At 41.4% G+C, this 72,089-nt stretch overlaps 2 protein-coding genes across 3 annotated transcripts; one reads left to right on the top strand and one right to left on the bottom strand.

Moving 5' to 3' along the window:
* Window positions 1–14,849: 14,849 nt before the first annotated feature.
* Window positions 14,850–18,328, bottom strand: LOC308381764 (uncharacterized protein). The gene is made up of 4 exons (XM_080859346.1): window positions 18,202–18,328; window positions 17,808–17,955; window positions 15,083–15,210; window positions 14,850–14,967 (listed from the first exon to the last, which is right to left on the bottom strand). Exons 1-4 carry the CDS (start codon window positions 18,316–18,318, stop codon window positions 14,863–14,865), a joined length of 498 nt encoding a protein of 165 aa, XP_080715472.1. The 5' UTR covers window positions 18,319–18,328; the 3' UTR covers window positions 14,850–14,862.
* Window positions 18,329–36,319: 17,991 nt separating this feature from the next.
* slc39a7 (solute carrier family 39 member 7) lies at window positions 36,320–41,789 on the top strand. 2 transcript variants are annotated; one of them, XM_080859342.1, is made up of 8 exons: window positions 36,320–36,369; window positions 37,072–37,490; window positions 38,195–38,363; window positions 38,748–38,822; window positions 40,357–40,485; window positions 40,865–40,960; window positions 41,137–41,333; window positions 41,534–41,789. In XM_080859342.1, exons 2-8 carry the CDS (start codon window positions 37,077–37,079, stop codon window positions 41,786–41,788), a joined length of 1,335 nt encoding a protein of 444 aa, XP_080715468.1. In that variant the 5' UTR covers window positions 36,320–36,369; window positions 37,072–37,076; the 3' UTR covers window position 41,789. The 2 variants fall into 2 exon arrangements, with proteins under 2 accessions (XP_080715468.1, XP_080715467.1); XM_080859341.1 differs by having other exon boundaries at window positions 36,366–36,450.
* Window positions 41,790–72,089: the final 30,300 nt, after the last annotated feature.

Genomic DNA, 72,089 nt, shown 5'->3' with positions numbered 1-72,089 from the left:
GCTTGGGCACTTGATGGCTGTGTTTATTTGACCGGCTCATAGGTGTGGTAATTTGGCAGTCAGTGTTTTGGAATTGCAAGGAAGTGACCTCTTGATATACGTCTGTGTCTAAAGCATAAAAGTGTGTTTAGTGCTTTACAAATCACTTGTGTGTATGGTTTCCCAAAAAGTGTGATGTTTAAATGTGCTTTAGTTGTGCAAATCTGAGCCGTTGTTTTGCTCCTTGAGTGAAGGTTTTGATAATTGTGTAATACCTTTGATTTTAGTGTGTATCCGATCGTAAAAAACTGTAAACATCACATTGTTACTTTAAACACTTAGGGCCTGATTTACTAACAGGATTGCGCCCATTTCTAGCGTAAAATAGCGGTCGTAAACATAAAACGGTATTTACTAAGGGGACGCATATCAGTAGAGTCACATATTAACGCTTTGGGGGTGTGAACATGGGAGGGAACGGAAACGTGGGTGGAACGTGGGCGTAAAGCGCAATTTAATGGGAGGAGAGAAGGTAAGTGCGCCTAATGATGTATTGCGTGGTATTTACTAGAACTGCCTAGTGTGCGCACGTCTCTAATTTGCGGGATAATTCTCTGCCTCATAAAAGCACGTCTTAACCAGGAAGCGCATTTCCACTGAGTCTGAAAACGTTGATATGGCAGCAGTTATAAGAGCAAGGCGAAGACATAGACAGAGATAGTGCACAGAAATATTTTTTTCAACTCGTATAACAATTTTTCAGTTAAGCGAACCACAAATCATTAGACGGTACAGGTTAACCAGCCACGCAATACTTCAATTACTGAACCAGATCAGAGACGACATCGAACCCTCCAACCGGAGATCACATTCCATTCCATCATTTGTTAAACTCCGGACAACATTGCAGATATTGGCATCGGATCATTTCAAACAGTTATAGCATCAGCAGTTGGTATGTCTCAGCCTTCACTCAGCCAAATATTCACTGAGTGATTCACTGAGGGTCTTGACGCATTGCTACGGCGCACTGGTCAATACATTTCCCCACTGCCATAGCTGAAATTAGAGACATCAAACAGGACTTTTTTTTAAATCACAAACTTTCCGAACGTAATTGGAACCATTGATTGCACCCACGTCCATATATATTGTAGTGAACCCATGTCCGTTGTAGAAATGATTAATCTTGCCATGTACACATCTATATTGTTATAATAGACAGTTTATGCATTAATACCACCAATAGCATATTCTTTATAATCGTGTTCTTTTAAACATCTCGCTGAAGGTGATGGCGGGCAGAACAACAATATTCACACATTGAATCAAGTTCAGTGATTGAGCGAACGTGAACCAATATATCTATCTCCTCTTCGCTGAAACTTCATTTTCTCTCATCCTAAATAAATACCACGGAAAATGCGCAAAAACACTGTGCGTTAATGTGCGACCGCAGATTAAGCAGTGGTCGCAATCTTAGTAAATCAGGCCCTATAGGGCGGAGTAAACACAGATTGCCCAGCACGGATCTGGTTTGATAAATACCACGGAAAATGCGCAAAAACACAGAGCGTTAATGTGCGACCGCAGATTAAGCTGCGGTCGCAATCTTAGTAAATAAGGCCCTTAGTGGTTTGTTAGGAAGGAAGCAACTATAATTTTTTTTTAAGCATGTTTTTAAAAGTATTCTGATGTGCATTAGCAATACATTTAAAGCTGATACATGTTCTCTTTTCAGAACATTAACAAACATTTACTGAATTCATATTACATTCACAGCCATAGAATGTGTTTGATTCTAATGGACTCTTCTGGAAGGAGTTAACATTCACAAGTCATCTTGTAACTTCATGCGCAACACATATAGCCATTCATTGTCAGTCCTAGCTGGCACTGCAGGCCAGAACATTGACCAAAATATTTTAAACCAAAGACAATTTGTATGTCATCAGGGTATAAGTGTTCAAAGATCACGCTTCAACTGATTGCATCCTCAGCAAAACTGATTGCATCCTCAGGCTTTGCCATATATCTTTCAATAGAGCCTGTTTGCTGTCTTACCTTGCAGTCATCTTGCAGCTGTGGTGTTTCAAAGTTTTATGACTGATCCGTGATTAGCAGAGTCATCTTTAGTTGTGCATAAGCAATCTCTAATAGCCATACTGAAATGCAACTCAATATGTCTAATATAAGGATGCTGAGTTTAAATATATGTGTAGATCACTCAAATCAGGTTATGCAACTATTTCACATTTTGATCAATAGCTTGAGTTGGAGCCAAAGCCTATTGCACCCCCCTGGTGGGTATCTTTGCGTTCCCGCTGTTGGCTCTATTTGTCGATTCTGAGATTACATGTATGTTCATTTCAGACACACAGGGGGCCCTCACAGTACATTTCGGAATGCTACGTTATTATCAAATTCTATGATATCAAATATTGTATTGTCATTGTTTCCGTAGTTTGAAGAAAAGAAAAACAAAATATGGGAGTCCTTAAAAACGTTTGTTTCTGAAATTGAGCCTTCTCTGCGGTACTTTATTCATCATTTCTGTCCTTTGGGCAGAGACATATCTGAACAAAACGCCTCTCTTGACAGACAGATTTCTGTTGCTTTAACCTTCTGACATGCTTTGTTTCATTCCCAGACAACACAGAGGGTCTGATAAATCAGAACCAGAAAATGGAAAACGGTTGTTGAAAAAAATAACAAATGGCTTAAGAAAGAGCAGCAACTTTTTTCGAAAAGCTCTTCAGACCACCATCATGCTATTGGGGGTTGAGAGAGGTTGATGGAGGGGGGGCGAGGTGAAAAAAAAAACTGTGAGAACCCCCCCCTTCCTCGACCTCCAGAAAAGAGCGGTGCATACGATTACCAGGGGCCAGGGTTAGACTCTTCAGGACCACAGACCAAAGCAGAAAGGGAACGTTACCTTGAACTCAGTCCGGTCTGTCTCCAGGGCGGAGTTTGCGATTGTGGAGGGGTCTGGCAGGTCAGAGGGGGAGGTTGAGAGGGGGACTGGGTTGGGCTGGGGGCTGCCCTTGGGGTCATGGGGCTACCCGAGGGGGGTGAGAAAACTGGGTGGGAGGGGTGCTGGAAGATTTCAGGGCGCAGATGCTCAATATGCAGATGCCTGTAATCGAATCGGGGGGATATTCAATTGGCCGTCGTGATTAGCATGATCACAATGGGGACCCCCTTCCCCGCCCTTGGCTCAGGGGTCAACCAAGTGCCCCGGCGATCGTCAGAGACAGAAGGCTGGAGAGGTATGAACTTGAAGGAGAGTGGACAGACAGGGTGAGAAAATGAAGGTGGAGGGCCAGCCAGACCAACAGACCACAAGAGCAGAGGGCGACCAGACCAACCCTAGCTGACCAGATGTTCAAACTTTTTATTCTGCATTAGACAAAAAAGAGTCCAAACGGACTGAAAGGGTTGAGTCTAGACACAAAAATGGACCTGGATTCTGGTTAGTGTGATATGAACCCAGAAGATGCTTGTTACATTTAATTTCAATGTGAGCCTATGTTGTTGAAAGTGAGTTTTGATTTTAGTACAATATCCCACCAACATTGGGATCATTTATGAATCTCTTAAAGTCTTTTACAGTTTTTCACTATTGTTAAGAAGTAAAAAGCGAAAATTCGGCACAATCTGCACAACCTTCACGTCATGTATCAATCGCTCGCCCCAAGTGGGAAATACTTAAGACTCCCTTATCTGCATTAGACTCTGATTTTCCTTGTGAACACACTGATGTCAGTTACACATCACGTTGTTGTCAAAACACTGTACACAAAGATCTGTTGTTGCACACAATTTTCAAGTAAAATCTCAAAGCATCAACCTGCAAGACACAAATAGTCAAATCTCTAAACTTTCAGGTCTTTTGACCAATTTGCATTGAGGACTGCATCATAAAAGTGTCTTGAGCCTCTGTTTTGTTTGGTAAACTATTGAAAACTTTGAAAAGATCGACAACCAGAGAAGGAGAGGGTTAAGAGCGAGAGGAGGAGGAAGAGTAGGACAAGAAGGAGGAGGAGTAGGAGGTTGAGGAGTAGGAGGACAGAGAGAAGGAAGAGGAGGACAAGGAGGAGGAAGAGAATGAGGACAAGGTGAAGAAGGAGGAGGAGAAAGAAGAAGGAGAATGGTCATCTCTAATGAGATTTGAGCTGCTGTGGTAGACCATGTTTTCATGGTTTTTCATTAGAACCTTCAGGATGTAGAACAAGTACGAAATATGTTTGCCTTGCGTACTGTAATACTGCATATCAATAGAATATAGTGTGCTCACAGTATTTGTATTTTGCAGGACTGAAAGAAAACCACACTGTGGAGGAAGAAAACACGCTTTCAATATTTTTTGAAAGCAAAGTAGCATTTTCCAGGAGATATAAAGGGTTTTGCATTTTTTGTTAGTTGATTTGGGATTTGTGTTTAGAGTTTTGAGAAAACGAGGCATGCTTTCAAAAAATGTATCTAAGCAATTGAGAAAAACTGTAAGCATTTTGTTTACAATTTTATGTCAATACAATCCAGTGTTTGGTGGAACAGGAGACTGAAATTGTAAATATGGTTTGTGAGAACAACAGTATTGCTGTTTTATGTTTGACTATGAAAAATGTAGGCCTACACTGATACATTTTACAAAAGGAGAAATGGCTCAATGAGTCATTGTCATTCATATGGTGTGATTCGATGATTGAGTTTTCAATAGCCCCTTATACATGCGTCACTAGGGCCTTATACATGTGCCACTGAGATCAGATCAGTTTATCGTATCGTATTCGCGTGTAGGTGTGAAGATTTTCAAGGGAAACGGCTCTTGTCGTTACCTGTATACATGTGCAAAATGTGAAGCGGTTACATTGCCTCGGGCATGCGCAAAGACCACGGAGATGTGCTCCCACCTGGTTTGTTTACTAACAACATCAACGTGGATCCGCATCGCAGTGTAGTGGCTTAAAGTTCCCTTCTTTCTATCAGCATATAGTTCTTACAGTATTTCTCTGTTCCTAAAACACATTTTTTCAAAACATGCCTCGGTTTCTCTGAACACTAAACCCAAGTGCCAACTCCCTAAACCAATTCTGCTAAACTTTAAGCACAATTCTCTGCTTTAAACACAGATTTCAATTGTTAACCGCACTTTCTTCAAACCACAACACACAATTCTCTGCTTTAGACACAGTTTTCAATTGTTAACCACATTTTCTTCAAAACACTAAACACCATCCTCTCTACTTTGCATGCTTCATCAATGCCAAAACCTCATTGTGTTCAAACAGAAAACACTGCTAATCAAATGACAAAAACTTCCATTTCCAAAGCTGTTGTGCAATTTGAAATCAAAACTTTAGATCCTAGTTTGGAGAACAATTTATGGTAACATTGAAGTGAGTGGTGATCAGAGGGGCAGAGGAGTGAGAGTAAGAGGAGGAGGAGGAGGAAAATGATGAAGAGGAAGAGCAAGACGGAGAGCCATTACTGTATCTCTGATGAGATTCAGGCCAATGTGTTCAACCATGAGGTCAACATGGGTTTGACCATGCAGGAGGCTGGCAAGGCTGGCCAGAGGGTTCAACCAAACATAAGCCGCTTCTCAGTTGCACCGATTCTCCGGACATTCAGAAGAGAGAATGGGTAAGAAACACTACTATGACAGTAAAACACTAGTTTGAATGCCTTACTGTATCAGGAGCATAGTATTGTTGTATTTTACTGTAGAATATTTTACATTGTACTGTATTTGTAAAATTACAGTATACGTAAACAAATACAAAGTGCAACCATTGATGACCAAGACATATTCCTAAACATCAATACAAAGAGCCTAGCCACAGTGGACCATGTTCTAAGGCAGAACATCTCGAGAATGAAGCAGGTGTACAGGGTGCCTTTTGACAGAAACTCTGATAGAGTCAAACAATTACAGTATGATATGACTATGTGCAAGTAAGTCATATACGTTTCCACAACTGATTACGTCCTATCAGCACAGAAACATTACTGTACTGTATTGTAATCCAATCAAATGTTCAAATCAAACTGTATTTTCAGATGTTTCACAACACAACAATTGTCGATATTGTCTTGAGCAAGAACAGGATGCAGTCTAGTTTTTTTGTCCTTTTATTATTTTACATTTTTCTTTCATTTTTGAGTTAAAACATTATACAGTTACAACATTTTACAACAGGAGAAAGCGTACAGTAACACTGGAGATGAAAAGGCACAATACTCCTGATAAGGCCTTCATACTAGTGTTTTCCCATTTCATAGTAGTGTTTTCCATTGAGCACATCAGTGTTCAATCAATGCTTAGAATGTCTACTCAAATAATGGTCTGTGTTTGTTGTTTGAAAACAAAATGCCCTTTTGAGGTGATATAATAGTGTTTTGAAACCAAAGTGTCATTTTGCAAGAGATATAAAGGGTTTTGCATTTTGTGTGAGTGGTTTTGGGATTTGTGTTTAGAGCTAAGAGAAACCGAGGCATGCTTTGAAAAAATGTGTTTTAGGAACAGAGAAATACTGTAATATTTTCTTTGAATAACCACTCTCGGATGGAAAGAAAACGAGTCTACGCGTGGATGTGTTTCAACAACGGTAGAAAACTGTGTTTGCTCCGTCTTTTACTGGACTCATAATTATATGACAGTGGTATTAGTTACAGTTGAGACACCCGAAATAACTTGCATGTGCAGCAATCCTGAGACGTGATTTTTAGTTTGCACATGAATACTAACGTCTTCTTTGATCCCAGGAAATTTGAGCACATAACCCATCTCCCTTACGGAGATATTGGCGAAAGTTAACCTACTTCATTGCAAACGTCTAGTTTTTCAAACGTGTATAGGTTTTGTGCAGTAGTGAATAGAGTCTCAGTCTACTACACCATACATAGCATATCATGTTTGTAGAAAATGATTAAGGTGCAACAAATGCCAATAAGCATATTTAAATTAAATGATTCACATTGCAAGCAAAATGGTGCGGCTGGAGCACAGGGAGGGACAACGGTGACGCAGTTTGGATGTAGCGACAAACAATTATGTGCTGTAACAAACAGTGTTAACCAGTATGTGAGTAACGTGGCTTTTATTAAAACATAGCGTGTGTAATGTGTAGCTATTTCATTCCGTTTATTAACCTTTCCGGCTGTCTGTATTACTAGCCAGCAGCAGACGTAACGGAAAGGGAGCATTTTACTCCCCGGCAATCTCTCTACAAACTTCCATATAGACGCGGGATCAGCAGAGGAAAATCTACTTTCCTTTTGGGAGAAACCAGGCCAGTCGTTCCCACGACTACAGCACCTTGCAAAACGAATTATATGCGTTCCAGCAACAGGTGCTGCGAGTGAGCGCTCCTTCAGTGCAGCAGGGCGCGTTATAGAAGCCAGGCGAGAGCGCCTGAATCCTGACACTGTAGATGCTATTTTATTTCTGCATAGTGCTAAGACAAATTCTAAATAGAACGAAGGTTAGGCATATCAGCAGAGGTATATTTTGGTTACATTAGGATGGCTACGTTTATAGCTTGCGTTTTGGGCGCACCACAATGCCAAGAAGTTTGTCGCGACTGTAATGGCATTGGGGGTGATTGATAGTTTAAGGCTTACGAGACACGGTGTTTTCCGATGTTTTACTGAGTCCTCTCTGTCTCTATCACACACACACACACACACACACACACACACACACACACACACACACACACACACACACACACTAACGGAAGCAAAAAAGGTTTAAATTAAGTGACATCCCTCAAATGTCGCGTCTCCCGCAAACCTGCAAGCTATGAGTCAGCTGTCAGTATTGGAAGAAGCCTTAACATCTCGAAGATGAAACTTCCTGGGTTATTTTGTTTCTTTAGGCTATTAGTTATATTTTAAAAACAGCCAGTCATTGTAGCCTACCACTCATGGAATAAGGAATTTCAAAGAGATGATGGAGTGAACTTTCTAGCCTCCTGGCACCGTCTCCCCCCAGTCACGCACGGCCTCCCCCATGACACGTCGGCCTGATTTGACACGCCCTTTTCTAAGACGAATGAACGTGGTAAACCACCTCTCTCGAAAGGCTCAGACGATCGGCGGAAAAACTAACGGTTTACATCTAGACCCCTTATACATGAGGCAATTGTAACACGTTCGCGAGTTTCTATCGTGGTAGGCGCAATGTAACAGCTTTACATTGACGCATGTATAAGGGGCTAATGTAAAGCTGTTACATCGCGTCTACCACGATAGAAACTCACGAACGTGTTACAATTGCCTCATGTAGGCTATAAGGGGTCTAAATGTAAACCGTTAGTTTTTCCGCCGATCGTCTGAAGCTTTCGAGAGAGGTGGTTTACCACGTTCGTTCGGCTTAGAAAAGGGCGTGTAAAATCCAGGTAAGGCCAAAGCTGGGAATTGGTACAATTCGCATGTGCGAGAGTCGCCATTCGCTTCAGAATTGGTACAATTCGCATGTGCGAGAGTCGCCATTCGCTTCACGCGAATCAGGCACAATTCGAGTGGGCGAGAGTCGACACTTTGGGCGCATATGAGACGTTGAGACTCTTATTAAAGATTTTACTCATTCTCGTGGTTGAAAGTCGGTACAGAATTGCACAGAGACGGGCGCATATGAGACATATACGTTGTTGACTCACAAAGACAAAACAAATAGCTACACGTAGCCTATAAACGTTGTTGAGACTCTTATTAAAGATTTTACTCGTTCTCGTGGTTGAAAGTCGGTAACAAAACAGAGACAAATAGGTACACGTTCAAGCAATGTCATTTCATGTCATTTATTTCAAAAACAAACAATCAGAGTGTAAGAGCTCTGGTTCCAAGACACAAAAAAGCCAGGAACCAGGTCTGATGGCCCATCAACCTAAACAATAGGCCAGGAGCCGCCTTGATGGTTGTAACCTGGTGCTGTGTAAACTAGCTTGTGGGTGTTGAATTGGTATTTTTTTTGTTCAGCCACTTAACATTCTATAGTGTATTCATATCTATTTATGTCATATCATGCCTCATGACTCTTACCTCATATTCATTGTACTTATATATCTTATCATGTCTTACCTCATTCATAACCTCTATTGCTACCTTCACCTGTACCTGTATCATATCTGCACTAATGACCAACTATTGCTGCCAATGTTACTACTGCTCATACCCCATATATCTTGTACTGTCATATCATACTGTATACATCCCATCTATTTATTTTTATATTACCACTATGCAGAATACTCTGCACTCTTCTGCTATGGTTCCTTTGGTTAGATTCCGTTGCATTGTACTTATATCATATCAACATCAGACAGCAATGATCTCACCTGGTCTGCCCACACTGACAAGGTGGTCAAAGCTGCCCGAAAACGCCTCTTCTTCCTGAGGAGACTCAGGAAGTTTGGCATGAATCCAGACATCCTCACCAACTTCTATAGATGCACTATAGAAAGCATCTTGACAGTTAGCATCTCAGTGTGGTTTGGAAGCTGCACAGCCATGGACCGTAAGGCCCTACGCAGTGTGGTCAGATCCGTTGAGTTCATCATCGGCAGGAAACTCCCATCCCTTCATGACATCTACCTTAAAAGATGCCTCCGAAGAGCTGGCAGGATCCTAAAAGACTGTCATCACCCATCCTTCAGACTGTTCACCCTGCTGCCTTCTGGTAGGCGGTTCCGAAGTGTCCGGTCTCGCACCCGCAGACTGGAGAACAGTTTCTACCCTAAGGCCATCAGACTCCTAAATGAAGAATAATGCACTCCTCACTTTACACTTGCCACTTTACTCTTCACTGGCTCACTTTTACTGCTGTTTGCACTACTTTCTCAGTCCAGCTCATGTTCAGTTTAGCTCATGTAGGTTGTTTATCTGTTTAGTATCTGTTTAATATGTGTATTTATGTTTAGTATCTATGGTAGTGTGGTATGGTGTCCTGTCTTAAGCATTTCAGTGCCCAGTCCAACTCTGTTGTTCTGTGTATCTGACAATAAAAGAGTTGACTTGACTTGACTTGACTTGTACCTGTATCATAGCTGCGCTAATGACCAACTATTGCTGCCAATGTTACAACTACTCATACCCCATATATCTTGCGCTGCCATACTGAATACAAATGCTATACAATACATTATCTGTAAGGTTGTGAGTGTGCAGTGGTAATGTAAGTTTATATTGATTATGTTTTTATTCAGTCACACACAGTAACAACAAACAAGTTCAACACAAATAATAATACATTCAAAGTGACTGAAAAGGCACAAGCTGAAGAATAATGCTTGTATTTAAGCCTGTCCTGTTTGACCAATTTAAGCTACCCATCAACATATGCATTTTTATTTTATTACAAGTAATACATGTAATGGAAATAAAAAAACAAACAAAAGAATTGCCTCCAAAAAGTTAGTCACAAGAAGAGCAATGAAGCAAGATCTCAAATAAACAGCACAAAATCCTGCATACATTATGGACACTTGTAGCCCTCAAAAATTGCTTTAGCTACCATCCCTTTGAAAACAAAAAATGTCTTACACTTTCTTAAGATTATGTTAGCATCATTCCATAATGAAATTCCAACAACAGATATACATCTCCTTTTAATTAATTTTTTGGCATTTGGTACACTAAATTTACAGACATCTCTGAGATTATATTTTGTCTCTTGAAATGAAAAAAACCTTTGTATGCTGACTGGGAGTTGGTTTGATTTAGCTCGATACATTATTTGCATTATTTTATAATATACCAGATCATTAAATTTCATAACAAATGATTTCATAAACAATGGGTTAGTGGGTGCATAATAATCAACCTTATTTATTATCCTTATGGCTCGTTTTTGTAAAATAATGATTTCATTGACAGTTGTTTTATATGTCAATCCCCAGACTTCCACACAATATGATATGTAGGGAAGTATAAGTGAACAGTAAATAATATGTAAGGCCTTATAGTTTAACATGCTTCTTGATTTGTACAAAATTGCTATCATCTTAGAGATCTTTCCTTTGATATAATAAACATGTGGTTTCCATGTTAATTTATGGTCAATGACCACTCCTAGAAATGTTATCTCGGTCACTCGTTCAGCATCACTTATTTTTAATTGAATGTCCTTACCTATTTCCTTTTTCGATTTCCAAAGACCATGAATTAGTTTTTTATTTTTCTATTGAGTGACAATCTATTAACATCAAACCAGGTTTTGAGGATTTCAAAATCTCTTTCAATAGAAGTCAAGAGTTGCTGTAGATTACTACCCGAACAGTAGACTACATGTTTGTATCAGTTGGATTCGTAGAACGTAATAAATTACATTGCTTGACCGTGTGGCTATTTGTCTCTGTTTTGTTATTGTTATCTTTAATAAAAGTCTCAACAACGTTTATAGGTTACGTGTAGCTATTTGTTTGTAGTTCGCGTCCTAAGTGGAGCGCGCTTCATTCACAAAGTGGCGACTCTCGCGTGAAGCGAATTGTGCCAAGCGAATGGCGACTCTCGCACATGCGAAATGTACCCATTCGCAGACAAGACCTTAGCTCGTAAAATCAGGCCGATGTGTCATGGGGGAGGCCGTGCGTGACTGGGGGGAGACGGTGACAGGAGGCTAGAAAGTTAGAGGCTAGAAAGTTCACTCCATCATCTCTTTGAAATTCCTTATTCCATGAGTGGTAGGCTACAATGTGACTGGCTGTTTTAAAATATAACTAATAGCCTAAGGAAACAAAATAACCCAGGAAGTTTCATCTTCGAGACGTTAAGGCTTCTTCCAATACTGACAGCTGACTCATAGCTTGCAGGTTTGCGGGAGACGCGACATTTGAGGGATGTCACTTAATTTAAACCTTATTTGCTTCCTTTAGTGTGTGTGTGTGTGATAGAGACAGAGAGGACTCAGTAAAACATCGGAAAACACCGTGTCTCGTAAGCCTTAAGCTATCAATCACCCCCACAATGAAATATACCATTACAGTCGCGACAAACTTCTTGGCATTGTGGTGCGCCCAAAACGCAAGCTATAAACGTAGCCATCCTAATGTAACCAAAATATACCTCTGCTGATATGCCTAACCTTCGTTCTATTTAGAATTTGTATGCAGGAATAAAATGCAGGAATAAAATGCAGGAATAAAATAGCATCTACAGTGTCAGGATTCAGGCGAGAGCGCCTGGCCATAACGCGCCCTGCTGCACTGAAGGAGCGCTCACTCGCAGCACCTGTTGCTGGAACGCATATAATTCGTTTTGCAAGGTGCTGTAGTCGTGGGAACGACTGGCCTGGTTTCTCCCAAAAGGAAAGTAGATTTTCCTCTGCTGATCCCGCGTCTATATGGAAGTTTGTAGAGAGATTGCCGGGGAGTAAAATGCTCCCTTTCCTTTACGTCTGCTGCTGGCTAGTAATACAGACAGCCGGAAAGGTTAATAAACGGAATGAAATAGCTACACATTACACACGCTATGTTTTAATAAAAGCCACGTTACTCACATACTGGTTAACACTGTTTGTTACAGCACATAAATGTTTGTCGCTACATCCAAACTGCGTCACCGTTGTCCCTCCCTGTGCTCCAGCTGCACCATTTTGCTTGCAATGTGAATCATTTAATTTAAATATGCTTATTGGCATTTGTTGCACCTTAATCATTTTCTACAAACATGATATGCTATGTATGGTGTAGTAGACTGAGACTCTATTCACTACTGCACAAAAACTAGACACGTTTGAAAAACTAGACGTTTGCAATGAAGTAGGTTAAACAACTTTCGCCAATATCTCCGTAAGGAGATCATGGTAAAACAACAGAAAACTCCTAAGTGGTCAAGGGGTTCACATACTTTAAAGTGGCACTGTATATGTGTGTGTGTGTGTGTGTGTGTGTGTGTGTGTGTGTGTGTGTGTGTGTGTGTGTGTGTGTGTGTGTGTGTGTGTGTGATCAGGGTTTATCCAAAAGCTACATCTCCAAATAGTTTGTACCTTTGGAAAAAAGCAATGTTCGGCAAAATTGCAGATGTATTGGAATAATTGTGAACTCATCTGGGCCTCGTTTCCCGAACGCGCACTTAGCCTAAAAAGCACTTGAAATCGCTCGTAATAGGATTCCTACGTTGCAGACGGGTTTCCCAACGCCACACTTAGCTTACAGTATTTCTCTGTTCCTAAAACACATTTTTTCAAAGCATGCCTCGGTTTCTCTTAGCTCTAAACACAAATCCCAAAACCACTCACACAAAATGCAAAACCCTTTATATCTCTTGCAAAATGACACTTTGGTTTCAAAACACTATTATATCACCTCAAAAGGGCATTTTGTTTTCAAACAACAAACACAGACCATTATTTGAGTAGACATTCTAAGCATTGATTGAACACTGATGTGCTCAATGGAAAACACTACTATGAAATGGGAAAACACTAGTATGAAGGCCTTATCAGGAGTATTATGCCTTTTCATCTCCAGTGTTACTGTACGCTTTCTTCTGTTGTAAAATATTGTAACTGTATAATGTTTTAACTCAAAAATGAAAGAAAAATGTAAAATAATAAAAGGACAAAAAAACTAGACTGCATCCTGTTCTTGCTCAAGACAATATCGACAATTGTTGTGTTGTGAAACATCTGAAAATACAGTTTGATTTGAACATTTGATTGGATTACAATACAGTACACTGTAAAAAAAAAAATCGTAAAAAAACGGTTTTTTTCCGGCAGCTGGGGTGCCAGAAAAATACCGTAAAATAACAGAAAATTACTGTACCGTAAAAATACGGTTATTTCCCGGAATTAAAATACAGTTTTTAGTTGTAATTTTACCAAGATTTTCCCTTATTTTCAGGTTTTTTAACATTAAATAACAACATTTTCACATTTTAAAACAATTAAATGACCTAGAAAAACGGTAAATAAACGTTATATTACGAACATTATTCGTAATACAACATTTATTTTCCATTTTTCTAGGTCATTTAATTGTTTTAAAATGTGAAAATGTTGTAATTTAATGTTATTTTACGGTATTTTTACTGGCACCCCAGCTGCCAGAAAATTACCGTTTATTATAATTTTTAGTGTATAGTCACTTACCTGATCTTTCAGCCTTTGAGAATATGCCTCTCTCTATCACTTGTTCACACAGTAAATCCATTTATTGGTCTCATAATTACAGAAATGTGCTGTTAAATTAAATTACCCATGAAGATGGTAGATTAACATTGTTATACGAGTAATAATGCTTACATTTACAGAAATGTGCTGTTATTAGTTGGTTTTAATGGCATTATTTGTTTAAAAATCCTGTATATAATTTTTTATGAGATGTAATCAGAATCAGAATCAGAATCATGTTTCAGAAATAGTAATATAATAGTATACAACAATAATTTGATTAATCTTTAAAAACTAGTTTAAAAAAATGAATATTTAAAGCACTTTCAACTTAAAAAAAAAAACTATAGGCTACTCACCTAATAACACCATAATTATTTTAATTTTAAATGGTTTAAACCAGTTTTTGGCCAGTCGGAAAAGGGGCTTAAATGAATTGTGTTTGAACAAGACTAAGCTGAACAAGAACAACTACAATTTCCCATTCTCTGTATTTTTATTCTGTATATATATAAAAAATAACTAACAGGTAACCATACAGCAACTGGTTCTGAAACAAACAAAAACAAATTCAACTGAATTGGAAATGAAAGAAAAAAAGTAAAAAAAAAAAAAGTAAACAAAAATCCACAGACTCTTGATATCTTCTAATATAATTTCCAACTCGACTGCAAATGAAAATGCTTTTTTTTCAATAAGGCCCAATACATCAGCCCTTCATCTCCAAGTGGCATAGCAATCTTGTCACTTCTTGCGACGATCAGCTACTGCTGGGCAGCTCCGCTTGGGTGTCCAATGCACACAATGCTAGGCTGGTGGCCTCTCGATGAATCAGGATTCTCAAGCAATGATGAAATGCTCGTTCTAGGCTGTAACACAAAACGTTTGAATTACTACATTATTAAACCAGCATGGGGAGGAGACCACAACACAACATCAGGAGGTTCAGTGATGCAACCAATAAGTCATAAGACACAAACATACTTGCACAAAGTCCATGAGGTAGGAAATGGCTGATTTAACACTGCAGCGACTCCATCCAGCCCCTCGTCCTGATGGCATTGGTGGAAGAAGGTGTATGAGCATCTGAAGTGCTTTGAAGCAAAGCATGTCTACATGAAAATATTAGAATCCAAATTAGATATCTACCATTACACAAGGTTAAAGTGCATATGACACCTAAAAAAAAAAGGTAAACGGCATATAATTATCAAGACTATACATAAAACATAGTACTTTGAAGTCATGTGTAAACCCGATGATTGAAAAATTAGGTTTGTACACGATTTCAAAGTGTGGTTTTCGCGACGCTCTTCGGCAAGCAGTGCCGGCTTACCTGAAACCTGAAGTCTGTGGCAGAAAATTGCTCAAAATTGCTGAATTCTTCACCCTCCATCGATAGCTGTGTGGTGTGGGAACGAATGAAGTCTACCACCACTGACATCACAGGGTCACCTGGCGGTAGACCTCATTCGTTCCCACGCCACACAACTAGCGATGGAGGTTGAAGAATTCAGCAATTTTGAGCAATTTTCTGCAACAGACTCAAGCAGAGATGAGATTGAGGAAGACTTCGATCCGGATCAGTTTGTAAAGGTGATTGTGAGCATTGAGCCGTATCTGGAAGACGAGCCAGCAGAAGAGCCGAGTTCTGACAGTGATGACATAGAAGCTAGCTAGCCTCGCTGCTAGGGATGCATACCTAAACCCACATTCAGGTTCAGGTCCGAATTCGAATCCAGAGGTTTAGGTTCAGGTCCGGACCTAATAAGTCCAGAACCGAACCCATGGCATATTTGAATATATGAACTGTTTAAAGTATACTATTAATATAAATACATACAAAACATTTGGCTTCAAACTACAGCTTTTTTTTTTTTTACTTCAAACTATGAACATTATATTAACTGTAAACAACAGTTTATAGTCTACTTAAATAAATATAAATAAGTACAAAATACACACACACACACACACTCTGCACACACTACAGCTTCAAACTTATTTTGCAAAAATATGAACATATTTGCCTTTGGAGTCAAAAATATATTATTTTGTTTGTATTGTATTATTTATTTTAATGAAATTTCACCATTTCTGATTTGTTTATATCGATTTTTTCGATCTGTTTATAGTTAATCTTTTTACTTGAACACACTGAGTACGAGAAAATGTGCACTGCCCCTTTAAGAGACTATTATACGTTTTGCTGTGATCTCCGTTTATTTGTCAGTCTGAGGTTGCTGATTTGCTGTTGACCTTCTATCCTCTTTACACGCAATTGTTGTGTTGCATTTGCTGCACGTCGCGATGTTTGAATCTTTTTGTGCAAAATACAGCCACACTTTTGATCGTTTACCTTTCGGTATTTTCTCTGTTAAAAGGTTTATGGCTAGCTCTGTTTGTTCTTGTTCTGTGACATGCTGCCTGCTCTTCATTGTCAAACGACTGTTGCTATCGAAACACCAATGAGCGACACAGGACAACGTTTATAGTGGGAGCTAGGGCAGTTGTAAATGTGCCCCACGAAATCTGCCTGGCAAAAAAATACAAAATAATTCATACAAATCATACTTACACCACTAACGTTACTGCTAGTTAGCTATCGCTAGTTTTCTACTGTTTTGGAAGCAGCCCCTGTGTTTCATGTTGCAGCCTGAAATAATTCATGTTTATTAGACAACATTTTACATAAGTTTTCAAGATTTAGCTGCATGATTTGTTGCTGTTATTTATTTAAATCGGCTCAGGCACCGAAATCTGCGTGACATTTCGGTCCGGGTGCGTAACGGTATAGGAATGTCTTTTTCCACCGCGAATTTCAAGGTGGTCTAGAACGAAAATATAGTAGGATATAGTATGTGAGTGCTAGATTTTTTACAAGTCCAGTACCGAATCACTGGGGTTTCGGTTTTTCTGGACCTGAACCTAAACGTTTTTACAAGTCCAGAACCGGTCCGGCGTACCGGTACGCATCCCTACTCGCTGCTAATAAGTATAACGCCCCCCTCATTGAGGCAGATGTACCGTTTGCCTCCAGTCTCTTAGCTCTTTCACAGCTGTTGTTTGTTAGGTCAGCCATTCTAAATACGTGAAATACATTCCCTATTTAATGGATAGAGAGCAATGCTTCCAGCATTACTTCACAGCAAATTACTTTAGTTGTCATTTCAAGCTTGCTGGAGAAGGCACTCTTGTGCGACACACATTCTGCACCCACTTCTCGCGTACTTCCTCGTCTTTTGGAAATTTGAAAAGGCTAAAAGAATGGGAACTGACGTTCGAGCAATATGCTGCAACACACCCTGAAGGCATATTTACAACTGATCCTTAAGAAATAGCCGGTGGCTCCCTGAGAAAATGTGTTTTCTGTCAGGAAAAATGGCGACCAAGTGCAACAGAGTACCTCCGTTTAAGTAATTTAAGTTTTTTAACGCAGGGTGGTAGTGAGTCGCTTGGGAAGTCGGTAGCTCAGTGGCGCTGCATTCAAATGATGATTTTAACAAGTCAAAAGTGTATATTTTTCCTCAACATATATATATCGATTGTGAAATACCACCTTCGTTCTATTTATTAAAAAAAATTAGTATTGAGGTGTCATATGCACTTTAAGTCATCTTGAACAATTAAACTGGCTTCAGTTATTATCCATTGCATAAAAGTTATAAGTGCATTTCCCCCCTATCTTTCTGAATGCGAACCAACATACCATCACTGTTGTTCCTGGTGGTTGAAGGATTTTCCAGATCCTCAGACAACTCCAACGCAGCAACCTTCATTAGCTTAGGGATGATGTTCATCTGCCATTTGCGAAGGAAAAGATCAGCTTTCCCCTCAAACTGGCTATCGAAGTCGAACTAAGATGTACAAAGATAAATATTCAATCCAATTTATTCATTTGAATTTACAGGCTATATTTACTGAGATATTGGGGGGGGGGGGGGTGTAAGTGTTCCTTTTCATGGGTTGAAGGTAGAGAGTGGACATGAGGCATCAGTCAATAATACCAAAAATACAATGGCCCTTATTTCTGAAACAATAAACATTTGGTACATCAGTAAAATGTGGGGTGGGAAGGTAAACATCATTTTTTTTTCACTTACATATCCCTCATTGTGTTCCTGGATTTTGACACTCAATTTAGGAAACGTGGTGACAACATTCTTGTCAAGACGCACCTTGTCATCACTGGATGGGTAACTGAAAATAACAGACAGCATCAACCAAACCATTTCTAAACACACATTGAAGAGTTCAGAAGTCCACCTGACCTTTTTTGTGGTAAATTGGAAAAAACACAGCTGGCATGATTATCGTATAGTAGGCACTGAGAATATTTCCCTTTATCATACCTAAATTTTTAAGTTTTTGCACCTGAACTCTTCAATTAGAAACATGTATTGCCATCAGTTATACTCACACTTCACATGTATTGACTAAAATATTAATTTTAAGTATGAGATATATAAGAACAACTTCCACTCCACTGTCAATACTTTTGAATCTCACACTTTGACTGTACGAAAGACTACGTTGATTATGGCGTTGCCTAGCAACGCGTCAGTTTTGACAGTTATGAATAAGTTTCAATAAGTTTCTCTCGTAGCCTGTGGCAGTTGTGGTCAAGGGTTAAATGTATTATTAGTGAATCATCTTTGTTCAATTGCATATGTGAGGCATTGTGTGCGTTCCTGCTACAAGTAAGTGTGTTTCAGGACGTTATAGTGTTTGTATTGACTTGTATTGTATTGTATTCAAGTGTTTAGCGCTTAGCATAACAGTTCGCGGTTAGCATAATAGTTCGCTATTAGCATGTTCTGTTATATGCTTTCTTGTATTAATTGATGCAATAGGGATGAATTTGTACTGTTCATAATGTAAACGTAATACAGATAAGATCTATGTTGATTAGAGTAATGTCCACGATCATATTTAGTAGTTTTGTAGTTGGTTATGTGTAGTGTAGGAATTATTCATTGATGTGACCCAGTGCAGTGCTGATTGGTCTCTGTTTTCATTGCAGACCACACCCATGTAACAACTCATGCAGTGTCATGTACAAAACAGATGATAGCCTATTAAAAGAGAACAAGAAGACTAGTGCCGTGATTGTGGTGTTCTTACAGACACTGCCCGAGCAGCACAATCTAGCAACCTACCAGATCATTATACAGTCCTTTTTACCTCAATAACATTTGGTCCTTACGAGCCGGATACAGTGTTGATTCGGGATCAAGATGCAAGAAAGCAGTGAAACAGTTCGTCAAAAACGGCAGACAAGCCTGCCACGTTACCTAGACGACTATGAGCTTGATGGAGCCAGTTACAAACATCACTATCCTTCAGCAGCGGGAATGCAAATGCACATGCAAGAGAATGAATGGAGACCCAGCATGGAGGGAGCAGTCCAGATGACACCCTCCTCACATCCACGCGCCTCATACCCCATGCGCCAAGTACAGTGGGACCCAGCCCTCGATGAACAAGAGGACGTGCTTTCCCCCAGCCTTCGCACAGTGTATGACCAGTGGAGTAAGCAGTCTGATGAGTGCTCACATTCCTCTTCTAAGCATGATGACGGCAGAGATGTTGCCACTGCATATAAAGCCGAGCTAGAGGAGCTCCGTAAGGAGAACATGAAACTACGCCAAGCTCACGAGTATATGTTAAACAACATTGGAGACTTCAGAGATGTCCACAAAGACATGAGGTCGCTAACAGAGAAGGTGACTGCCCCAAGAATAAGTCATATGGAGCATCATCAAACAGCCTGGCCAGAGTTACCTCCCCCCCCCCCTCCCCCTCCACCTCCTACGCCACGCGTCACAGATAGAGAGCATGACTACGGAGACGAAGGCAACTGGCCACCTCCCCCACCATGGCCACCAGCAGTGTCATCAGGACATCTTGATGGGCAAATGGTCTCAGCCATAGACAGAATGATGGCTGAACTACAGCTTATGAAACAGAGTGCGGCATCTAACCTAACGAATAGCCTATCTTCCATCCCCAGGGCAGGCTATTTCCAAAGGCCCATGCAACCTAGCAGGCCCATGCTATCCCAGCCATTTACAGCTGTAGGGACTCCAACACACTCCCCATTGTTCAGCCCCCCAAGCCATAGAGCCCAGTATGACCCTGGTTCCCGCTTTAGATATTTACCTAGACCCCGAGGCTATAGTTACTCACATATAGGCAATCAGCAGCCATTCCACTCATCTGGGTCCGAAGAGAGGGTGTACAGGGGGCCTAAGCCGAAGATCCCACTCTTCATCCACCGAGATCCAATGGAGTTCGCCCGCCTAAAAATAGCCCTAGAGAATCTGTTGCCTGCAGATACCACTGAGCTCTTTAAATATCAAGTCCTCACTGATCACTTGAAACTTGAAGAGGCCTGTCTTGTAGCTGATTCTTACCTCAATTCACCCACTCCCTACAGTGACACCATGTCAGCCTTAGATGAGAAGTTTGGGCAGCCTCATCACGTGGCTCTGAAGAGACTAGCCACTGTCATGGAGTCACCAGCGGTGAAGCGTGGAGATGCTGCGGCCTTCGAGAGGTTTGCACTGCATGTACAGTCTCTGGTGGGCATGCTTCAGACCCTGGGGCCTGATGGAGACGTGGAATTGAGATGCGGCTCACACGTCGCCCGTCTCCTCACCAAACTCCCACCTGAAATGAGAGCTGACTTTCGCCGCCAGATGATTCAGCGACCTGGGGTCACATACACCCTGATCGACCTGGCAGAGTGGCTAAGATACGAGTCCTGGTGCCAAGGCTATGAGGTCGAACTGACGAGCAACAGACATGGGGCCTCTGTGCTACATGGAGCGGAGGGCTCTACGGCTATAGTTCCACAACAACAACGCCCGGCATGGTCTGAGAGGAGGGACAAAGTAAAGCCGTACTGCCCATACTGCGAGAGCTCAGAGCATTTCCTTAATAAGTGCCAAGCCATTCAAAGTCTCACCAAGGAGCAAGTGATTGAGTGGATCAAAGCCAACAAACGATGCTGGCGCTGTGCAAGGAACCACCAAGCTGCGCAGTGTGACCTGAAGAAGCTGTGCGACGTGTGTCAAGGCAGACATTTAAAGGTCCTTCATGAGGTCAATAAGAGAGACTCGGCTGAGCCACGCAGAGAGGAGAGCTGTTTAGTCAACACCGCGACTGAGGTCCTCTATCTGGACCGCCCATCTGATTCATCTAGAGTCCTTCTAAAGATAATTAAAGTGCTGCTTATCCATCACGACCGCAAACTGGAGACATACGCTGTATTAGACGACGGTTCGGAGCGCACTATGCTCCTGCCAGAGGCTGCCAAGCAGCTAGGGCTAGAAGGCACTCCCGAAGAACTTAACCTGCGCACCATAAGACAGGACGTCGAGGTTCTCAGAGGAGCATGTGTGTCCTTCCACTTATCACCAGCTGCCCAGCCGAAGAACAGGTTTAAAATTACTCAAGCCTTCACATCACCGCGTCTAAGCCTTGCAGAGCAGTCTTACCCCATCACATCGCTTCAGAGGAAGTACAAACACCTTGTCGGTCTCCCCCTCACGCAGTTTAACCAGGTTCAGCCCCTCATCCTCATAGGCGCTGACCACCCTCACTTACTCACCCCAGTCGAGCCCGTCAGATTGGGCCCACCAGGAGGACCCGCAGCTCTCCGTACTCGGCTGGGATGGACCCTGCAAGGCCCTGCAAGGCTAGTGCAGCAGACTTTGACACAACAGCAGTGCCTTTTCACCACCGTGTCTCCGCAGACCGCGGAACTGATGGAAAATGTGCAAAGACTGTGGCAGATGGACACGCTGCCATTCCAAAGTGACAAGGTAGTCATGCGGTCCAAGGAGGACCAAGAGGCTGTGGATATGCTAGAGGCAAAGACGACACGTGTGGAGGTAGAGGGTGTCTTGCGGTATGCTACCCCCCTACTACGCAAACGCCAAATGCCCTTCTTCAAAGCCACCAAGGAGATGGTAATGCCGAGTCTGAGGAGCACTGAGAAGAGGCTGGCAAGAGACCCAAAGCTAGCCGAGGCGTACTGTGAGGAGATCCACAAACTGGTCAAGGCAGGATCAGCCAAGAAGCTCAGCCCTGACGTCTCAACAGAGGGCGAATCATGGTTCATCCCCCATCATTTAGTTAGGCACAACGAAAAGAATCGTATTGTGTTTAACTGCTCATACCAGTTTCGTGGCCTGAACTTGAATGAGGCATTACTGCCTGGACCAACTCTCAGCGCCTCTCTTCTCGGAGTCCTACTTCGCTTTAGACAAGATGCAGTGGCCATTAGCGGCGACATACGCAGTATGTTCCATCAAGTCAGGCTCCAACCAGAAGACAGGCCACTTCTCAGGTTCGTTTGGAGAGACATGAGGCGAGAGGATCCCCCAGATGTGTACGAGTGGCAAGTCTTACCATTTGGCACAACCTGCTCCCCATGCTGCGCCACGTTCGCGCTTCAGTGCCACGTCAAGGAGCATAGTTCTGCCGATGAAGATGTGAGGCGGTCCGTAGAACAGTGCTTCTACGTCGACAATTGCCTACAGAGCGTGTCAACTGTTGAGGAGGCTAAGCAGCTTGTGGATAAGCTCCGTGTTCTTCTCGCCACTGGTGGCTTTGAACTCCGCCAGTGGGCAAGCAGTGCCCCAAGTGCAATCAGTCACCTACCCACCGAGGCCAGGTCCAACAGCCTTGAGCACTGGCTTTCGAAGGGTGATGCCAGCCATCCAGAATCTGCCCTCGGACTTACCTGGCACTGGGAGTCTGATAGGCTAGGCTACAAGCACCGACCCCTACAGTATGGAGAATTAACAATGCGGAATGTCTACAAGGTCCTCGCTCGACAGTACGACCCGCTGGGGTTCATTCTGCCATACACAACCCGTGCAAAGATCCTCGTCCAGCGCCTTTGGGATAAGCATCACAGCTGGGATGATCCACTGCTCCCCCAAGAGGTGCTGCGAGAATGGAAGGATTGGGAAACAGAGCTTCAAGTGTTGCCACGTATATCACTTCCCCGACCTTACGTACCAGCTCAGGTTGACGTACTCACCAGACAGCTGCATATATTCAGCGACGCATCCGAGAGGGCCTATGGCTCTACCGCGTATCTTCGAACCGAGGACACACAGGGTGGAGTCCACCTGTCATTCCTTGTGGCAAGATCAAGAGTGGCCCCACGGCGGCAAACATCAATGCCAAGATTGGAGCTCTGTGGTGCCCTTACCGGAGCGCAGTTGTATAGCCTGCTGGGAAAGGAGCTCACATTGCACATAGACCAGACCATACTGTGGACAGACTCCACTACTGTGTTGACGTGGCTCCAATCTGAATCGTGCCGTTTCAAGGTGTTTGTAGGCACACGTGTGTCTGAAATCCAGGAGTTAACGGACTCCAGCTGCTGGCGCTATGTAGACTCTGCCCAGAACCCTGCCGATGACATTACGCGGGGCAAGACCCTGGAAGAGCTAGCACAGCCAAACCGTTGGAGTCATGGGCCACCTTTCCTTCTCAAGGGACCCGAAGATTGGCCTGTGAGGCCGTCCACAATGGCCGAGCCAGATCCTGCAGAATTCCGTAAGCTTACATTCTGTGGCCTGACCTCCACAGCTGAGCAGCCCAGAATCTCCCGAGCTGAACAGTATGCCTGCTGGAGAGATCTTGTCGAGGCCACTGTACGGGAGCTTCATGGGGCGGCCACTGAAACTGTTGCTCCAACTGCCTCAGACTATCAGCAAGCAGAGATGCTGATCATCAAGCAGGCACAACGGGACAGTTTTCCGGAGGAGCTGCGCCTCCTCGAAGCAGGCAAGCCGGTGCAGCGCAGTAGCCGCCTGCTGACCCTGTCACCAGAGCTGGACCCTGATGCAGGGATCCTACGGGTGGGTGGGAGACTACGGCGAGCACAGGCACTAGATTCCAGTGCTATACATCCGATCGTCTTAGATCCCGGCCATCCAGCCACTAAACTCCTGATCCAGGACTATGACTCTCGCCTATGTCATCCTGGACCAGAGCGTGTGTATGCAGAGATGAGGCGGTCTATCTGGGTCCTGCGCGGAAGAGAGGCCATCCGACGCATACAGCACCAGTGCAAGGAATGTCGTAGATGGAAGGCCCGTCCTGCAGTGCCGAAGATGTCAGACCTACCTGTAGCTCGGCTACGGCTCTTCAAGCCGCCATTCTACTCAACTGGTGTCGATTGCTTCGGGCCGTTCCAGATCAAGATAGGCCGGCGCACAGAGAAGAGGTGGGGCATTATCTTCAAATGCCTAACAACCCGGGCTGTGCACTTTGACCTCTTACCCAGCATAGACGTAGACTCTTACCTGATGGCGCTCAGAAGGTTCATCGCTCGCAGGGGGGCCCCGGCGGAGGTCTATTCTGACCAAGGGACCAACTTCAAGGCCGGTGAGAAGGAGTTACGCGAAGCGTTCGCCAGCATGAACCCGGAACTCAAGAGACTCCTAGCCAAGCAGAAAATTGCCTTTCACTTCAACCCTCCTGCAGCTCCACACTTCGGTGGGGTCTGGGAACGTGAAATTAGATCTGCAAAGACTGCTTTGCACACAGTGATAGGAGCTCAGTCAGTCGCTGAGGAAGTGCTTCTCACAGTCCTGCTGGAAGTGGAAGCTATCTTGAACTCTAAACCTTTAGGCTATACCTCGTCAAGTGTAGCTGATGAGGACCCGGTGACACCCAATGTCCTTTTAATGGGGCGGCCTGACGGCGCACTACCACAAGTGGTGTACCCTATGGACAAAGGACTCACCAGAAAGAGATGGAAGCACTGCCAAATCCTGGCCGACCAGTTCTGGGCGAGCTTCATCCGGAACTACTTGCCCACGCTACAGCTTCGCCAGAAATGGCACGCCGACACGGAAGACCTCGCTGAGGATGCCGTGGTCTTGCTGGTGGACGCGCAGCTTCCAAGAGCAAGTTGGCCCATTGGGAAGATCGTCAACGTCCATCGGAGCGCAGATGGTCACGTGCGCTCAGCAGACGTTCGAGTGAGGGATCGAGTTTATACTCGGCCAGTGACCCGACTCATTCAACTCCCCGCCATCCCAGACTCCGAAGACAACGGAGATCCGCCACCGTCAGCAGAACATCCGGCTGATGAGTCTTTCTCATGAGCAAATTGCCTCAGCAATTCGAGGGCGGCTGTACGAAAGACTACGTTGATTATGGCGTTGCCTAGCAACGCGTCAGTTTTGACAGTTATGAATAAGTTTCAATAAGTTTCTCTCGTAGCCTGTGGCAGTTGTGGTCAAGGGTTAAATGTATTATTAGTGAATCATCTTTGTTCAATTGCATATGTGAGGCATTGTGTGCGTTCCTGCTACAAGTAAGTGTGTTTCAGGACGTTATAGTGTTTGTATTGACTTGTATTGTATTGTATTCAAGTGTTTAGCGCTTAGCATAACAGTTCGCGGTTAGCATAATAGTTCGCTATTAGCATGTTCTGTTATATGCTTTCTTGTATTAATTGATGCAATAGGGATGAATTTGTACTGTTCATAATGTAAACGTAATACAGATAAGATCTATGTTGATTAGAGTAATGTCCACGATCATATTTAGTAGTTTTGTAGTTGGTTATGTGTAGTGTAGGAATTATTCATTGATGTGACCCAGTGCAGTGCTGATTGGTCTCTGTTTTCATTGCAGACCACACCCATGTAACAACTCATGCAGTGTCATGTACAAAACAGATGATAGCCTATTAAAAGAGAACAAGAAGACTAGTGCGGTGATTGTGGTGTTCTTACAGACACTGCCCGAGCAGCACAATCTAGCAACCTACCAGATCATTATACAGTCCTTTTTACCTCAATAACATTGACAGTGTCGTCAACTTACAATCCTCATCTCTCCTCAAGATTGCTGACAGCAACCCTCACAAGTAGCACCCTGTTTTTTGTGCATATGGTACCAGATTTCTCATATTCTGTGAGTATGTTTGGAGCTTTTGATTGAATTAGTACTTTGAGTACTCCAATCCACTGTCGTCCAGCCTGTCATGGGAAGGTAGAAAATGTGTCTGTCTTGGCAGGGGAGGAGGCTGGAGAAAAACACAAACCAAAGCAAAAATGTATGAGCCATTGGTGCAGTTTAAAATCCCTAAACAAACATTTAAAACACATATTTTCAACAGGACTGCAACTCGAACAAACTAAACTTAAAAGGCATTTCACAACCAAACAACACAATAACATGTAATGCTGGTGTGCCGTGAGACTTTTTTCCCCATAGAATACATAGATTGTGCTTCGAGAGAAAAGGGTTTGGGGAAAACTGATTTCCACCACTGGCGTTGCCCCTGCCCTATGGTTATAATATAAAATGGAGCAAACTAGCCAACACGATATGCTAAATAGCTAGCCTTAAAGCTATGGCAAAAGAGTATCTATGATATGTGCTTAAAAGAGCCTTCGTCATTAGAAAACGCAATATGTTACTAGCCAGGTTTTTACTTTCTCTCACTCTGAATGTTTTCAATAGCAAATACAAAATGCCAACCAATTTTACAGATTACAGTTTTTCCCAATCGTTTTCAGGCATTTAGCGAATCATGGGTCAACTTCATCTAATGCTCACATCTTCTTTGCACAGCAAGAGTCTTCTCTGGCGAATGGGTTAACCATTTCTCATTGCTTTCACACAAATTTCTTTGAGTTTTAACACACTTTTCAAAACAGTTTACACACTTCTCAGAGAAAGACACAAAACCTAATTGAATAACCATGTCAACACATTGCAGACACTTAGTAGCAGCCTACTGGCACTGCTCTCTATATTCTAAATATCGTCAGCACCTGTGTGAACTCTCTGTGCAAAACTAATCAAGCAGTTCTCAACCTCTAAAAAAGGGTCAATAGATCGAAGTTGATACTACAGTAAGCATGTATCGAATAGGCCACCAGGATGAGGACCAGGAAGAGGTTGTGGTAGAGGTAGAGGGGCCCCTGTCAGGGGATGTGGCATTCGTGTAAGATGCTCAAATGAAATTAGGGCAAGAGTCATTGATCTATAGTGAATCATGACCACCATGAGAGAGGCTGGCCAAAGGGTTCTTTCAAACCTGAGCTGTCATACTGTGGCATCAATTGTTTGTACGTTCAGCAATGACAATGACACTTTGCTGGCCTTCACAGTCAATATAATGTATTGTGTTTCACTGTATTTGCACTCTTGGCAATTTCTATACTTTTGTAAAGTATGTTGTCACAATACAATGTTTACTGTAGTTTCACTAAAGTTATTTACAACATATACGGTCGAATTCTGATTACTTGTGGAAAAAGGACCTCAATACTGTAAAAATGTTGTGTCAGAATCTTTGCCATTTTGTGCGCAGTAGAACAAATGTTACGTAACCATATATATCATCATGCTATAGTGTTTAGCAATACAAAAACAGAAATACTAAATTTTACTGTATACAAATATTCAGGTTTCAAATACTTTCTGACAGTATTCCTTAGGCAAGAGTGCTCAGTACAAAACCCAAATTGTAGTAGGCTACGTTGTCAGTGGTAAAATAGTCAATACTGGGAGGGTGTTGCACAAAAGTTGAAGTGATGCTTTCATAGGTTGATATTGAAAGCTGTATTTTGAGTTTTGCTATCCATTGTTAAATAAATGAGAAAACATACATTTTCAATTGAGCACAAATTGTAGGTTTTGAAGGAATTGTTTGGTTTTGATGGGTGTGTGATAAGTTTTTGAGAAGGTAGTGTCATTCCGCAACCATCATATAGTGTTTTGGTCATTTCAGCTTCAGTTAAGGGCTGTGTGTGAGCTGTTTTGAAAAAGTAAACAGTGAATGGAAAAATTCGCCAAAGCGATTGAGAAAAACTGTAAATTATCCAGGTTGGCTAGCTAGCTAACTTGAACTGTACATGTTACCTTAGCTAGCTACTATGGCTTACATTACCTTACGACTACGAACTGAAGGTTGTCAGTGCAAGCTAGCTAGTCAAAGTTAGCCAGAGCCTCATATGGTGTTGGCTACACTCACATTACGGCCCCCATTCAGCAGTGACGTGCGGTGAAGTCAGTACGAGGGTAGGCACTGAGTTATGAAAGCCAGATTACTTTATTTATTGTTTAGGCTAATAGGCTACGTCACAACAGTAGGTACAAGTGCGGCACACAGGCACGGTCGATCGATGTATAAAAAAAAAATCCAATCACGATAACATATCGTACTCTCAGTCTCGCACACGCACGCACACACCAGTTAATGTCCATCATCAGAATGCAAACATCTTTATCCGCACAGCGGCCAATTATGTATGTCAGTCAGCAGCAATGAGAACACACACTGCTCAATTGAATATGAAAGCAAATGGCTTGCAGTCGGCATTAATTCAACCCCACACTTATCATTTCAAAATTAAGCTCAAAATAGTTTCTAACTCACCTGACTAGCACAGCCACAATGCCAATCTTTTTTGTCATACCAGTCCGTTTGAAACGACAATTTTTGGTCCCTTTTTCTGCAGAATTTCATTTAGTGTTGGAATAGGCCTCCCTCTTGCTAGTTACTACTTTTTTCTATTAAAGTCGAGTTTGGAGAAATGTCTAAGTTCCACAATATCGGTAGATACCGCTGTTGTCATTTTTACTTTGATTTTCGCGGGGATTACGCTTAGCTGGTGTAATGACGTCAGCTACGCAAATGTCCAGTAATATCTCAATTTTAATTGGTCCATGTTTGATACGTAACGTAGATGATTACTGGCATAACATATTTACGTGCAAAGGCACAGTAGAGTTGTGCCTTTCGACGTACATATTAAAGAATACAGAATCTAAGTGCGCATGCGCGACATGAGTTTTTCGCTGCCGTTCAAAATGAATGGACAGTAAAGGCACTGCTTATTCTACCGTTTTTTTGTATTTGTTTATGCGTAACTGATACAATTGTCATCGTAACGTCTAAACAATTGGAATAACGTATGTATTGCATATATAAATCACAAGAATACTCGGTACAAATAGAAATACAAGTTTATTAAATAAAATTATTTAATAAACATTTTTACGTTTGAATTTTGTCAGGGTACTGCACGTCACTGCCATTCAGCACACCAACATGACAGCACGACAACCTATACACAATGAGCCTTTCATCGTCAAATACAATGCCAGGGTATTAAACTTTTTATTTTTGAGAACTCAATTAAAGTACAAAGACATTTACCTTTAGTCTTCTGCTGTCGTGTGTCTTGTCAGTGTTGAAACTCCGTGGTAACCAGTGCAAGAATGTTCTATTTGGGCGCGCGCAGACCCTACATCGGCCTCAATGCGGGAGGCGTATGAGAGCATAGACATAACACATGTATGTATGAGAGCATAATCTGTATGCTAACGGTATACTTTTAGCAGAGAGGCTAGCTAGCTTAAGCTACTATGTGTCTTAATGGAGTTTTGGTCTACGCGAAATCAGCAACCTAAAATAATATTTGAGAGCTTCAGTTAAGACCACCAATACTGTGCACCATCCGTGTTGCACATAAACAACTAACCGAGTCAATGTAGACGTATAAAAAGTCGTGTAGATAGCTTAATTCACATCAAATATTTCCCACTAACAGGCTACACGCCGCCATCTTTGTTCAGTTTCGATATTTTTGAGTGACTCACTCTCAACCAATCAGAATGCTTGATTTCATCTACCCGTGTTACAACAGTAAATATACGTATTTCTAATGGGTTTTTTCTGTGTAAAACAACAGAAATATTCTGTGTTTTTACATTAACAGTGATTTCATGTTATTTTACATTTGTCATGTAAAATCACAGTTTCTTTTTGTAAAATGAATGGTATTTTAAAAATACAGAAAAAAACTGTAAAATAAACAGTAAAATTCTGTTTTATTACATTTTTTTTTTTACAGTGTACAGTAATGTTTCTGTGCTGATAGGACGTAATCAGTTGTGGAAACGTATATGACTTACTTGCACATAGTCATATCATACTGTAATTGTTTGACTCTATCAGAGTTTTTGTCAAAAGGCACCCTGTACACCTGCTTCATTCTCGAGATGTTCTGCCTTAGAACATGGTCCACTGTGGCTAGGCTCTTTGTATTGATGTTTAGGAATATGTCTTGGTCATCAGTGGTTGCACTTTGTATTTGTTTACGTATACTGTAATTTTACAAATACAGTGCAATGTAAAATATTCTACAGTAAAATACATTCAAACTAGTGTTTTACTGTCATAGTAGTAGTGTTTCTTACCCATTCTCTCTTCTGAATGTCCGGAGAATCGGTGCAACTGAGAAGCGGCTTATGTTTGGTTGAACCCTCTGGCCAGCCTTGCCAGCCTCCTGCATGGTCAAACCCATGTTGACCACATGGTTGAACACATTGGCCTGAATCTCATCAGAGATACAGTAATGGCTCTCCGTCTTGCTCTTCCTCTTCATCATTTTCCTCCTCCTCCTCCTCCTCTTACTCTCACTCCTCTGCCCCTCTGATCACCACTCACTTCAATGTTGCCATAAATTGTTCTCCAAACTAGGAGCTAAAGTTTTGATTTCAAATTGCACAACAGCTTTGGAAATGGAAGTTTTGTCATTTGATTAGCAGTGTTTTCTGTTTGAACACAATGCGGTTTTGGCATTGATGAAGCATGCAAAGTAGAGAGGATGGTGTTTAGTGTTTTGAAGAAAATGTGGTTAACAATTGAAAACTGTGTCTAAAGCAGAGAATTGTGTGTTGTGGTTTGAAGAAAGTGCGGTTAACAATTGAAATCTGTGTTTAAAGCAGAGAATTGTGCTTAAAGTTTAGCAGAATTGGTTTAGGGAGTTGGCACTTGGGTTTAGTGTTCAGAGAAACCGAGGCATGTTTTGAAAAAATGTGTTTTAGGAACAGAGAAATACTGTAAGTGTATCTTTCGTTGAGAAGAATTCTACGTGTGGTCAGGACCAGTAGTAACTTCACACTTAGCGATTTAATCCACCAGGGGCGTCTTTCGACCGTCGTTCGGAAGAAAGGGGAATTAAAAAAAAAAAACATGGCTACTTGAAGCGAGGAATATTTTACATTAATAAAGCTATCTACACAACTTTTTAAATGTTTATAATGACTCGGTTTGATCTGAAATGTGCTACGCGACCAATGCAGAGTATGTCGGTCTTAACTGAAGCTTTCAAACAGTAGTTTTATGGCACAATTAGCGCTTATGCCACCACTCCATTGGCTTATATGGTAGCTTTATAGCTAGATGGTTGTATACATATATATTTGCAACTATGTTCTTCATTGAAACTTTTTTTAAATCGCTAGTTTCATAGCTCATACAGTCACGCATGACGTACGCTTCAACCCCCTCGACACCTTATCCAGGGGTGTCGTTCGGCCTATTGTAGAAGAAATCCAAACGATGTTTCTGTGTAGCACATCATGAGAATGTCATTGTTTCACCTGCCTATTCCCATCAAAATAGAAATAAAGAATATTGAGTATTTGAAAATAAAGATTAGGCTATACAAAACTAGTGCAGTGCCCGTAGGAATTATGCATTCTGTAGTGTTAGCAGACGTAGGGCTGTTGGGTAGTGTAATGGCAAGACATATTTGCACTCCACATAGGTACAGGTTACACTGAAGTATTATTGTGATGCATGTTTCCTTTTCATTAAGAAATGTGTTAATGGTAGCCTTTTTGGAGAGTTACCAACAAATAAAGTTTGAGATTATGTAGTGGATGCAGTTGAATATACTGTAGATGTCAACGTTGCTGTCTAAACTATAAACTAAATGTCATAAAGAAAGACATTATTTAAAATGAAGTTATGGTTGAAATAGGATCACTTCTTTATTGTAAGGGTAAGTGTAGGGTAAGAATGGTCATGCAGTTGGACTCAAATGTAGGTTAATTTTATTGAATGTATGTAGCCTACTGTACTGTATGACTTCGATGATGCTAGCTTTGACAGCCCACTCTCAGACAGATCGTAATAAATGTCCTTACAATGGGAACACAGTTTAAATAGGCTACTCTGCTGGAGATGGCGTTACTATCCCCGCCCCGAATTCAGTGCACATTGCACGTTCGATGCACGCATAGGCTAGCTAATTTCACAGCAATTAACGTAAACAGGTTAACCTGACGTAAACAGCTCCTAAGAGCTACTTAAGAACTCGTGCACGTTGCGCTCGTGCACCTGACTTTAAGTTGATGGTTGGGAAACGCACTTAAATAGAAAGTGTTACTTAGTGTACGATGTCGCGAAAATCCACGTAGGCCGTTAAGATACGTCGTTATCGGGAAACGAGGCCCTGGATGTCACAGTGGACAGTGGCTGAATTGCTTAAGTCAAAAACTGAACTTTACCGATCTATGAGCTGTTTCATATAGTTATTTGCTTGTATTCTTGAGATTTCTTCGGTTTAATTTAGCAGATTATATTGGATGTTTAATTACTTGAATTAGAAGTGAACCTGTATGTGTTTCTAACCGGATAGATGTGGAGTACTAATAGCTTGTGACTGATTTAGCCTGGCAACACTGAAGACAGAATGGTATGCCTACATGGGGAACACATACCCACAGCATCTACTTAAAGCAAAGAATGAAGAAAATTGAACATGTGAAAGAAGTTAAACATAATTTTATATGATATTAATTTTCAAGTATCTTGACTTGAAAACCAAGGGAGACATTGATGCAGAAATTAAACATATTAAAGCAACAGTATAAGTAGGCATTGACTCCTTTTTTGAGATTGAAGTTTTACAGACATCTAGTTTTGTTTTCATCTTCTAATTCATTTTGATGGTATATGGTCATGTGAAGGACATGTGAAGGACATGTGAAGGACCAAACTCCTCACTGCTCCTGGAAACAGCCTACTCACATTTCTACACATTCATCTGGAAAACCATTGGGAAATGAATCTCTTCTCTTTCATCCGAGTGAGACATTGAGACTAACTTCCTCTCTCTCTGTCTTGTAATATGTCACAATCTTTGTAGCAAGGTCATGAAGCACATTATCAGCTATCAGTCTTTACCTGTCTTCAGAAGCAGGATGCATTGCAGAGTTATAAGACTACTGATTGCTGTTTTCATCTTTGGCTGTGGATTATAGGATAACAAAGGGAATATTTTCCAAATACATACATGTATGTATTTGCTCAAACTGAAGATGTACAGTCGTGGCCAAAAGTTTTGAGAATGACACAAATATGCATTTTCACAAAGTTTGCTGCTTCAGTGTCTTTAGATATTTTTGTCAGATGTTACTATGGAAGGCTGAAGTATAATTAAATATATTTAATAAGTGTTACTGGCTTTTATTGGCAATTACATGAAGTTAATGCAAAAAGTCAATATGTGCAGTTTTTACCCTTTTTTTTCAAGACCTCTGCAATCCGCCCTGGCATGCTGTCAATTACAGTATTTCTCTGTTCCTAAAACACATTTTTTCAAAACATGCCTCGGTTTCTCTGAACACTTAACCCAAGTGCCAACTCCCTAAACCAATTCTGCTAAACTTTAAGCACAATTCTCTGCTTTAAACACAGATTTCAATTGTTAACCGCACTTTCTTCAAACCACAACACACAATTCTCTGCTTTAGACACAGTTTTCAATTGTTAACCACATTTTCTTCAAAACACTAAACACCATCCTCTCTACTTTGCATGCTTCATCAATGCCAAAACCTCCTTGTGTTCAAACAGAAAACACTGCTAATCAAATGACAAAACTTCCATTTCCAAAGCTGTTGTGCAATTTGAAATCAAAACTTTAGATCCTAGTTTGGAGAACAATTTATGGCAACATTGAAGTGAGTGGTGATCAGAGGGGCAGAGGAGTGAGAGTAAGAGGAGGAGGAGGAGGAAAATGATGAAGAGGAAGAGCAAGACGGAGAGCCATTACTGTATCTCTGATGAGATTCAGGCCAATGTGTTCAACCATGTGGTCAACATGGGTTTGACCATGCAGGAGGCTGGCAAGGCTGGCCAGAGGGTTCAACCAAACATAAGCCGCTTCTCAGTTGCACCGATTCTCCGGACATTCAGAAGAGAGAATGGGTAAGAAACACTACTATGACAGTAAAACACTAGTTTGAATGCCTTACTGTATCAGGAGTATAGTATTGTTGTATTTTACTGTAGAATATTTTACATTGTACTGTATTTGTAAAATTACAGTATACGTAAACAAATACAAAGTGCAACCATTGATGACCAAGACATATTCCTAAACATCAATACAAAGAGCCTAGCCACAGTGGACCATGTTCTAAGGCAGAACATCTCGAGAATGAAGCAGGTGTACAGGGTGCCTTTTGACAGAAACTCTGATAGAGTCAAACAATTACAGTATGATATGACTATGTGCAAGTAAGTCATATACGTTTCCACAACTGATTACGTCCTATCAGCACAGAAACATTACTGTACTGTATTGTAATCCAATCAAATGTTCAAATCAAACTGTATTTTCAGATGTTTCACAACACAACAATTGTCGATATTGTCTTGAGCAAGAACAGGATGCAGTCTAGTTTTTTTGTCCTTTTATTATTTTACATTTTTCTTTCATTTTTGAGTTAAAACATTATACAGTTACAATATTTTACAACAGAAGAAAGCGTACAGTTACACTGGAGATGAAAAGGCATAATACTCCTGATAAGGCCTTCATACTAGTGTTTTCCCATTTCATAGTAGTGTTTTCCATTGAGCACATCAGTGTTCAATCAATGCTTAGAATGTCTACTCAAATAATGGTCTGTGTTTGTTGTTTGAAAACAAAATGCCCTTTTGAGGTGATATAATAGTGTTTTGAAACCAAAGTGTCATTTTGCAAGAGATATAAAGGGTTTTGCATTTTGTGTGAGTGGTTTTGGGATTTGTGTTTAGAGCTAAGAGAAACCGAGGCATGCTTTGAAAAAATGTGTTTTAGGAACAGAGAAATACTGTAACTTCTGGGCCACATCCTGACTGATGGCGGCCCATTCTTGCATAATCAATGCTTGGAGTTTGTAAGAAATAGTTTTTTTTTGTTTGTCCACCCGCCTCTTGAGGATTGACCACAAGTTCTCAATGGGATAAATGTCAGGGGAGTTTCCTGGCCAATGGACCCAAAATATCAATGTTTTGTTCCCCGAGCCACTTAGTTATCACTTTTGCCTTATGGCAAGGTGCTCCATCATGCTGGGAAAGGCATTGTTCATCACCAAACTGTTCCTGGATGGTTGGGAGAAGTGGCTCTCGGAGGATGTTTTCATCAAATGCTTTTCAGAGTACAGACATGGGACTAGTATGAGTAAGCAGAGTACTGTATCATACTGTATCTTATACTATCTCATTATGTATACCACTGCCATTCATATGCACATATTCTGCACTTTCTGCTTATTTGCACTTCCTGTTAGATACTAAACTGCATTTCGTTATTTAGTCTTGTGAAACACCGTGTCAAATACATTCAACTTGCTAATTCAAAATTACATTAATTCATTTTTGTAGTCATGGCTGGGGTAGGCTATACATTTCCACAGAACAAAAAGGTGTTCTTTTGCGTTCGCTATTATCCGAGGTTTTTGGAAGAAAAACATCGGTTGTTTGTACTCTTTAGAACAGTTCTAAAGACTGTAATCACTTGTGTTCTTCTCTTCCATCTCTTTCACAAATAATGAAATCGTAGTATAGTATTTTTCCATGCGTTTATTTAGGCGAACTGCTTTCCTTTCCGATCAAGCGAGTGGTGCGTCAAGGGGTGCATAGAATAACATCGGTTGTTTGTACTCTTTAGAACAGTTCTAAAGACTGTAATCACTTGTGTTCTTCTCTTCCATCTCTTTCACAAATAATGAAATCGTAGTATAGTATTTTCCCCTGCGTTTGTTTAGGCAAGCGAGTGGTGCGTCAAGGGGGTGCATATTCTGACGGGGGTGCTGAATCGGGTACAACACCGGCACCAATTGAAAATCAATAGTCAAAAATAGTTTGACCATTTATTTCGAGCTGCTTTATGTCCTTTCGACATGGCATTTGTGGATCCCAGTTATTTGAAGACCGATATGCTTATGATTCTGTCGTCATAAAATTATAGATTATTAGGTCCTACTTTCTTCCATCACTGGGATCTTTCAAGTTTTTAAATAATGTAATCTCGCGATGTTTCCTGTATATAGGTACATATGGATAGGCTTTGCTATTCACGCGAGATTGTACTCAGTTGACGTTGTGCCACGTCTTTGAAAGTGCAGAATCCAATGACCAGGGCAAACAGGTAGAAATAACCAGGATATTGAAACTTGTAGCGTACATGTACAACATAGCCCGTGCCAGACATTAACCGGTCAACAGACTTGTAAGTAAAAAAAACATTTTTATCGTTTGCAAAGGAGGATCATCAGTCGCATTACCGTTCTTTCCATCAAACTACCCCATGTTAGCAACTAACATTTCGCGGCTAGCGAGTTAGCTTGAACAGCGATGCACATCTTTGTTTGCTCTTGGTATTATATTCTAGCTGGCAAGTAATCCAGCTAAAGCTATTTAAACAAGCGGTGTGTTTTGTTTGTTATTGTAAATATATACTCTTACTCTTTCAAAACTTTCTCCAGCGTCACACACTAACCAACTCCTTGGCAATCGTATACCGCTTTAGTTTTGTTTGGGTGAGGTGTATTGAACAGCTGGCATAGACATGCGTGCATTCGTAGACTGATTATATCCAACCTTGTAGTTTGTGTAGTGTAAATTATGTTATCCAAACCAGTGTTGAACATGCACCCACCACACCAAGTTAATTTCCTGTATGTGTCAATATACTTGGCCAATAAAAATAACTCTGATTCTGATATAGCCTAACAACATATCAAACCAGAATAACGTGTCTTGACACGAATTGTACCACACAATAAATCAATCCTATGTAGTATTTCGATTAATGGTATTAAAAATGTGTCGTTCTTTTCTTCTCTGTCAGACAAGATGGCAGGTTTTCGATGCGTTTTGCCACTGAAGTTACTTGCAGTGGCAGTAGTGCTTTTAACTGCCCATCAGACCAGGGCACACTCCCATTCCCATGATGACCATGGCCACGCTCACCACGGGCATGACCACGGCCATCATCACCACGGGCATGACCACGGCCACCACCACCACGGCCATGACCACGAAGTGCCAAAGATGTTCCACGGAGCTAGCAAGTGGAGTGCTGCGGCCAACCTCCCTGAAGAAGAGATCAACGATCACCATGGACACGCACATGATCACCATGGACACGCTCATGATCACGATGGACATGCGCACGATCACCACGGACATGCCCACGCCGATGGTGCTGAGCGGGTGAAGCGGGAAGCTGAGGGAGAGAAACGTGACCTGGTAGAGCTGTGGATGCAGGTACAACTCACTCACTCATCAGCATCTGTGTGGTTTAGTTGGACTAGCGAAAGTGTGTGTGTGCTGGAACGTTGTTCTGTTTGGGGTTTACATATATTTGTGTGAATCATTCATATGGGCTATTATTGGATGGATGGTGCATTTTTAATGTGATGGATGATGAAGGCAATGATAGCTGCAACTGAAAATGGTGTCCTATAACCTTAATAGTCAAAGAGAAAGAGAACGCTCTCAGTGCCCATCCTTCTGTAAACAGATTGCACCATGTTGGCAACTTCCCTCAGAGAGAGGAAAGCCAAATAGCAGCTTTCACTTTCAGTGTGCCTAACGTTATTGACTCACTGTTTGTTTAGTTGATTTATGAGATTAATGAAGTGGGCTGATCTGTTAGTGAAGCTGAATGTTTTCAGGAAAGATTGCCCAAACATCGACACTTGAATGCTTTGCTTGTTGTGAATGTGACTCATGGAGGGGACAGAACACGTTGGCTCTTACATTCTCAAACGCTGAGGTCTGTGTTGAAAATGGTGACACTTCCTCATTTTATTTTTAGACCATGATTGCAAAAGCCTTGAATTGCCTAACTGCAGGCCAGAAAAAAGAGCAATCCTTCCCGAACCCAGACACAATGGCCTCCTATTCCCTCTGATCCTCTCCCATAATTCATTTCAGCGATTTCTTCTTCTCCCATCTATCTTGTCCAGGCAGTGGGCGCGACCCTGCTGATCAGTGCAGCACCCTTCTTCATCCTCTTTCTCATCCCGGTCCAGTCCAACACTGACAAGCACAAGAACCTGCTGAAGGTGTTGCTCAGCTTTGCGTCTGGAGGGCTGCTGGGAGACGCCTTTCTCCACCTCATCCCTCATGCTCTGGGTTAGTGGGCTGTTTGTTGTCTGGGAGGATACGCTGGTGTGGTCAAGTGTAGTTTAAACACCTGTCTTGGAGCCAAATTCAGGACCAGTATACAAAACTATATTAATGATACCAGTGCAAATGATGCAGTGATTTACTGATGTGGTGAAAATGCTGGATATGAAGAAGCCGGCACCACTCTTCACTTAACACACCCCAAATAATTTACAGCTGTGTTGATTTGATTTTGAAAAATAAGGATGCAACAGTCATTATGGATGTTTTGTTTTAACTTCTACAGGATGGTGACATTTGGCTTTGTTTGATTTTCATGAATGCTTGTGAATACTGATGCATGCTAGTCATGGTTTGTGAGCTTTGATGACCGTACATACTTTCCCACAGAGCCTCACTCTCATGGTGGAGACGAGGGACATGACCACGCACATGCCAGCGATGAGTCACACGGCCACTCTCACGGTATATCCCCATAACATCAGAATAACATCTAGTGCAGGGTGTGTGTCCCAAAGTCAAGAATAGGCTTGGATTTGAGTGTTGCCAGTGGCTTTTCTAATTTGTCTTGTATAGCACAAAATCCATCCAGTGCCTGGTGTTTCAACATTCTGTGTCACACAAAGGCCTCTTCCTGGAGATCTGAGGTTTAGTTCTCTACCTAATTGACCTATCGCTAAGGCCCGCCTTTCGAACGCAGACGGGCCAATGGCAGTTTAGTAACAGCTGCACTCGGACATTGTGAGTTTACAGCTCCATAGGATAGCATTAGAGACCGTGATTTTTCGGTTGTTTTATGAGGTTTGTGGTAATGTAGGTTCAACAAAAATGGCCAAACGATGTGCATGGGGTAGATACAACACTGATACGAGGTATCATGAGAGGATAGGCAATGGGGTGTATTGTATCTCATTTCCTAAACAAAAACAAGACCGCTCCAAATATCTCCGGTGGATTAAGCTGTGTGGCAGACCACACAGTGAACGCTACGTTCATTAGCTTTCTGCCATACTCTTGTTAGGTTGGAATTTTCCTTTGCTAAAGCAATCAACTAAGCCTACATGATAAAAGGCATACTCATTATTCACAGTACCTGCTTACTTTCACCACTGATGTTATGCTAGGCTTAGGCAAGTTATCTCTGGTTCAAACTAGCTAACGTTAACGATTCACTATCTGCGCTAGCGTAGCTTTGTCAGTTATGGACAGTCTATTGAACAAACGAAATGCACAAGTATACATAGGTTTAATAATGGATTAACATGACAACGTGAAAGAAACACACGCATGGCGGTAATTAACAAGGTTACAATAACAAGCTAGACAGTTAGGACCATATGGTTAGGATACTGTCCTGTCAGGGGCAGGTTAATGCTAGTTAATATTTACATCTCGGTGCCTTCCAGATTAGTTAAATTTACTGAATGTGAATTCATTGTATCTTTCCCATGCGGTGCATGAACAATGCTGGTATTGGATGTATTTATCTGCAATCGCGATGACCGTGAGTTGAGGCTTCTCCCTCTTGCATTGAGCTCTGTAAATTCTCGCCTCAAATTTAAGCTTGTTATCCACCATATCGAGTTTTAAATTGTATACATATCCCTCCAACGCACAATTAAGTCCCTTTTGAAGGCTTCTAGACAAAATCACGTCCTTTTGTCTCCAAAAGTTGTCTAGAGCCTCTTGGGATATAGTTTTGACACTGATAGCTGCCATTGTAAACTCGAGTCAGCTCTGATAACGTGTCCGAGTGAGCAACAGTAACAATGGGGGGCGGGGCTTAGCGATAGGTCAATTGAGCACCTTAATCCTAAATCAGATTTACCCTTTTGTTTGCATTGTAAATGGGACACCAGCGAGCAGTGCACTTCTGCACTCGATGCAGGCAAAAATATACACGCAAGCTCCATCAGTCATCACTTCTTTAGAGAATCAGGATTCCATGGTAACTGAGCAGGGCTTTTTTCATGCTCACAAGCTTGCCATGTCTCTTCAGGTGCCAACCACGCTCACACAATGTCTGTGGGCTTGTGGGTGCTGGGTGGAATCATGGCCTTCCTGATGGTGGAGAAGTTTGTCCGTCTTCTGAAAGGAGGGCATTCCCACTCACACGGACACACCCACGGTAGGAACACATCCCAGATGCAGCTCTAACAACGAAAGATACCAGGAAGTGGTAAAATGATAAAGAGCTGTTATGATGATTTGAGTACTGGTTAAATATTAAATCAATTCCCGCAATTATAATACCATACCCAATTTTATTTTTCAGTTGACCATTGTAAGCCATTGCCTTCATATGTATTTTAAATGGGTTATTTTATTGTAGAATTGCATGTAGGTCTATGTGCATCCAACACAATTGACGGAACTAACATTGATTTCCCATTTAGCCTTTAATGGCTAAAGCTCTCTAACTTGCTGCCTGGTCTGAACCTTGTTCATTTAAAACTTGCTACTACGAAAGTGCATGTTTACTTACTTATCCGTTCTGTTATTTCCAGGCGCTTCTAAAGCAAAGGACAGTGATGGAGAGGAGGAGAAGGTAGAGAAGAAGGAAGAGGAGAAGGAACCCAAGGCAGTGGAAGAGAAAGGAACAGGTATGTACCGCTGATGACACCTGTCTGTTGTCTTTGGTATTGGTATTCAATTAGATTGATTGATTTGGTATTGACTGATTGTTTTCTTATCTATATAATGGATTCCATCTTTTAGCTTCTTACCTAAACATATTTCTTCTTTCTCGCTGTCGGTCTCTCTTTACCCGTCCCTTCAGATATCAAAGTGTCTGCCTATCTGAATCTTGCTGCTGATTTTACACACAACTTCACGGATGGTCTTGCCATCGGTGCTTCCTTCCTGGTGGGGCCTGCCGTTGGCATGGTCACCACGATCACCATTTTGTTGCATGAGGTGCCTCACGAGATTGGTGATTTTGCCATCCTCATCCAGTCTGGCTGCACTAAGAAGAAGGTAGAGGATCCCTCTTGCATCAGACACAAGCATAATCTCAACTATTTTCAGGATCACTTTGTAGTGTACAGATGTGTTTTAGCCCCAAAGATATAGTTTCTTGGAAGATCTTGGTGTTTTTTCATCTTCATTAGATTTCACTCTTAATTAATCTACATCTGTAATTAAGATCAGCTGTTTTACTTCCTGTTTCCCCTCAGGCCATGTGTCTTCAGCTCCTGACAGCTGTAGGAGCGCTTGCTGGCACATGTTGCTCCCTTTTGGCTGAGGGCGTGGGTGCCGCGGCAACAGCGTGGATCCTCCCCTTCACTGCCGGAGGCTTTGTTTACATCGCCACAGTAACCGTCTTGCCCGAGCTGCTGGTGGGCAAGTCCAGTTTTGGCCAAAACGTGATGGAGATTATGGCGATGATTTTAGGAGTGGGCATGATGGTGCTCATTGCAGAGTACGAGTAATCGTGAAGGGGTGGGACGGAGAGAGGGATGACAAAGAAAAGGGGAGAGAGAGGGAGGTGGTTGGCGGAAGGGGGATGGAGAACAGAGGAAAGAAAGGATGATCAGGATTCTAAGGACTTCCAGTGAAACAAGGGAGAATATTGCGTACAAATTGTTACTTTTGGAGGGAGCTGATGCTTGCACAAAGGAGGGTGAAAAGGGTAAAATCTCACTCTGTGACAGATGTGGATGATGCCAGCAGGGGACTGAAGTGCTGTGCAGGTGCATAATGAGGTCATCGTTTCAAAGAGGGGATACACCACAGGAGAGGCATGGGTGGCAAAAAGAGGAGTGTATGAGATCGGTGTCTAGTCCTTCCAGCCCCATGTAACGTCCATTTTCATTCCAGTGACACATGAATGAGATCTTACTTCGCTTACACTTCTCATTCCACTACCTGCATTTTACCCATACACTGCACAGAATAAATTACGTGTTTATTTAACAATCTACAGATGTTGAATCGACCACATAATCTGTTTTTGTGCTATTTTTACTTTTACTGTTGATTTTATTTTGAAAGATTTGAATGGATTGTAAACCCATGACACTTTTATTTGCAGAGATATGTATCATTTAATAATTGGTCTTTGAGGGAAGTTCAGTAAAGCTAATTTTCACGTTGCCTCACTTGTGGAAATGGCGGTCAATTTGTGACTTTCGCAACCTACGAAGGAAGCACCTGCGTCTGTGGGTGAGAGGTATTATGTGCACATATAAACGAAGTGGGTAATCCGCTGTGTTTTCTGTTTTTCAGGAGAAATGTCTTAAAATTTGTATCGTCATCTCAATTTCCACGACCAGTTTGCCAGCTAACTTGCTAACTATCTACATTGACTGAGGTAACGTTAGTACTCTGAGGAGTTTGTCTGGAGTTGGTTGATAGCAACTATTGACTCAGCCTCATCACTTACTAAACTGATCAGATTTAGATAAATAACATGTATAGTAAAAATCTGAAAATGTGTCACTTTGTTTCATTCTCACTTCTTATTCTTCGTTCGTCTCTACTAGTATTTCAAATCCCTCCTTTGTTTTGAGCTTTAAGCGTATGGTAACAACAGTAGCTAAATACAATCAATAGCAAGGACATTATTGAATATTGAAATGGTAATCAGCAGGTTATTAGACAGCCAACTAGTAATATGTTGTGATGTAAAATTTTAAGCTTGTACAGTTTTTATGCTGTAGAAAGCTAATCACAATGAAATCAGGACCAAGGTATAGGACATCACTACTACATAAAATACATAGTAGATGTGATATAGCTTGTCCGTATGTAGTACACACTGGGATATTGAGCTGATGATGTGACATAAAAATGGATGAAACACTAATGACTTCCACTGTGATGGCTTACAATAATAGGATAGTTTTTTTCTTTTATGTGTCAGGATGTCGGTTGTTCCAGCTCATCTGAGGGTAGAGAAGTGAGTGAGGGTGCTGTGGCAGCAAAGAGAAGTGAGGACATGGGGGGATTTACAGATTACAATGACCTAAAAAACATAAATAACTTAAAGCATTGCCAATTGCATACAGTATAACATGTTGCATTGCATCTTGGAAATACATCAATCCAAGCCAAGTATCTGAAGAGTGTTCATATGTTAGTTTGCTTGCCACAAAAAATGTAATTGCATTCTTCAATCACTGTCTTTCACTGGTAGCCCATGATTAACATTTAGAACAGTACTGGAAACAACTCTTCAGGGACAGCTACACCTATGCTTGCCGAGATAGTAAGAAGTCTGCAAGCCAAAAAAAACTAAATAATCTAAATAAACTTTCTGCTAAAGTAAGTACTTTGTCTAATTCAACCATATAACTTAATTTGTCTGTCCAAATACAGCATCTTTACATCTGCAGAGGAGGTTCTTCCATTGAGGAAATGGAGGAAGAACCTCCCCAAACTTTTTGAGAAATGTATTTTTGTAATTGAACTGACTAAACTCCTTTAAAAATTCAGTTTGATATCAGTATTTAATACTATGCATATTATAATTTGTTTCCCTGAGTTAAAATAACATTAGCACCCCCTATTGTAACAAGAAATTACTGCACGGAGGACGTCCTCCCTTTGGCTCCCATTGAGATCAATAGCCCCTTATACATGCGTCAATGTAAAGCTGTTACATCGCGTCTGCACCGATAGAAACTCGCGAACGTGTTACAATTGCCTCTATAAGGGGTCTAGATGTGAACTGTTCGTTTTTCCGTCGCTCGTCTGAGCCTTTCGAGAGGGGTGGTTTACCACGATCGTTCGGCTCAGAAAAGGGCGTGTCAAATCAGGCCGATGTGTCATGGGGGAGTCGGTCCGTGACTGGGGGGAGACGGTGACAGGAGGCTAGAAAGTTCGAGGCTAGAAAGTTCTTGCCTGTTCTTGAAAGGAGACTGATCCAATAGGCTAGTAGGCCTACAATTTTTTATCAGTAATAAAACGCAATTTGGTACACCATTTTAATATGGTAATATAGCCTACTGTTTTTTGCCAAATGAAAGAAAGCATATTTAGGAAACGCCACTCGAGCCTATTAATTCCGAAATTTCCAACACTTGCCTGCTTCCCTTGCAAATCAAAGTTTTCCGACTATTTTTCTTACCTTCTTTCTTAGCTGTTGATGTTACTGAGCTAGAAGTTTAAGTTGTTCTGAACATATCGTGCTGCCAATGCCCAATGTCACTTCTGAGTCAAATCACTCCATCATCTCTTTGAAATTCCTTATTCCACGAGTGGAAGGCTACAATGACTGGCTGTTTTCAAATATAACTAATAGCCTAACGAAACAAAGATTTTCCTCTGCTGATCCCGCGTCTATATGGAAGTTTGTAGAGAGAATGCGGGGGAGTAAAATGCTCCACAAAATGCTCCGCTGCCGGGGTTAATTCCCTTTCCTTTACGTCTACTGCTGTCTAGTAAATACATACAGACAGCCGGAAAGGTTAATAAACGGAATGAAATAGCTACACATTACACACGCTATGTTTTAATAAAACCCACGTTACTCACATAGGCCTACTGGTTAACACTAGTGTTTGTTACAGCACATAAACGTTTGTCGCTACATCCAAACTGCGTCACCGTTGTCTCTCCCTGTATCTGCTCCAGCCGCACCATTTCACTTGCAATGTGAATCATTTCATTTAAATATGCTTATTGCCATTTGTTGCACCTTAATCATTTTCTACAAACATGATATGCTATGTATGGTGTAGTAGACTGAGACTCTATTCACTACTGCACAAAAACTAGACACGTTTGCAAAACTAGACGTTTAAGAAGTAGGTAAAACAACTTTCGCCAATATCTCCGTAAGGGAGATGGGTTGTGTGCTCAAATTTCCTGGGATCAAAGAAGACGTTAGTATTCATGTGCAAACTAAAAATCACGTCTCAGGATTGCTGCGCATGCAAGTTATTTCGGGTGTCTCAACTGTAACTAATAGCCTACCACTGTCATATAATTATCATTGTCACACAGACAAAACAATAAACGTAGCCTACTATAAACGTTGTTGAGACTTACTAAAGATCTTACTCATTGTCACAGAGACAAAACAATAAACGTAGCCTAAACGTTGTTGAGATTTTTATTAAGTTTGAAAGTCGGTAACAAAACAGAGACAAACAGCTACATGTCAAGCAATGTCATTTATTTCCTAAAATACGTTTTACGAATCCAACTTACATTACCACTGCACACTCACAACCTAACAGATAACGTATAGAAGTTGTACTAGCATTTGTATTTAAAGTTAACACTTTCATCTACCAAAGTAGGCTACTCACCGTTTAACAATACAACTTCCACAAGTTACAGATTATCTTTGACAACATTGGCGCGCACATGTGATTGACAACACTGGCGCACACATGTGACATCAAACAGATAAATGACCGTGTAGCTATTTGTTTTGTCTCTGTGAGAATGAGTAAGATCTTTAGAAAGAGTCTCAACAACGTTTATAGTAGGCTAAGATCTTTATTTAAGAGTCTCATGTGCGCCCGGGACCCTGCCTCTATGCAATGCGGCGCGGAGTGCCAGATCTCGTCCTAGGCCAACATTCACAAAGTGGAGCGTCTCGCCCAGGCGCTGAGTGCCAGATCGCGTCCCGGACCTTAAGTCTAATTGCGTATAAGGACATCACACGGCTTTCATCAAGTCACCTTGTGTCAAGATGGCTAACGTTCAGTGCAACAACTCAATTCGCTCTTTGAAAAAACCTCCTTTAAGTCGGGTGTACTAATGAAGATAAATTGACAAGGATCAAGACAGCTTTCTAAGTTTTCGACCACAACCCTTTTTTGTGAAAAAAAAATTGATTTAACATGAGAGTCAATGAGAGAGATCTGGGGTGATTTCCTTTTCGCCCCAAAATGGGGCGGGCCATAAGAAGCAACACTTTTGGCAAATTGACTGATTCGACAATGACATTCACAGGCAGATCAGATGGTCTTGTGGTAGAATCCGACAGAAAAAAAATCTCCTTCTGCCTAAACACTGGAGAAAGTAATTTGAGTATTTTAAATACAAAATTACTCCACTCTAAAGTATTTTGTTACAAATTACATTTGATTTTTTATTGGCCCTATCAAATACAAATTACAAAATACTCAAAAGCAAATTAACTAGTATTTCAAATACAAGTAATTGAAATACTGCCCATCTCTGAAGCCACTACACTGCCTTTGCACGATGCGGATCCACGTTGATGTTGTTAGTAAACAAACCAGGTGGGCGCACATCTCCTTGGTCTTTGCGCATGCCCGAGGCAATGTAAACGCTTTACATTTTGACATGTAAACACGTAACGACAAGAACCGTTTCCCTTGAAAATGTTCACACCTACACGCGAATACGATACGATAAACTGTTCTGATCACATTGGCACATGTATTAGGGTCTAATGTAATCTGTCACTGATACTGGCGGTTCTTGGGGCTCATTCACTTACATTGCCCAGGGGAGGAAAGACCTCCCTAGCGTCATACGTACAGTGATTTAAATGAAACTTTCTTAACACTAATGTTGAACTCCATACTAGCCCGAATTCATATTTCACTCAACCAGGAGTGATGAGTAAGTCTGAGGTCGATTCGTTGACAGCGCAAGCTATTGCTTGATCTCATACTTTTATAGATGTTTCCTGATCGAGTATAGTCTACTTCATACTAGTATTTATAATGGAGAAGTGTAGTAAGTTTGAGTAAGTTATTCTGATAAATGAGGCGAGAAAAACAGGGTTACTGCTTTTATTGTCAGCTCCAAAAGTAGCTACTTTACGGTCTGAGAAAACGTTGAGCCAGATGACGTGACGTTAACGTAGGTGAGTTTTAAATGCGATAAACACACAATCAGGGCTAGTCTCCTCGCCGATTTGAACAGCCATTCGAGAAACAACTGTCTGGCATTTTACTTCCTAAGTCAGACAATTTAAAAGCGGAGATATTAAACCATGCCAGACTTAATTATTCCACACATTTTTGAACCAATGCAATTACTCGTTTCAGCCACCCCTGCCCCCCCCCCCCCCCGCAAACTCCGTCGCTGCACTTGAGCGATGTCGCTGCCACATCTGCGGCGATGGGCGCCGAGGTAACGCCAGGCAGGCCTCGACCAAGCTCAGCAGTTCCACCCCTCTTGCCATCCTTCGCCGCAATACTATGATAGCTGTGATCAGCTGACATATTACCATTAAACATTGTAGGCTGGCCATTCGGTTCTCCATTATAAATACTAGTATGAAGTAGGCTATACTCGATCAGGAAACATCTATAAAAGTAAGAGATCAAGCAATAGCTTGCGCTGACAACGAATCGACCTCAGTCTAACTCATCACTCCTGGTTGAGTGAAATATGAATTCGGGCTAGTATGGAGTTCAACATTAGTGTTAAGAAAGTTTAATTTAAATCACTGTAGCCTACGTATCGAAGTGCAGCAAAAAAGAGCCTAGAGGCTCGCGAACATCGGTCCCGCCTGCGCTGCTGTAACCGTCCCAGAAGGTTCTATTGCGCTACATTGTTGATGGAAAATCATCTAGCGGGTAAGAAAAATGCGCTTCAACACGGGGCATTGTGACACAATTTTAATTCGCTACAATCATTCTGTCGATGGAAAACCGTTAGGCGCTTCTTATGTCGCTACAAATTAATTCGCTTTAAGATTTAATTCGCTTGAAAATCTGATGGAAAAAGGACTTCCCCAAAACCACCTCTGCAGAGCGAATTAACTTAGTGCGACAAAATCGGCGTTAGAGCGATATAACCCTTTTTCCATCACATATGTCGCACTAACTTTTGATGCGCATCATTTTAAAGCGCATTATCTTTTTGATGGAAAAAGGACTTCAAGAATTAAATCTTAAAGCGAATTAATTTGTAGCGACATAAGAAGCGCCTAACGGTTTTCCATCGACAGAATGATTGTAGCGAATTAAAATTGTGTCACAATGCCCCGTGTTGAAGCGCATTTTTCTGACCCGCTAGATGATTTTCCATCAACCTTCTGGGACGGTTACAGCAGCGCAGGGAGGGACCGATGTTCGCGCACTTCGATGCACTTCGATACGTACAGTGATTTAAATTAAACTTTCCAACATCGCTTAACCAATAAACAACGGATTTGGCGTTGGAGGGAGGGGATTAGACATTAATACCATTCTCTGCAGAAGGATATCGATAACACGTCACCCTTAAAGATGGTTGTAGAAAGATGGCAAATAAAGAGGATGTGCAATTTAAATATTTTGTTCATGTTTTATTGAACAAACCGTTTCATTCATTGAGCTACAGAGAAGGTTAGTATCAAAACAACAGGGAAACCTGTTCCAAAAATCCAAGTCACTAAACCCAATGGTAAAACCGCTGCCGTTAATGCTAACTGGTATGCGAAATACTTATAGCTCACTGGTAGGCTACCATAAAAAAAACAATCGGCTGTACTGTTTTGTTTTTAAATCGTTCATACGCCTTGTTAGTCTGACTGTTCACGTTCAGCTGACATTCTGAATGGAAATTGTTAATGAATGTATCAGATCGCGATGTGTTTCGTATCTATTCTAATTAGCCTACACATTGACCAAAATTCTGAAACATCCAATTACATACACATTTGCCACAAACAATGTTGGTCTAACTGCCCGAGCCCATGTTAATAGTTCTGAAATAATGTTCTCTTACTTGTTGCCTTTGTAACTTGTTGTTTAACATTGTGGAAAGGATGTTTGTGAATGATTCAGAGCATTTTAAATGGCATCACTTTTTGTCTTGTGTCTTAATTTTCTTAAAACAATTGCAGCTGAAAATAAAATTAGTCAAATAATAACCAATAGCTTTAGTAATTGAGGGGGAAAATAGGCCAAAAGGTAGGCCCAAAATTTAGAATGTAGTTTTTAAAATCAAGAGTAGGCCTGATTTGACTAATTGGCTATTTTGTAGTACTGTAGTCCACAAAAACACCCTGAATTAACTTGTATCTCACATACTTATGCCACCAACGGAATAAGCAGGCCAATGGCAACCAGGCGCACAGTCCTTCCTCCCTCACTTTAAAAACCACCAGCCGCCACTGATCTACAGTAATCTAAATTACTGTAAATTAGGTTTTGAACTGAAAGTTAACTGTTTTGAGCAGAGTATCTAAACATTGGCAAAAAAATGCTGTAGTTGCACAGCATTTTGCTGGTGGTGAACATTGACTGAGACAGGTATCGATGAATTTTGGAAGTCGTCATTGACTGCATTTTGTATGTCTAAGCAATGGAAAAGTATCCCATTTAGTTAGTCTACTGCTGGATGTGTTAAGTGTTTTGAGAAAGAGTACATGGTATTGAACCAAGTGTGAAAATGATTGGAAAAAACTGTAATGGTCTCACTTTATGAAGCTTGTCACCAGAGTCTGCTATCCCTGGGTTTGAACAGGGTAGGTATCTGCATAGCTTCCCATACTTATTTCATGGCATTGGTGTCTGCCACATAGGACACTTGTAAGGCTGGATCAGATGAACAGTAGTCAAGAAAAGAGGGTAAATGATGGATACCCATGGGGATGTTTATCCTCACAAACACCTTCACCTCCTCCACAAATGTATTGCACCAGGATGCTTTTGAAGAGGCATAGAAGAGTTTGGTGTTTTCCACCAAATTAGCAAAAATGTTGGTAATCTGTATGGTTAAGTAGTGTTAATATTTTAATATTTATTTTAATATTTATTCATTTATTTACAAAATATATAACAAATACTAATGAAATACATTCAGAATATATTAAATATAATAATTACGTCTGCTGTATGGTTCAAAACTTATGAATTTTAACTTTAGGGTGTATGTAAAGCTTTGTATTTTAATATTTGTAGAAGTCACTAATACATATTTGATATCATATTAACAAACAATTAATGCCCTTTCAAACAAAAAAAACCTGTAATTGTAATATTTCTTTTGTTTTCTAACTGTAACTGATTGTTAACAGAATAACAAAAAATGAAGGAATTCTCTATTTTTTGTGGGATTTTGCTGCAGTGATCTAGAGTTCTATTGGGGTATAGAGGGTTAGAGCTTCTTGTGGAAGTAAATCAGTAATGAATGTAGTCCACTGTCTGTCAAGTGAGCATCTGTACAAGGAGCAGCTTAGTTCAAGTTCTTCATAGTATTATCATTAATACGAAACTGGAACAGCCGTTCACGGGTCTGTTTGCTTCTTAGCCGCAGCCTGGTGTTGAGTTACTTTTACATTTATTTGTCTATCAACGTTTCCAAGGTTGCCAGTTGGTTGGATTCACAAAGGTGTTCTGTGTCTTCGAGACTGACAAAACTCCCTCTTCTGACACATCTGTCTCCTGGCTTACACACACAACCTTAAAGTGATTTGCATCCTTGTGATGATGGACCAAACTGAGATGAGAGGAAACATAGCAGAAGAAATCAAAGTTGCTTTATGCGGTTTGTTTTTCATTAAAAATTGTAAATTAGAAAACACAAGGCCTCTGATTAGTCAAAACTGTGATCTACTTTTGGTATGTCTGCTTCATCTTGTTTCAGTGTAATTCACATTGAATGCTGTGTGAGTGTAGTTTCCTGTCATCACATCTTCGGTTTACTGTGGAAACAACATATAAAATGGGTTTAGTCATATTCAGCCAAATCAACAAAATGAATACATTTGTAACAAGCAATACCTAATATAGTGTAATAAAGGAGGCTATTACATATGCTGATGCAATGCTGATCAATTATCATATGTCTATCTTGTGGAGGGTGCTACAGATGCCCTAATGTTACAACAAAATGTCTCCTATGTGTTTTCTCTCACTCATGAAGCACAAAGCAAAGCAAAAAACTGCCATATTCTATCATCAAACAATAGGTCAACCGTTGAGCACCACGATAGGCTGCTAGGGGGAACTAGATCTGAGAATTTAGTTTGACCACATTTTTCTTAACATACTCACCCGTATACCACAACGGAGTGGTGTCCACATTAATTTACCTGAGAGATTTTTATTAGTGTGGCAGTTCTTGAATTAAGTGTTACATGCAAACTTCTCAACCAAGCCTGGCTTCTTGGCCAGGCTTTTATTTTTTAGGTAAAATGATGTTGGTACTATAATTTGCATAACAGAATGCTCAAAGTCTCTTAGCTTACACACACAACTTCATTAAGTCAAAGTAAAGATACTTCTAGTGAAATATTACTCCAATACAAATTAAAGCTGTTCAGTCAAATCTTTACTTGAGTTAAAGTAATGAATTACTTGCAATAAAAAGAAAAGTAAGTATTCGAAGGGAAATGTTTTAATGTGAACGCATTGTTGTGTGTGTTGTGTGTGTGCATGTAGAGGAGCCCCGACACAGCAGGGGAGAGGCTGCAGAGTGATGGGCCGACTTATTACGAGTAGGCTATAAAAGAAACGATAAGATCAGAGTGTGTACTACGGTCATTCATAATTTAGCCCCAGGGGTACCCATCCCTACAAATAGTACTGTGTTTATTTGACAATATTAGAACATATTTCGGAAAGGCCTTGAGTGAAAATCAGTAACGTTAACTCGGCATTTATAGCTAGCAGTGGATTCACACAAGACCCACTCCAAATACGACAACTTGGCAGGCAAATCCATACAAATTAAAGTCATCTGACCAACTACCTGGAATTAATCAAATGTGTACATGCCTCAACATGACTTTCCCTGTTGACGGGCAAATGTTTGTAGGCAATGATGAAGTTTGTTTGCAACATACGATTAAAAAATCTCAATCATGGACTCCAGATATGGCCATGGGTACTCTGGTGAGGAATCTTCTTCATCTGCCGGAGCCATCATTACCACTGACAAATTCAAATTGAATTGAAAACACGCAGCAAGCCCTTTGAACTTGACTGACAGTGTAGGAGTGATAATGTTTTTATTTAAGCTACAAATTAAGGACTAAAGGGAACCTTCACAGTAATGTAGTGGAGTCAAAAGTAGCCGACAGTCTCTCAAACAAGGCTACTTGAGTAAAATTCAAAAAAACAAAACAAAAAAATTACAATTGAATTATATGCTTTACAAACTTTTTATGATGTACATTCCTTCTCCCTTTTCCTCTCCAAAATGTATGGCTTTTATAGCGCACACATATGTATACCAAAGAGGAAGAATATTGTCCTCCAAGAGAACCTCGCACTGTCATTTCCTGTGAGGGCAGTGAAGTGACACAGGATGGAAAAATCATCCATTTATATTTACATTTAGTCATTTAGCAGATGCTTTTGTCCAAAGCGACGTACAAGGGAGATAACAGTCAAGCGAAGAGCAATAAAACCTGGTGTAACAATAAATACTGCTTTTTAATACCTTCTTCTTCTTCTTTGCCTGGGTATTCTTCATAGACGTTTTTTCCTTTTCATCTTCATCAGTCTCTTCCTCATCTCCTGACTCTTCCTCTTGTGACTTATTTCCCTCATGTGCTGTCTCCTCTTCCTCTTCTCCATCTTCCTCCTCTGGTTCAGATTCCTTTTCTGTCCCACTCTCCCTCTCATCCTCAGAACTTGTTTCTTCTGTTGGCTCTTCCTCCATGTCTGTGTCTTTGTCTTCCTCACCCTCATCATCTGTCACCTTGTCCATGATGTCCTCTTCCTCTTCTGTCTCCCCCTCTTCCTCCTGTTCCTCCTCCACATCTGACTGTATCTCATCCTCTGTCTCATTTGACACAGTCTCTTTTCCCTCTGTGTCCTCTGCCTCCTGTATACAGTCTCCCCGTCCATATCTGACTCCTCTGTCTCATCTGACTGCTCCTCTTCTGTCTCTGTCTCCTCCTCCTGCTGCTCAACTTCAGTCTCCTTCTTCTCCTCAGTCTCAACCTTGCCCTTTTTCTTGCTCTTTTTTGTCACTGTTGCTGGAGGCAGCCTTGGTCTTTCAGCCATTCCTGATCCTTCTAATCATCCAAAATAAAAAATAAAAAACAAACAACCAAACACCAGAATTGAAATATACAAATGGCTTAGTTTGCGATACCTCCCTGCAGTTATCATAACCGTAGTGGTCGAAAGTTACCCTGTCTTCAAGGTCTCCAAGAAGAATACAACATTTTGAAATGGTAGCGATAACGGGTTTTGCCGTTACCTTGGTGATTGGGCCTCCTGGTGAGTCCTGGTGGAAATTAAGTGAAGAAAACCTGGGCCTCACCTTGTACATTATGGATTTTATTGTCTCGAGTCTCATGCTACTCGGTAAATATTAGGCCTATGCGAATAATAATAATAATAACAATGGGCCCATATAGGCCATATGGTGAACCCTGTTATCGTTTCATCCCGCTCCACAGACGGCGAACTACACAATCTTTAGCTCATAAAAAAGAACGAGTCGTGCTGAGCTACCAAAAAAAAGTTCGCCGCTTACTTTCGTGTCGATTGTCGATACGTCTATGTTTTATGCAGAACTAGAGCCTTCGCAGCGTAATAGACCCTTTTATGACCTACGTCATAAACGTTAAGCGCAAACATTCTGGAGGCAAAAAAGCGGAAATTTTAGCCATAGTTAGTGACAGTGCAAGAGGATTTTGGAGAGATAAAGCTAAGGATTTCTTCGTCTCGGTTTCTTCGTTAAAAAAATGCCATCTTGTTGTGTTGTGGGATGCCAAAACAGGTCAACTAAAAAAAAAGGTCTCAATTTCTACCGCATTCCTTCGGGGAAAAGACTGTTTAATGCAAACAGGCGTAGATTCTGGCTTCAAGCTATAAAACGAGTGGACTGGACTGAAGACATCATTAAAAATGCACGCATATGTGGGTCACATTTTATATCCGGTAAGTGAATTTTGTTTATGTTAGCTGACTTGAAATTGTGTTAGTTAAATCTGAGATAACTTAGTTGGCCAAAACAGCTCCCTAGATAGCTAATGTTATCCATATCTAACTTTAGCCTTGCAATTTTAGGTTAACTTAACGTTAACGATATCTAACCATTAACGTTAGCTAACCGTTAATGTTAGCTAGTTCATAGTACATTAATTTATTCATTTCATACAATTATACAATGCATACAATGATCGTGGGTTGAGTCTGTGCTTAATTTACTCGTAGGAGAAGCCTCAATTAACTACGAAAGCCCCGACATTGTCCCTTCGCCAGAGACCTGAAGCTAAATTGGAGAGGTAAGGCGTGTTTGCTCTTGATAAGTTAGCAGCCAACAGTGCCTGCAACCTAGAGCAGGTGATGTTAACTTATGGCATCAAAGCTAGCTATCCAAGGTAACATCGCCTGCTCTGTATTGCAAGCTTTGAGAGAAATGGCAGTCAGTAGTTACCTCTATTATGTGCAATCTAATCTTACAGATTTTCAAAGGAATAAACTGCTATCTGAGAGATCTGTTAAATCACCTTCCCTATTGACTACTGATCTTTGCCCTGGTGAGAACACACTTTTCAATTCAATCAAACATGTAAAATGTACTTGTGCTACTCATTATTTGTGTTTTACATGTGTTGTCAGTAAAACTTATAATTCCTGTCTTCACATTAATGTCTTACAGTTGAAGATGAGCCCCATTGGAAGAGGATGCCATGTGCCCAAAGAAAGATTATGAAAATCTGAGGCACATGTATGAACAGATTCAGGTTGAATATGTGAGCCTGCACCAAGAGTTTGGTGAAATCCAAAATGAAAACAAGAAGCTAATAGAAGAGCTTCAGAACAACAAGTATTCTTACCACTCAATCAGAAATAACAGTGTACAGTTTCTTTTTCTCACAGGAATAACTACTATAATCTTTGACTGGTTATTGAAAAAACTAAAAGGCAATGTAGAAAAGTTTACTGAAATACGTACCCTGGGAGATCACCTACTGATTGTGCTTATGAAACTTAGATTGGGTCTCACTAACACTGACATAGCATTTAGGTTTAAAGTATCGAACAGCACAATATCATGCATTTTGAGAACCTGGTTACCTTCTATGGCTAAAGTGTTGAAACCACTTTAAAATGGCCAAGTCAGACTGCTGTTTTAAAGAACATGCCCAAAAGTGCACAGAGATTTTTATAGACAGACCTAGTAACTTGACTGCCCAGGCCCAGACATGGTCTACATATAAACACCACTGTAGTGGCTTAAAGTTCCCTTCTTTTGGTCAGTATGTAGTTCTTATCTTAAACCTTAAGTAACCACTCTTAGACGGAAAGAAAACGAGTCTACGCGTGTACTGTATTTCAACAACGGTAGAAAAACTGTGTTCGCTCCGTCTTTTACTGAAATTCTGACAACATTCTGACAAGTGCAACAAAGTGACAGTTGATACATCAAAAACAAACAATTGATACATTGATGCGTGAGCTCGCTACGTCACAGCTCACCTCTGGTTATTCCAAGCAATGCAATGCTTAAGCACTTAAACATATTTTAGACTGAAATGCGAGCTATAAATACAAATATGCTATAACTATAATAAACAATCACTAAATATGAATCTAAATGATATAATGCCTAAATCTGAACAACAATGTACAAATGGCACTAACATTCCGGCCCCTAATTGCTCATCATGGGGATGACAATTACCTAAATTAAACTAAAATCAATTTCTACATTTTAAGATTCTTCCATCTCGAGCAGGAGACACAACTTATTAATGGGTCTCTCTCAAGTGTTGGTCTTCGTTTTGGCAAGGACCCGACGAACCCTTTGGCGTCAACCAGGATCATCTTGGAGCCATTTCATCCATAAGACCGCCTTCTCCAGGCTGTGCCAGTCAGGGTAGTGATGAATCAGCTTGAAGAGAGGGTCTGTGTTTGAATATACGGTCTTGATGATGTTCACACTGATCATACGATTCACTTCAGCCTCGTCTTCACTTATCTCTCTTGAGAACTCTGATAGGACAGTCCAGTGAGACTCACTCTTGTCTAGGAAGTCAGGACCTTCAATCCAGCTCTGACACTTCATGAAGTGCTCTGCCTTCATCCCTCTTGATGCGCAGTCAGCTGGCCTCGTATTCTCTCTGATAGTCGATACTCTGTTTGCTACGAATGTTTTGAAACGAGCGCTGTCGCTGTACCGGAGGACGGTGGTGCTATCTGTCCATATCACAGACTCTTTGAGGTCCATTCGAAGTTCTCCCTTCATTAGCTTATCCATTTTCACCGCAATGGTAGCCGCGCTGAGCTCAAAGCGTGGGATTGTAACTGGTTTAAGCAGAGTCACTCTGGATTTTCCTAGAAGACATGAGCAGTGGACTCGACCATGGCTGTTCTCGGTGTGGTGGTAAGTGACAACGACATAGCCCTTCTCGCTAGCATCAGAGGAATGGTGCAGCTGTGCTGACAACACTGGACCAAATCCCTCTGGCTTGATGCACCTCCTGACGGAAAAGCTGGCGAACTGGCTCAGATCAGACAGCCAGGCGAACCATCTGTTTGCCACGTCTTCTGGAACTTCTTCATCCCTGGTAAGTTTCATTCGACAGACACTCTCGACGATTGTCTTCGCAAGAAGAATGAACGGCGACAGGCGTCCAAGGGGGTCGTATATTGAGCTTACGACCGAGAGGATACCCCGTCTGGTGATGGGCATGCTCTTCACACGAGCCGGGAAATTGAAGGAATCTGATTCTATGCACACGTCCACTCCAAGGGCCCTTTCCATGGGTGGTTCATCCCTGTCCAGGTCTAGACTCTTGATCTTCTTTGCTCTTTCTTGTTTGGGAAGTGATGACAGCACTTTCCGGCTGTTGCTTGACCACTTAGTTAAGCGGAATCCTCCACTCTCACACACTGCCTTCTTCTCGTCGGACGTTTCTGACTTTTCTGCGCAGGCTTGCTCCAGAAAGTCGTGGTTGTATTGCTGCAGCAGCATGCTGTCCACGCCACTGACTGAGATTCTGTTGACTGAAGCCCTTTGACTGCAGTGGCTGGACTTGAATTGTCCTGACTTGTGGTGATCGTCACATTTCTTGAGAGGGCCATTAACGACCCATCCCAGAGTCGTCTTTACTGCGTAAGGCCCGTCATCTTGGCTGTGGATTATCTTCCATGGCTCCATTGCAGAGTGAGCGTTCATTCCAATTAATATTTCAACATCTGCGTTGATCTGTGGTAACCGTACTTCTTTCTGCAGATACGGCCATCTTTCCAAGTCCTTCTCAACAGGAACATTGTCCTTCGTTACAGGTATGTCTGTGTGGGTGTATACGTCTGGCAGGCTTATGTACTTGTTCTCTGTCAGACCGCACACTTCTAGATCTGAGAGCACGTAGCAGGACATGGGCTTCTCCTGGCCCATAGTACGGAGTAGCACTTCAGTCTTCTTACCATGGACACCAAGCTGTCTCATCAACCTTTCGGAGCAAAACGTAGCTGAACTTCCTGAGTCCATGAAGGCATATGTCTCTATTGTTGTGTTGCTCCTCTTGGATTTGATGCGCACAGGCACGATAGACAGGATGCAGTCATTGCCTCCGGCCCCGGTGACTGCCGTAACTTCACTCCTAGCTGGCGCATCTTTTTGTTCAGCTGAGTGTCTACTGGCAGAACCTTGACCGTTCTCGTGCTTGACGTTCTCTTGGTCGGTGTTCTCGTCCCTTTGGCTGTGAAGCAGGCTTGGGTGTTTCTTGCTGCAGATTTCACAGGTGGCTCTCTTGTTACAGTCTTTTGCCATGTGCCCTTGGGTCAGACACCCGAAACAAAGTCCTTTACCTTTAATGAACTCAATTCTCTCTTTGTTTGGCAGACTTCTTATCTTGTAACATGCGCTCAGGGTGTGTCTGTTGTTACAGTACAGGCATGGCTCTTGAAATGCGTTGCTTGCCTGCTTGTACTTCCTTGGTTCTGAGGCATCCCCTTCGTCTTGCTTAACACTAGTAGCACAGCCAGTGGTTCTTTTCAGTCCGCCTTCCTGGGCAGAATTAAAGCTTGACCTGCCTTTTTCTTTCAATTCGGAGTACTCGTTTATATCACCGAACAGTGGGTCTGAAGCTATCCTAGCTTGTCTGTTGATGTACGTTGTTAAATCAGAGAACTTTGCTCTTCTTCCTTCCTTTTCTTGTATGTCGAAAGCTATGACTCTCCATCTTTCACGAAGTCTGAAGGGCAACTTTGAGAGGATGATCCGAAGGTTCCTCGGGCTGTTCATCTCTTCGAGGTATTCCATGTTCTTCATGACATTGTTACATCCAGTGAGAAAGATGGAGAAGCTGTGAAGTGACTTGGCATCTTCTGCTTTGACTTGAGGCCATTTGAGAGCCTTGTCAACGTAGGCTGCAGCGAGTTTATACTCATTGCCATAGTAATAGGTCAAGAGCCTTCTTGCTTCATTGTAGCCTTGTTGTGCGCTCATGTGTTGGCAACTTCTCACAAGTTCTTTTGGTTCACAGCTGGTGAATTGCTCTAGATAGTACAAGCGGTCTTCATCGTTGTCTGTACGACTGTGGATGATGTGTTCAAAGGCCTTCATGAATGGCAGGAACTCGAAAGGATCACCGCTGAATACAGGGACTTCTCGTTGAGGTAAGTTGGCTAGTCTCTGTTGTGTGACTAACATCTCTGTGATATCCTTCTGTTTCAATATCACTTCGCCAAGTTCAATCTGCGTTCCATTGGAATTTGTACTTACGAATTTGTTGTTGTTGTTTTCTTCCTTTACTTGCGCATAAGACTGGTGTGTAGTTGGAAAATGAGAAGCACTGTTGTATTGGCTAACTCGAAGACTGCTGGTCAAGTTTGGTCTGACATCTGCAGCATGATGTTCGATGGTTGCTGCTGTAGGCATGTTCTTGAAGAGGTAGGAATTAATTCCGTTGTTGTCCATGTTATCATACTCTTCAAAAACTTGTAGCTTTGCTGTTGACTCTGCGATAGCAGTCTCGACATCTAGTTCCTCCATTTGAGCCTTCAACTGCATCTGCTTGGTTTTCATTTGAGCCTCCAACTGCATCTGCTTGGTTTTCATTTGAGCCTCCAACTGAATCTGATTGGCATTCAGTGCCTGTTTCTTCTTAAGTGCGGCTGCGCGTGCGAGTAGGGCTGCGCGGTTAGCTTCCTCTTTTCTACGCACAGATGAAGCAGTAGATGACACTGTGGATGACTTTGAATGTCCACTGCTTACACTGCGTACAGTGACTGAACTGTATTTTTCATATACAGCTGATGCACTGTCGTCTGGATCCACATACTCAACGGCAGACTCACCTTGCTGTGTCGTCGCGCAAGTCTTTGGAGTCACATATTCAGAAGCAGCCTGTTCGTAAGCGGGGTTGGCGTGCCGTCTTGCTTCTATTATCCAAAGCTCTATATTAGTCAAAAAGTTATCATACTTCATAAAGTTTGGCTCACTCCAATACTGCTGATCAGCTTTCCTTTCTTCTTCTGATAATAGTTCACTTACTGTATTATTCACTTCAATAAAATCATTCAGAAATTTGGAGTAATCACTGAGATGAATCCTTTCCACTAAAAGTGCATTAGAGTCATTTATCATGAGGTTTTCAATTTCCTCTGCTTTGGAGACAAGGCGTGCCAATATATGTTTCCTAAGTTTCATTTGTTCATCACATTTCTGTTGTAGGGCCTTTGTGGTCAACTTGATCTTTCTTCTTTTGTCTAGCTCCACATTGCCTTCCATCCTGGTTTCATCCAAATCAGACATTTTAAATTGGCTACTAATGATAGACAAGTCTCTTATAGCAAGCTCTTACAAACTTCTGAAATCCCGTTTAACAGTCCTTTCAGCTCAAAACATGTAAATGCTTTCCAGAGAAAGATTCCAGGGCTGTCTTAATTTTCAGAAACAAACTCGAGCTTCTTATGGGCTTATATGACAAGCTAGCAATAGCACTTTTCTCAAATGTCCTGTGTGGCCAAAGGCAAATAGCACGTCTTGAAAGTTCTAATGTTTTCCTTTGTTACTTCGCAACGTTACTTGGCTACATTGAGTACAATGACATAATCATCCTTATTTCGCCAGCAAGATCTTTAAATAGGCGTATCAGTTCATTCAATGGTTCTTTGGGTACTCATCCATCATCATAGAAGTCGTCTGGAAATCCGGTCGGCTGCAGTTGTAATCACCGCTAATGCTTCAGCTGGCTAGCTTCCTTCATCAACTGGTGTCCAGGGCAACGCAGCTTTCCTCGGCTTACGATGATCCTCTCTCGCCTTCAGCGATAGTTTTTCTACTTAATGTAGTGGCTTAAAGTTCCCTTCTTTTGGTCAGTATGTAGTTCTTATCTTAAACCTTAAGTAACCACTCTTAGACGGAAAGAAAACGAGTCTACGCGTGTACTGTATTTCAACAACGGTAGAAAAACTGTGTTCGCTCCGTCTTTTACTGAAATTCTGACAACATTCTGACAAGTGCAACAAAGTGACAGTTGATACATCAAAAACAAACAATTGATACATTGATGCGTGAGCTCGCTACGTCACAGCTCACCTCTGGTTATTCCAAGCAATGCAATGCTTAAGCACTTAAACATATTTTAGACTGAAATGCGAGCTATAAATACAAATATGCTATAACTATAATAAACAATCACTAAATATGAATCTAAATGATATAATGCCTAAATCTGAACAACAATGTACAAATGGCACTAACAACCACAATACAGTTAAGCATTTAGTTGGCATTACACCCGCCGGGGCCATATCCTTTCTATCCCCAGGTTCGGGTGGCCGGGTGTCAGACAAGCAGATTACCAATCAATGGGATTTTTAGATCTTTTGGAGCCTACAGATGACATTTTAGCTGATAGGGGCTTTTTAATTAGAGAAGAGCTTGCCGCGTATGGTGCCACCCTGCTTATTCCAAATTTCACCGAAGGAAAAAGACAACTACCAGCTAATGAGGTTGACACATCAAGACAACTTTCACTTGTAAGAATTCACATAGAAAGAGTTATTGGCCGGTGGAAGAATTTTAAAATCTTACAATCGGTCATTCCAGTGTCACAAGTTGACCTCCTAGATGATATAGTGAATGTGTGTGGTGCCCTCACAAATCTCTGCAAGTCTGTTGTTTCCAAATGATATAAAATTAACTGTGTTTGCTGATAAATGTAATCCACAAATGATATTCAGACAAATAAATTACTATGTACTATACTTTCTTTATTAAATTAAAACTATTTGAACCTTGTCTTAAGCTCATGCTTTTTTACCTCTTTCACTGCTTTCTTTAAATTTGCACACAGCCGTAGTGGAGGTGGCTGTCACATTGGACACAGTGAATCATTTTACCATAGTCTGGCTTTTCACACTGTATGCAGGCTTGTGTTGTTTTACATGCTCCTGATGTACAAGATGCCCTCCTTGTCCTCCCCATCCTAACATAGACGGTGTTTTCACACGATTTGAGTTTTACTTAGCACAAAATCTCCTCCCGACCAGGTTTACTTGCTAGCATAAGATACCATGGTGATGTAGCGACGCAAAAGAGAACAACGTTCGTGGTACTGCATACCTATCTCTCTAATCGAGTTTCGTAGTACACCCCACAGCTGTGGATAGTGTCCTGACGGCATCATCACTGTGGCCATTGACTTTTCAAAACACTGAGGTCAGGAAAAAAGCTTAACACCAAACAAAATGTCACTACATGCTTTACGTTAGTATTTCTATGTATGTGACAAATAAACCTCCTTCCTTGTATCAATAAAAGGCAGCATTGTACTTAAACCAATGACCATTTGTTAATTCAGTCATTCATTCATTCTTCCACAAATGAATACAACACTGATCAACCATATAAACAATCTTTATGAAAAATATGAAAACAGTACAAAACAGAATTAAAGAATAACAGATTAAGGACACTCAGTCCTCACTGTCAGTGTCAGGACAGCTATCAAGTTCCTCACTTTCTTTCGAATTGGCATAATAACTATAATGACATAAATCTGTGCAACACAGTCCTGCAGAAAAGCAAAGACCAGTTCAGAAGTGTTGCATTTGGTGGGGATGTGGAACACTAGCTGTGGAAAATCACGGCTGAGTCTCTTCTTCAATACATCCTGTCTGCAACACAACAAATCAACAACAAAAAAAGAGTCATATGAGTACCAGCAAAGGGGGGCTTCATGTTGTGGCTGATATACAATAGCCACCTTCGCAAATTAACTCAGAGTGAATAAAATAATATTGGTGGAGTTTACTTGCTATGCAACAGATATATAATACCAAGTATTCCCAAGAGAAGCACATACTGTAACAAACATCACACTATCAAGAACACTGCCATCCTCCTTATTGCAAAATAATACATGTACAGTATGTGCACACAAGGTCAATAAATGCCTTCCTCAGTTGGCTCATCCTCAGCACCTCTTGGCTGATCAGCAGCCTTTGACGGATTACCCTTTCGCAGAATAATTTATAGCTAAGATCAAATGTTGACCTGATCCTTACAAAAAATATAGAAGAAGATATGTGTTGTGAGAGCTTTCGTTGTGAGATCCGTGTTGTGAGAACAAACTGTCTCAATCATAGGACACACATTGTACTGTATGTGTTTTCATAAAATTAAGATATGACTTGCTGTTCTTTCTCTCCTCTGGCAGGCTCACTCAAAAACCTTGTATATTCTCTGTAGCAACTTTTGTGGTACTGCACCTCCAGAGCCACACAGTCTCTGTCTGTAACTGTTGCCACTGCATTGGTTTTAATATTTTGTATAGGTTATGATTGGAGTGTTTTTGTATTTGTATCATTACCATAGTAACAGATGGGCTGTTATGTTAGAGCGCGACTCATACAGAGAAGAAGATGTCGTTATATACATGCTAAAGAGTTTGTTTGTAAAGTGAAATATTAAGACCATTGAAGAAGAAATAAGAGAATGAAAAGACAGTGACCATAAAAGAAGATCGAAGACTTTCTCTCATGGCATGCAGCCAACGAGGTATTTTTGTTTGTTTGTTATTTATTTTAACTTTGTGTTATATTGGATGCTGTGTTTGCTAACCAGCTAACGTTGTGAATGTATATGTTTGATACCGTGTATTACAGTTTTCACGGTTTGATGTGGACAAAAAGGATTCATTAAAACCCGTAAAGAAAACCATTTGATGTCTGACTGCTTGGGAGGGAGTCACAGTGAAAACTCGAGGTGTTCGTCGACGCAAGTGGGCGAAGCAGCAAGAAGTCCCAAGACTAGCGAACTAATCTCTACGGTGGTTACGGTGCTTGGAACGTTCGTCAAATGACAGGCAGATGAGTCGAAATCACGCACTTTCACACAGTTGAAGACGCACACACATACACTGATTGAGCAATTGTTTGAAAGCAAAGACATAAGAACTTGGACACTAATAAAAGTGGGCTAAGAAGAGGGATTTGCTAAAGTTTGCTTAAAGGTTTATGTGTAGGCTTAAATTGAAGGACTGTTGTGTGAGTGGTAAATGCAACTTATTTGCTCAGTACGTTTAACTGAATCTTGCCATTTACTGTATAGCCAGTTTTACGAAGCTAGAGGCTTAAAGTGGTAGTGTACATACTTTTTAGTTTTGAATTTTTTAATATACCAATTTAAAGTTTTGTGGTAATTGTAATTGAAGGTTATTTGTCATTTGATGTTGAAGTTCTCAATAAGTGTTCATACATTTTTCTAAGTGCATTTTGATTTTCTTTACTGCTATTGGTAATCATAGCCAATGATAATATTTTCAGTTTAAATATTAAGACACTGCAGATACATTTAATACACATTTTAGTAAGTTTTAGCAATTCTTCCACACATTTATTATACTTCAGAGTTCTAGTTGTATTTACAATTTACATTCATATCCAAGACCCTTTGATAATGGCAGAGCCTAGTCAGTCTCCAACCAAGGTAAGGGATACAGTTAGGGATAGTGAAAATGAGCCGGCTGAAGATCAAGTCAGTCACACTGAAGCCCAACTAGAGGAAGTGCCTCAGCCAAGACGCAGTGAACGAATCCGTAATGTAACAGAAAAAGGCAAAGAAATGCAAGAACAGAAAATGAAACCACTGCAACAAAGATTTCACTACTTTTACCAAAAATGGAGAACACAAGCTAAATTCGCTAAGCAGCCGTTATCACAATCAGCAGAGCCATTAGCTGACAGTCTGCTTAATGATATCATTGACAACACCAGAGGCCTTTGTGCAGATGTCCAGCGTGTTTATGAAGAGCTGCGCGAAGTCACAACACCAGACCATGACATGCGTCGAAGAGTGGATCGGTGTGTAGAGATTTCCAGCTTCATCGTATCCAAAGCCTCGAGTCGTCTGAGTGGGAAGACGCCAGAGGGAGAAGAACAAGATTGGCCAGATGCAAGCTCTCTTTGGAACTCAAGTGTGAGTGAATTCGGAACTGTCTCCTCTATCTCAAAGGGCGCCTCAGAGTATTCAAACAGGTCTTCTGTGAAACATCAAGAAGCTGCCGCAGACGCTGCTGCAAGCCAAGCTGTTCTGAAAGTGTTGCAAGAACAAGAAAGAGAACAATTGGAATTACAGTGCCTGGAAGCAGAGGCTAAAAAGAAGATCGCTGCTCAAGAGGCCGCCTCTCTAAAGCGCTGTTTAGAACAAGACGCAGAAGAGGTGAATAGAAGAATAAAGAGAGAAGAGGAGGATGCTGAAATGAAGGCTCAACTGGAAGAAGAGCACACAGCTATACAGAGAACTCTTGAGGAAAGACGGAGAAGAATACAGCATTTGGAGGCCATGAAGGAGCTCAGTGCAGCGCAAGCAAGAATGCAGGTGTACAGTCAAGAGCCTAAAGACATCCTAGGCCATGGATGGGTTGCAGATGACCAGCTGCGGAGCACCACCAGACACCTGCCCCTGCCTGTGTTTCCTTCCCCTCAAGCCATCACTACCTCCATGAGTGAAAGCACAACAGAGCTTGTCAAAGTCCTGGCAGATGCGTTAAGTGCCAACAGAATCCCAGCTCCTGAACCATCAGTATTCAGTGGTGATCCATTAAAATACAGTGACTGGAAGCTGTCCTTTCAAACTTTGATAGGCCAGAAGAATATTCAAGAGAAGGAGAAGATATACTACCTCCGTAGATATATAAGTGGACAAGCCAAGAGTGCACTGGATGGCTATTTCTTACTTGGGACTGAATCTGCCTATGTGTCTGCTTGGGAGATTTTGGAGGAAAGATATGGAAACCCATTTACAGTTGCAATGGCATACAGAGAAAAACTCCAAGCGTGGCCCAGGATCGGCACTAAGGAGAGCTTTGAGCTCAGAGAGTTTGTTGATTTTCTCAGAAGTTGCGAGGCCGCAATGGTCCACATCAAAGCCCTTGAGATTCTGAACGACTGCAATGAAAACAGAAAAATTCTGTCAAAGTTACCCGACTGGCTTACTGCAAGATGGAATCGGAAGGTCATAGAAGTTGAAGAAAAAAGCAGTGAGTTCCCCTCCTTTAGTCAGTTTGTCAAATTTCTGATAAGAGAAGCGAAAATTGCTTGTAACCCAGTTACATCATTGCAGTCACTGAAACAAGTTGAATTTGAAAAGCCAAAACAGCAAAGATATCAAAGTTTTACTGCAAAGACACTAACTACAAGCTCCAATGAAGAGACTGTGAAAACCTGCACTTTCTGTAAGAAGACTGGGCACACTTTGCTCAAATGCTGGAAGTTTGTGGAAGAAACAGTCTCAGACAGAGTCAAGTTTGTCCTAGCTGAAAGGCTGTGCTTCGGTTGCCTCAAGCCCGGTCACCTCTCAAAGAGTTGCAACAAAAGGAGCGTTTGCGACACATGCAACAGACACCATCCTACTTGTCTGCACGAAGAGAGAGACAAAGGCCAACCAAGTCCAAGTCAAGACAGGTCGACTACAAGGCAGGAATGGAGTAGGGAAATGCCCCAAGCAACACAACGTGAAACAATTGAAGTAGCTACTTCACATAGAGTAATCCTTAAGGAAACTAATAAACAAACGTCTGCAATAATTCCCGTCTGGCTGTCATCTGCCGCTCAACCATCACAAGAAGTACTTACATATGCTCTTTTGGACTCACAAAGTGACACAACCTTTGTTCTTAGTGAAGTAGCTAATGCTTTGGAGGCAGACAAAGAGCAAGTCAAGTTAAAACTCTCTACTATGACTTCAAGAACAACACTGGTAAGCTCGCAGAGAGTAAACAACCTTCAAGTCTGTGGCTTTTACTCAAACAAGAAGATCTATTTACCACCAACCTACACACGTGACTTTATTCCCGCCAACAGAACTCACATTCCAACAGCTAAAACTGCCAAAGCTTGGTCCCATCTAGAACACCTCCAAGATGATGTGGCACCTTTACAAGACTGTGAAGTAGGTCTGCTCATTGGGTACAACTGCTCTCAAGCCTTACTCCCACGAGAAGTTGTGTCTGGCAAAGAAAATGAGCCCTATGCACAGCGCACAGACCTTGGGTGGAGCATTGTCGGCCATGGGAATGCCCGTGTAGATTATGAAGATGCCATCGGAATTAGCCATCGCATAGTAGTGAGGCAAGTGACACCAGGAGTTAACCCTTCTGTCAATCTGAAAACTGAAGTTCACTATGTGAATAGAACCAAAGTCAAAGAAATAACCCCCTCAGACATCCTAAAGGTCCTGGAGTCAGACTTCTCAGAAAGAGCTGGAGAAGAGGATCCTGTGTCTCAAGATGATCTCAAGTTCCTGTCAACGATAAAAGAAAACATCACACAAAAGGATGATGGGCACTACGAAATGCCATTACCGTTCAAACAGGAAAGACCAAAATTACCAAACAACAAGATATGTGCAACACATCGTCTTAATTATCTTCAAAGGAGACTAAAGAAGAATGAAGCATACTACAAGGATTATATGAACTTCATGAACGACATCATTTCACGTGGCGATGCAGAGAAAGTCCCTGAGGAGGAAATTGACAACAGCCCAGCTTGGTATATTCCACACCATGGAGTTTATCATCCACAAAAACCAGGGAAAATTCGTGTTGTATTTGACTGTTCTGCCAAATTTCGTGAAACATCTCTTAATGATCATCTACTCACCGGACCTGACCTGACAAACATGTTAGTGGGTGTCCTGTGTAGATTCCGAAAAGGCTCCATCGCAGTAATGTGTGACGTTGAAAGGATGTTTCATCAGTTTCATGTGAAAAAGGAAGACCAGGATTACTTACGATTCCTATGGTGGGAGTGTGGCAATCTGGAAACCACACCCTCAACCTACAGGATGAAAGTTCACCTGTTTGGAGCAGCTTCATCTCCTGGCTGTGCCAACTTTGGCCTGAAACATCTGGCGGCACAAGGGCAGGGTCGATACAGTGAAGACACCATCCGCTTCATTCAAAGAAATTTCTACGTAGATGATGGTCTGGCAAGTGTTCACACTGAGAATGAAGCCATCCAGCTAGTCAAGGAATCAAGAGAACTTTGCTCCAGTGGCAAGCTAAGACTCCACAAGTTTGTCTGCAATAACAAGAATGTGATGGCATCCATCCCAGAAGAAGAACGTGCCACAATCAAAGAGCAAGACATGGCCTTGAGCTTACCTCATATGGAGAGAGTGCTTGGAGTTGAATGGTGCATCACTTCTGATTCATTCAGATTCAGAGTTCAAGTAAAGTCCAATCCACTCACCAGAAGAGGTGTGCTCTCTACAGTAGCCTCCGTGTATGATCCCTTAGGATTCATGGCACCTTTTGTTCTTATTGGAAAACAAATTCTCCAACAAATGTGCAGAGAAAAGATTGGCTGGGATGATGAAGTTCCAGTAAACCTTAAGCCCCAGTGGGAGTCCTGGATCAGAGACCTACCCAATCTAGCTGAAATGGAAATCAAAAGATGCTACTTACCTTCAAGTTTTGGGAATATTAAGGGTCATGAACTTCATCATTTTGCCGATGCAAGCACCTCCGGATATGGTGAATGTACTTACCTGCGAGTCATCAATGAGTCCAACGAAGTCCACTGCGCTCTAGTAATGGGAAAATCAAGAGTCTCACCAACCAAAGTGACAACAATACCAAGACTGGAGCTCAGTGCAGCAGTAGTAGCAGTTTGCACAAGTGACATGCTGCGCAATGAATTGGAAATCCAAGATCTGCAAGAATACTTTTGGACGGACTCTACAGTCGTCCTCGGCTACATAAACAATGATGCAAGAAGATTTCAAGTGTTTGTAGCCAACCGCATACAAAGAATTAAGTCAAGTACGAAGTCTGAACAATGGTTCCACGTTGCATCTGAGGATAATCCGGCCGACCATGCGTCCAGAGGATTGACTGCAGAGCAACTGAAGACCTCCAATTGGTTCTCCGGACCGAAGTTTCTTTGGCAAAAGGAATTACCTGACAGAGCACGCAAAGTGGAAGAAGTTATGGAAGATGATCCTGAGCTCCGCAAGGCTCTTGTGTTGAGTACTAAGGCAAGGGAGATCAGATCATTTTTGGACCGCCTTGAGAAGTTTTCTGACTGGTCAAGGGTAGTGCAAGCAGTTGCCAGATTGAAACGACGAGTTAAAGAACACAAAGCCGACAAGCAAAGAACCAATGAAAGTACAAGCCTAGAAGAAAGGAAAGAAGCAGAAATTGCAATCATTAAGTTAGTTCAAGAAGAAGCGTTCTCAGATGAGATCAAGAGCTTGAAAGTACAGAAAGAGATTTGTAAGACAAAGCACAACAAGCTGTACAAGTTATGTCCATTTTTGGACGAAGAAGGGATCCTAAGAGTGGGAGGACGTTTAAGTCAAGCCACTTTACACCCATATGTGAAGCATCCAGCAATACTTCCAAGAAAGAGTCACATATCAGACCTACTCATCAAGCACTTCCATGAAAGAGTTCATCATCAGGGACGTGGAATGACTGTAAACGAACTGAGAGCTAATGGATTGTGGATCCTGGGATGCAGCAGTGCAGTATCGTCACACATCTTCAAATGTGTCAAGTGTCGAAAGTACAGAAGATGTACCGAAGAACAGAAAATGGGTAACTTACCTGAAGATAGAATGGAAACAAGTCCTCCATTCACCTACACGGGCATCGACTGCTTTGGTCCGATCCATGTGAAAGACGGAAGAAAGGACATTAAAAGGTATGGACTTTTACTCACCTGTCTATGTTCAAGAGCCATACACATAGAAATGCTTGATGACATGACGACTGATGCGTTCATCAATGCCTTAAGAGGTTTCATTGCTATAAGAGGAAATGTTCGTCAACTTCGAAGTGACCAAGGAACAAATTTCATTGGTGCAAGGAGAGAGTTTGCAGAACTCATGAAAGGAATGGATGAAGACAGAGTGAAGGCTCTAGGATGTGAATTTCTGATGAATCCTCCAGCGGCAAGTCATATGGGTGGTGTCTGGGAGAGGCAAATTAGAACTATAAGAAGTGTTCTCACTGCCATTCTTGACCAATCAGCACAAAGACTTGATAGCTCATCTCTCAGAACTTTTCTATATGAAGTGATGGCGATCATTAATAGCAGACCACTTACCGTTGAACACTTGAATGACCCATCCTCACCTGAACCTTTGACTCCGAATCATATTCTCACAATGAAGTCCACCATCATTCTTCCTCCACCTGGACAGTTCATCAAGGAAGATCTCTATCTTCAAAAGAGGTGGCGTCGAGTTCAATATCTAGCCAATGAATTTTGGATTCGATGGAAAAAGGAATATCTCTTGAGTTTACAACCAAGACAAAAGTGGCAGAAGAACAGAAGAAACCTGAAAGTGAACGACATTGTGCTTTTAAAAGATGATCAAACCCCACGAAATGAATGGAAGCTGGCCAGAATAACAGAAGTTTATCCAGGGTCAGATGATAGGGTGAGAAAGGTCAGATTGTTAGTTAGTGACACCACATTTAATGAAAAGGGTAAATCCACAACTAACACAGTTTTCTTGGAGAGACCTGTACATAAGTTAGTTACTCTGCTAGAAGCAGACCCCGTTTAATATTTCTAATGTTTATCTTCATTCTATGAAATAAGTTTAATGTTTATCTTTGCTTTCTTTATTTAATCTTTAATGATAGATGTGTAATGTTTTTAGGTGTTTAAGGTTTAACTGCAACAGTCAGTATGCGTAAGAAATCTCAGTGTAAGTTTGTGTGATTTGGTGGGAGTGTAACTGTTGCCACTGCATTGGTTTTAATATTTTGTATAGGTTATGATTGGAGTGTTTTTGTATTTGTATCATTACCATAGTAACAGATGGGCTGTTATGTTAGAGCGCGACTCATACAGAGAAGAAGATGTCGTTATATACATGCTAAAGAGTTTGTTTGTAAAGTGAAATATTAAGACCATTGAAGAAGAAATAAGAGAATGAAAAGACAGTGACCATAAAAGAAGATCGAAGACTTTCTCTCATGGCATGCAGCCAACGAGGTATTTTTGTTTGTTTGTTATTTATTTTAACTTTGTGTTATATTGGATGCTGTGTTTGCTAACCAGCTAACGTTGTGAATGTATATGTTTGATACCGTGTATTACAGTTTTCACGGTTTGATGTGGACAAAAAGGATTCATTAAAACCCGTAAAGAAAACCATTTGATGTCTGACTGTGCTTGGGAGGGAGTCACACTGTCCTTGATGTGAATGAGGATGCTCTGGTCATCCTTTACTTCAGCTGCTTCCTGCAACTTGCCTTGTACAAAAGAAAAGAAAAAAGAATTTATAGGGGTAGTATAGGCATGGGAATGTTATGTATTGGATTGTAATTTCACTCTCTCTCACACACACACACACACACACACACACAGGACATTACGGCAATTCACACATACATTCATATTAGAATTAGACAAATACAGGGATTGTACAGCAGTGTAGGCTAGATAGTAAAAAGGGTGCTAGGTGGTGCACCCAAAAAAAGAGTCCTTAAGCACACATATGTGCAGCACAGGCAGGATACACCTCTAGAGATGGAGTAAGGTTACTGGGACCGCCCAGCAACACACAGGGACAGAAGCGGATAATCCCAAGTGTACAAGTGAGGGGGGGGGGGGGTTATGGGGGAATGGGCTTACTCAGAAGTGGTGTGCTAACCAGACAGGCCATCAGGCTGAGGAGTCACATTTCTGAACAGGTATTCAGTGTCATATTAACATCAGGCATGCTTTGACATCCATATAAACATACACACTACCCTATTAAAGTCAGATTGTGATTCAGTCAATATCAAAAACCTAAAACACTGGAGGGGAGGGGTGTAATGTAATTTCACACCCAGACACATGCACAACACATTATGGCAATTCACACATGCATTCATATTAGAATTGGACAAATACAATGATTGTGCAGCAGTGTAGGCTAGATAGTCATTCAACTTCTCCAAACATCTGTGTGTGTGTGTGTGTGTGTGTTTTGGGGGATGGGATGCATTCACATAGACTACCTACTGTTAGTGTGTGTTGGGGGTGAGGGTGAAACAGTCTTACCTGCTGTTAAAGTCTGTGTTTTTGACAAAGCTTCTTTTGGACATCTGCCACTCGCGACGATGAATTTGCTGTCTTTCTGGCAAATTATACAGATGGCAGGTAGGACGGGGCCAGACCTTGATCTGGATCGAAGTTTCCTAGGTTTCGATAGGTATTCCACCTTACGTTGGTTAAATTATGTGTTTCCTCATGCTTAACAGAAGATATATGCATGTAACACATCTTGCGTTTCGAAGATATCTTTTGTTTTACATTTTCTGTCGAGATTTGTTCTTCTTCGGCTAATACGATGGCTGCCATCCCGCTTCTGTTTACTCGAGCTCAGCTGACATACTAGCTATCTGATTCGTTCCTTCTTATGACGTCTGAACCG

This window comes from Sprattus sprattus (assembly GCF_963457725.1).
Source record: "Sprattus sprattus genome assembly, chromosome: 20".
NCBI classification, from domain to species: Eukaryota; Metazoa; Chordata; class Actinopteri; order Clupeiformes; family Clupeidae; genus Sprattus; species Sprattus sprattus.
Note: the sequence above shows the minus strand (reverse complement) of the source record. Positions and strands in the feature narration are given on the sequence as shown.

Excerpts from the sequence above, each read along its gene's own strand:
- LOC308381764 (XM_080859346.1), bottom strand. The coding sequence starts at position 18,318 with ATGCTGTCTGTTATTTTCAGTTACCCATCCAGTGATGACAAGGTGCGT. Across the intron at positions 15,211-17,807 it reads CACCAGGAACAACAGTGATG|ACATGCTTTGCTTCAAAGCA; the intron begins GTATGTTGGTTC and ends ATTTTCATGTAG. Across the intron at positions 14,968-15,082 it reads ACCTCATGGACTTTGTGCAA|CCTAGAACGAGCATTTCATC; the intron begins GTATGTTTGTGT and ends TTTGTGTTACAG.
- slc39a7 (XM_080859342.1), top strand. The coding sequence starts at position 37,077 with ATGGCAGGTTTTCGATGCGTTTTGCCACTGAAGTTACTTGCAGTGGCA. Across the intron at positions 38,364-38,747 it reads CCTCATCCCTCATGCTCTGG|AGCCTCACTCTCATGGTGGA; the intron begins GTTAGTGGGCTG and ends ACTTTCCCACAG. Across the intron at positions 41,334-41,533 it reads CTGGCTGCACTAAGAAGAAG|GCCATGTGTCTTCAGCTCCT; the intron begins GTAGAGGATCCC and ends GTTTCCCCTCAG.